The sequence below is a fragment of the Eretmochelys imbricata genome, chromosome 10, assembly GCF_965152235.1.
Source record: "Eretmochelys imbricata isolate rEreImb1 chromosome 10, rEreImb1.hap1, whole genome shotgun sequence".
NCBI lineage: Eukaryota > Metazoa > Chordata > Testudines > Cheloniidae > Eretmochelys > Eretmochelys imbricata.
This window is the reverse complement of record NC_135581.1, coordinates 12,729,286-12,799,852: the sequence shown is the minus strand read 5'-3', so window position 1 is coordinate 12,799,852 and position 70,567 is coordinate 12,729,286. Positions and strand designations below refer to the sequence as shown.

At 50.6% G+C, this 70,567-nt stretch overlaps 2 protein-coding genes across 5 annotated transcripts; both read right to left on the bottom strand.

Annotated features, from left to right (window-relative positions):
- Nucleotides 1–12,144: 12,144 nt before the first annotated feature.
- MICALL2 (MICAL like 2) lies at nt 12,145–46,012 on the bottom strand. The gene is made up of 17 exons (XM_077828161.1): nt 45,870–46,012; nt 36,995–37,043; nt 32,016–32,157; nt 29,469–29,656; nt 28,215–28,336; nt 26,927–27,571; nt 26,478–26,698; nt 25,148–25,223; nt 24,636–24,766; nt 22,896–23,033; nt 18,376–18,440; nt 17,849–17,972; nt 17,111–17,201; nt 16,575–16,648; nt 15,940–16,054; nt 14,097–14,143; nt 12,145–14,009 (listed from the first exon to the last, which is right to left on the bottom strand). Exons 1-17 carry the CDS (start codon nt 46,010–46,012, stop codon nt 13,912–13,914), a joined length of 2,469 nt encoding a protein of 822 aa, XP_077684287.1. The 3' UTR covers nt 12,145–13,911.
- A 13,440-nt stretch (nt 46,013–59,452) lies between these two features.
- Nucleotides 59,453–67,846, bottom strand: LOC144271681 (uncharacterized). Of its 4 annotated transcripts, none has more exons than XM_077829184.1 (4): nt 67,046–67,846; nt 66,153–66,584; nt 63,903–64,060; nt 59,453–62,799 (listed from the first exon to the last, which is right to left on the bottom strand). In XM_077829184.1, exons 2-4 carry the CDS (start codon nt 66,472–66,474, stop codon nt 62,476–62,478), a joined length of 804 nt encoding a protein of 267 aa, XP_077685310.1. In that variant the 5' UTR covers nt 66,475–66,584; nt 67,046–67,846; the 3' UTR covers nt 59,453–62,475. The 4 variants fall into 4 exon arrangements, with proteins under 4 accessions (XP_077685310.1, XP_077685312.1, XP_077685309.1 ...); XM_077829186.1 differs by having other exon boundaries at nt 66,153–66,412; nt 67,655–67,846; XM_077829183.1 differs by having other exon boundaries at nt 66,153–67,846.
- Nucleotides 67,847–70,567: the final 2,721 nt, after the last annotated feature.

The window sequence follows — 70,567 nt, the reverse complement described above, 5'->3', positions numbered from 1 at the left end:
TACACTGCTAGAGACCATTAACTTGGGAGGGCAGAGACACAGTTTTCCTTGGTAGCCTTTATTTACCACTATTGTCTGACTCATGCCCCTGCCTGTCTCAGAGGAGTGTTTGAAAGACAAGCTCTAGCCCCACCTCTCTGATCCTTTGGGGTGGGAGGAAATTGTCCTAACTGGAACAATAGACTGTCCCTTCTTAATGCTATTTTAAAGCTCCTTAGCCAGGAAAATTGATAATTCAGTCAAGTACAGTTTCTTTAAACTTCATCATTTAGCTCTTGAAACTGGGCTATTGAATTCATATAGTTCTTTGATCAAAACCAGTTAATTAAGTTATTCCCTTGATATGACTCTTATCATTTTAGCTCCAGACCTACATCACACTTACGCAAGTCACATATTGGCTTTGATATGCATTCCGTAAGCTTCCCAGACTATAATCACTGAGTTTCTATAGATTCACAACTAGCCTACCCGGTTTCACCTATCACATGTCAAGGGCTATTACTTGTAGATACTTAACATGTTAAAGAACCATTCTGAGAACCCAATGTATGCCTTCTGTGACATCACTGAAGTAAACAGATTTACATCTGGGGTGAAATTGGCCCAAGGCTTCTTCCATCAGAGTTTATCTTTAGTAACCCTTGTGGTTAAAAAACCATCATGTTTTTTAAATATTACCTGCTATACTGAATCATTTTATAAAGAACATGGAAAGGAGGCTAAATATTTATATCTCCCCAACACTTTCACGCCTGAATGTCACAACTTTATTGCGCCAAGACCGACTGGTGCCTCCCGAATATTGGGAGTGCAGTATAACTATTATAGGAAAAGAGGGCAAAGCTAAAGCTGAGCTGTAAAATGAAAGTTGAGTCAAGAACAAAGATACATGCTGTAGGCGCCACTCACCAGTCTCTGAGGGGTATTCAGCACATTTGTTTTATTATTTTGCCCTCCCCTTGTGAAATTCTCCTGGCACTGCCTGGTTCTTTACAAATATTCCTGATGCATCATTCTGGGACAGCACGGATACCAAAAGCCCTTGTTCTGGGAGGTCGTTGGTATCTGTGTTGTCCCAGAATGATGCACCAGGAGTATTGGCAGCAAATGGGAAGGCACCATGAGGATTTCAGCAAGTGGCTGGGAAAGAATGTTTCAAAAAGTTAGTTTCAGACTCTCTGTGCTAACTGCTCCCCACCCCACATCCCAGCCTGGTGAGTTCGGGGCATTTAGAGATTCAGTCTGTGCTTAACCCTGCTTTCATTTCTTATTCACCAAACAAAAAACCAACACCATGGACATAATGAGAATAAGCGTGAAGCAGTAACAGTGCCTTGTCTCACAGAAGGATACCCTTGAGATCCACAAAAAGAAAAGGAGTACTTGTGGCACCTTAGAGACTAACCAATTTATTTGAGCATGAGCTTTCGTGAGCTACAGCTCACTTCATCGGATGCATACTGTGGAAACTATAGAAGACATTATATACACAGAGACCATGAAACAATACCTCCTCCCACCCCACTCTCCTGCTGGTAATAGCTCATCTAAAGTGATCATCAAGTTGGGCCATTTCCAGCACAAATCCAGGTTTTCTCACCCTCCCCCCCGCACAAACTCACTCTCCTGCTGGTGATAGCCCATCCAAAGTGACCACTCTCTTTAAAATGTGTATGATAATCAAGGTGGGCCATTTCCAGCACAAATCCAGGTTTTCTCACCCCCCCACCCCCCTCCAAAAACCACACACACAAACTCACTCTCCTGCTGGTAATAGCTCATCCAAAGCAACCACTCTCCCTACAATTTTACCCCACCCCCCACCCCCATACACACACAAACTCACTCTCCTGCTGGTAATAGCTCATCCAAAGTGACCACTCTCCCTACAATGTGCATGATAATCAAGGTGGGCCATTTCCAGCACAAATCCAGGTTTTCTCACCCCCCCCCCCCACAAACTCACTCTCCTGCTGGCAATAGCTCATCCAAACTGACCACCCTCCTTACAATGTGCATGATAATCAAGGTGGGCCATTTCCAGCATAAATCCAAGTTTAACCAGAACGTCGGGGGGGGGGGGGTTAGAAAAAAAACAAGGGGAAAATAGGCTACCTTGCATAATGACTTAGCCACTCCCAGTCTCTATTTAAGCCTAAATTAATAGTATCCAATTTGCAAATGAATTCCAATTCAGCAGTTTCTCGCTGGAGTCTGGATTTGAAGTTTTTTTGTTGTAAGATAGCGACCTTCATGTCTGTGATTGCGTGACCAGAGAGATTGAAGTGTTCTCCGACTGGTTTATGAATGTTATAATTCTTGACATCTGATTTGTGTCCATTTATTCTTTTACATAGAGATTGTCCAGTTTGACCAATGTACATGGCAGAGGGGCATTGCTGGCACATGATGGCATATATCACATTGGTGGATGTGCAGGTGAACGATCCTCTGATAGTGTGGCTGATGTTATTAGGCCCTTTGATGGTGTCCCCTGAATAGATATGTGGGCACAGTTGGCAACGGGCTTTGTTGCAAGGATAGGTTAGTGGTTCTGTTGTGTGGTATGTGGTTGTTGGTGAGTATTTGCTTCAGGTTGGGGGGCTGTCTGTAGGCAAGGACTGGCCTGTCTCCCAAGATTTGTGAGAGTGTTGGGTCATCCTTCAGGATAGGTTGTAGATCCTTAATCATGCGTTGGAGGGGTTTTAGTTGGGGGCTGAAGGTGATGGCTAGTGGCGTTCTGTTATTTTCTTTGTTAGGCCTGTCCTGTAGTAGGTGACTTCTGGGAACTCTTCTGGCTCTATCAATCTGTTTCTTCACTTCCGCAGGTGGGTATTGTAGTTGTAAGAATGCTTGATAGAGGTCTTGTAGGTGTTTGTATCTGTCTGAGGGGTTGGAGCAAATGCGGTTGTATCGCAGAGCTTGGCTGTAGACGATGGATCGTGTGGTGTGGTCAGGGTGAAAGCTGGAGGCATGTAGGTGGGAATAGCGGTCAGTAGGTTTCCGATATAGGGTGGTGTTTATGTGACCATTGTTTATTAGCACTGTAGTGTCCAGGAAGTGGATCTCTTGTGTGGACTGGACCAGGCTGAGGTTGATGGTGGGATGGAAATTGTTGAAATCATGGTGGAATTCCTCAAGGGCTTCTTTTCCATGGGTCCAGATGATGAAGATGTCATCAATATGGCGCAAGTAGAGTAGGGGCATTAGGGGACGAGAGCTGAGGAAGCATTGTTCTAAGTCAGCCATAAAAATGTTGGCATACTGTGGGGCCATGCGGGTACCCATAGCAGTGCCGCTGATCTGAAGGTATACATTGTCCCCAAATGTGAAATAGTTATGGGTAAGGAGCTATAAGTATTGAAATATAAATGCCTAGTAGATGATTGTCCGGATGCTTACCTCAGAATTGCTTCTTCACATAGGTCATTTTAAATAACCATGGGGGAACATCAAGAGCTTGATAGTTTGGTTCAGCTAACCACCTGGAAATACAGATGTTGCTCTGAACTATGCTGTCCTCTTGGGTCTAAAAACCTGGGTTGGAAACCTCACGAGAACAAGAGAAGTTTTTTTGTGATATTTTGGCACTTTGGGGCATGGGAGACCAGAGGTGTCTGTAACTATCACTCCATCTCCCTTCACCTTTAGACACACTGATTAAGCACTTTACAGCAGTTCCCCACCTCCAGCTCCACCCTAAATCCTCTCCAACCTGGCTTCTGCCACTGAAATCTCTCACTAAGGTTCTCCAGTGGCCTCTTTTAATTAATCTCAGGGCCTGTGCTCCAAAGCCTCACCTCATCCTCCTCTGTCTCAACACTGCCTTTGGCACCATTGCTTTCTCTCTCCTGCTTGACAACTTGTCCTCCCTTGGCCTTTGTAATACTGCTCGCTCCTTGTTCTCCTACTTCTCTGGCCAGACCACCAGTGTCCCCTTTTGGCAGGTCCTCTTCCTCCCCATTTCCATGGGGATCCCACAAGCTCTGTTTCAGGTCTCTACACCCTTTTTCTGGACGATGTCATCCACTCACATTACTTCAGCAGCTCTCTTTATGCTGGTGATGCGCAAACCTATCACCCTCCAATCAAATCCACATCCCAACCTGCCCCTCTGATGTCTCCTCCTGAGTTTCTCACCATCGAATTGAAATGGCTAAACCTGAGCTCCTAATCTTTCTCCCACGCTCATCCCACTCCTATCTTCGCCCTACTGTCATCCAGGTCTTGTAACCTGGGCGGTCATCTTTGTCTCTTCCCTCCCCCTCATCCGGACTCTTGTTTCTTCCCATGCAACATCACTAAGGTCTGATTTTGTGTGTCCATCTCTCATCCGGACCCTCATCATCTCCCCTCTTGATGTCTGCAACCTCTCCTTGCTGTCCATATAAAATGCAGCTGGCCAAGGTCCTAGCCCATTGATGCGAACATGTCACCCCTTCTCCAGCTCTTCTTTCTCTACTGCACCAAGTAGAACCTTCTTGTTTTCAAGTTCAAACTTCAAGGCCTTGTATAACTCTGCCCCAGACCCATGCAGCTGATCTAGTTCCTTGGCGCTTCAGCCCCTGGTCTCAGCTACACACTGCTAGCCTCGACCCCCCATTCATCTGCTTCACCCACTACCAGCTCTGTGCCTTCTTCACCATTGGTCCCTATGTGTGGATCACCCTGCCTGGTCTGATTCCCAGAGCCTCTCCCCTTGCCTCTTTCTCCCTCTTGAAGGTCCTCTTCTTCCACAAAGCCCACCACAAACCTGATGCTTAGTCATCTTCTCATTCATTCTCCATTCGTCTCCCAAATGAGATCTGAGCTCCATTCTCTCCTGTCCTGTGCTCCAATGAGTTTGTCAGCTCCTAGGCCAGGGATCCATGAAAGGCGATTCAACCAGCCACCTCTCCTGAGCTCCTCCCCTATGCCTCCTGGCCCTGTTTCCCAGCCCACGGTGACTGGTTAAGAACGTCTCCGTAGCGAGGGTTTCATCTGCACCAGGTTGCAGGTTCCATGGAGCAGGGACCTTTCCTTTAGTGTGTTATAAAGCACTGGCAGTGTCGAGACAGAGGAGGAGGAGGAGAAATAGGCATTTGGGCTCAGCTCCTCAAAATGTATTTAGGTGCCTAACTTCTGTAGGAGCCTAATTACCTTTGCGCATCTGAGCCTTGGGGTTTAGATGATAAAGAAAGAGGGAAACACAGCCCCAGCTTTGCAGCAGGCCCCTTTCCTCAGGCCTCCTTCAGCTCACTGACTCAGCCTTTCCCTGCTCACCCCCCTCGCACCCCAGCTGCCCCCATCGAACCCTAAAGGGCAGCTATAGTGAAAAATGTAAAACCGCATCCCTTTGCTCTTCATAGACCAGCACCTCCTCCCCGTGATGGGTGATAATTTGCAAGGCGCTTATTCCGACCACCACTCCCCTCCCCGTGATGGGTGCCAGACCCACACCACAGTCCTGCTCTCATCTCCTAAGGAAAAATGGTTTAATTTGTCACAGACCAATTATAGCTTCTCATCTGTCCCTGAATGACTCCTGGTGGCTAGCGTCGAGGACAAAGGGTCCCTCTGTGGGGAGATTACGCATGGCTATTAACAAAAGGAAAAGCATCCACTGTCTCACCTTGCTGGGGCTGCTGTCTCCAAAGAGCCAGGAAAAGGAAAGGCTTGCTGACTGACAGCTGGAGGGAGGGCTCCCAAAATCCCTCCTCTCACCTGGAAGAATAGCCAGGACAAACTTGGTATTAAAATAATATTCATGCCTGGCAGATAAAGTCCCGGCTAGAAGGAGCCCCAACATGACTGTCAATAACCTTCCCTCGGTCGTTTGCTACCAGGCATGCTGTGACACTGTGCGTGATCCCAGTCTGGGGGCCTGTGTAGGTTAGGGGAGCTTGCCACGTAGGGTGTGACATGGACAGAGAGTAGATGTGGGGGGGTTTCATGGGTGAGTTTCACCAAACTGGGAGTGGGAGGGTGGGCACCTGGCATTAGTACCAGAGCTACCCCTTTAATTCAGTCCCGTTCTCCTGAGGCCTGTGCCAGGCCCCTAAGAAAATTCCACCTTCCCATAGAGAGGATGGTTGGGGTGATTCCCCTGGCAAAGAGCCCTTGGTAGAGTCAGTCTCCCTGACACCAGAATATTCCTGAAGAGCAATGGCCTGGCATTTAGAATGGACCCAGCTCTCAGGTCCTGATCCCCCATCACAGGAACATCACACTCCCCCCTCCTTACACTTGGTGCTGGACTCTGGGTTTAGCCTTCAGGACCAAAGTGCTCCTGGCCAACAATACGCTCAAAAGTGAAGCTGGTTTCTCCAGTGATTCGGTGTCCCTACTTGCTGATGGTGAAGAGAAAGCACGTGTGTGTGAATGGAGATGAGTCCCTCATCCTTCACATGGCTTTCTGGGAGAGATCGCACCCCAGACCTAAGGGGGACGGGAGAAGGGCTGGTGTATTGCTCAGGCCCCGTGTATGTGAGATTCTTCCCCCATGTTGATCCCAGTTGTGTAACAGGCCCCTGCCACCAACATAAAAAGAGAGGGGACCTCCCTGTTGAGGTCCTGCCTCTGCTGGGTAACAGCAAGATAAACTGGAGTGCTCTGCTTCTCCATCTCAAGCTGATTCAGGGTGCAAGACAGCAGCCAGCGGGCTCCCTCCTTCCATGTGGCTTTGATCCCAGATCTTCACTGGAAGAACAGGGGGAAGATGAAAGTCAATTTCCCTTTGTGCTCATGGCGAATAATTCAGAGAATTCCCCTTGTTTACTCTGAACCGTTAATGATCCGTCAAAAATTACCTCTGAGATTGTAATTAAAGAAACCTGCCGGGAGGGGTGGGGGACAGGAGACAGACTGTAGGGAAGTGAGGGCTCCATCTCTAAGTCCTGATTGGCTAGAATGGGCTGTCAGCCCCACACCTCCCCTCCAGAATTCCTGTCCTGAGCCTACTGGAGTCACACACCCAGTGCGGGGCCCAGCAAATAAGGGGTGCAGAACAGCACTGCCGGTGTTCCCCTTTACATCTAGCTACGGGAAAACGAGCTGCTGCACCCTGGTTACATGTGAATCAAGATGGCAACACACCTCAGCAGGAGCCCACAGGAAACGAGTTCAAATCAGCTCCTGAAATAGCCGCAAAACTTCCAAAAAAAAATTAACCTTTCACCTCCCCCATCCCCATCATGGGCTCTGGGAGGAAATGGACGTGTACGTGTCCGCACACATTCTCTCTCTCTGAAGTATTTCAGACTGCCTCTCCCTTATAAGCCAATGTCTGAGCTCAGAGCTCTGTGCTTGGTGGTAGGTATCATAGACACTAAGTGGAACAGAGTTTGCAGGAAGTTTCTCCTCAGCCTTCTAGTGATTCACAAGAGAGAACTAAAGGGTAACTTGCTTTGCAGCAGATGATAGGAGGGGATGTTGGGTTACATCATCATTTAGGGGGTGAGAGCTGTGGGCAGGGAGTCGCGGGAGGGTAGAAATTCCCCTCCCCTACCTTGCACCAGCAGTCCTGAGGTCGTATCCTGCTCACTTTATTCCCACGCACAGTTCTATTGCAGACAGTAGAACCGCTCCCATCAGACAGGCCCACAGGGTTCACCCCTGGGATTTTCTCAGCATAAGCTTCTAACTGGAATAAAGCTGTGGCCTTTTTTCACCTTCGCCTGTTGTTTGGTTTTCCTGGAGCTGGAGCTCAGCCCTTGGTTAATCAGAGCAGGGGACCTGCTAAGCCCTGAACTCAGGCCCTGCAAGGTAGGAAGAGGAATCACTCTAACTCTCCTGTTTTAAAATGTAAAACTGCAGGAGTGTGCGTTAGCAGGGCCTGGCCAGTCACCGCTAGGGATGATACACAGCTAGATTGCATGAGTCTGTTTTAATGCGGCCTGCCCTAGCTGAATCACTACTTCAAACAGAGGCAAAGTTTCCCCACTCACCTTTGGCCGATGTAAAGTTAGTTGTAGAGCAGAAAGAAGCGTGCCTGATTCTGGCCGGACCCGACAGGGCCCTGGCTCTGTACTGCACACAAATGAGGGCCCTGCTCCCGCGGCATTGTGGAGCTCCAGGAGGCCGTGCAGGGGCTTGAAGGTAAAAATGTGCAAGGGAGTCTGCAGGATCAGCCCACGGGCTGGTACCTGGGTCTCCCCCACTGTTCTCTGAAACCACACATCGTAGCTCTCACAAGATGCAGATAGGTCAGGCAGTGCCACGGGCAGCCGTACTCACGCCCTGCCTATTCCCCCACCCCTTTGTTATCGAAACGAAGGCTCCAGCATCTACGGTCGGGAAAGCAAAGAACATCTGTGCCCAGTGGAAGAGCTGCTCACACCCAGTGGGGTTCTAGCTGCAGGATTTCTACAGTGGTCATAGCACTTATGTACCATTTCACCGTCCCATCCTTTATCCAGTCACCGGGGTGCCACTGAGCACAATGTAGATTGCTCTGTGGTGCTGGGGACAGGACTACCGTGTTTATATCCCCCAAGCAAACCCACCGCAGGTGCCGAATGGCAGAATTCATCACCGCAGGCTAGTACCCACCACGGCAGGGGCCACATGGCTAGGAACGCTGGCACCAATCACACAAGCGCACGCTGGAACGAGATCCAGGTTCTCCAGAGGTGAGAGCGCAGCCTGCACTGGCATCAGATTTAGGAGCCGAAACTAAATCCCTACGGCTGGAGATTAGTCATGTCCATCAGGTGGGATTTGTAAGGGGAAGAAGGGCCTGGGGTAACATTAGCAGCGAGTTACAGCTTAGCCAGCCAAATGCTCCGGCTGTTGCCCCATCACTCGCCCCAGAGTAGAGTGGACACGTGCCAGCAGTCCTACAGGAACTAGCCTTGGGACCAGCTGTTTGATGATCTGGAATTCCATGCAGCCAGTCTTTTCACCTGCTTCTGGAACTGCCACTGGGGTAAAGGCAGGGGTCTGTATGTCCCTCCTGCCATACCATGCTTCAGAGAAACATAGACAGGATGGCCCATTGGTGCCTGCCCTATTCAGCCGAGCCCTGGAGCATCCAGCTAGGTATGTGGTGTAGATAGAGTAGGACCATTGCTAGAGCACTGGGTGCTGGAGACTGAAGCCGGCATGGCAGATCACATCCGGAATCCGGCCTCTGCTCTGGTACAGTATCCAGTCCAGGCAGCTTCGGGCAGGGGAGTGCAAGGGCACTGCCTGCAGAGGCCAGAGTGAGAGACTCCATGATTCTGGAGAGAAGCCATGTGCACAGGAAGGGTGCGGGGGATCCTGGACACACCACAATACTCTGACCTAAACACAAAGAACTCTCCAGAGTGTTGAGGAAACTGAGGCAGGGAAACACGTACGGGTGTGTTTAATATTTTGACTAGATCTATGTATTTCTGGCAATTGGTAAAGTGTAACTGTGCTTACAATCCTGTGCAAAGTCACTCGGTTTGCTTCACTCTCACATTCCCCTCAAGAGGTGGCCTGTAAGCACAGAATGCTCACATGGCTATGGGGGGAACTTGAGGGGTCAACACTCATCCCAGGGGCTAGGGAGTTGGACCACAGGGTGTCAGTACTCAGCATGGGGTGCTAGACAAAGGATCTACTGAGAAACCCCAAGCCAGGGCCCGTGCCTGGATCCTGTCGAGAGCCTGCAAATTTAAAGCACCCAAGGTGGGCCCCAAACACAAGCGCCTGGAGAGAGTCCACCCAGGGGGAGGCCAACCTGGGCTGTCTGTGACCGAACGTATAACAAACCGAAGTAGGAACAGCAGCTGTATCCTCCCCATAATATTGTAAACAGCGAAACAGGGACACTACACCACTGAGTCTGGGCAAAGCTGGAGCCTTGCCACACAAAATGCCAATGTTGTATATTGGGCATAAAGTGGAACAACTTCATCTGTAATGCAGATGTTTATGGTCGCTCCGGTCTACACACTACTGGGGCCTTATGCTTTTTGGACATGTCGCAAGAAGGCCACCAGACATTCCAGCGAATGCCATTCTCCAGGTGGCTTGTAATATCCAGGATAAAATTCCACCCAGCGAGGGGTGGTGGTGGCCCCCCCATTACATGGGTTCATGAAGTCTGTTCCAACGTTGGACTCTTGGGCCATCAATCCCCTGCGGCTGTGCAGGAACAGACCAAATGGCGAACGCTCACTACTGCTGCCAGTTTGCCTAAGCATTGAAACAGCAGCATTACCCTTTTGTTTAATGACCCAGGAGAGCAGGGGTCCTACGGTAGCTGCCTTATGCCTCCATTCTCCTCCTTGGGCAGGGCTCCCCAGCTCAACTACTGTCCGTTTTCAACATGGTAGAAGATTAACAGCGACCGAGCAATTAAGGTTTGTGCTGAAGCAGGCAGGGATTTTCCAAGGGCATGGGGCTGAAGGAGGCAGTTGCCCAAGTCCCACTGAAAGCCAGCTAGATGAGGAACTCCTTCGAAAATCCCAGCCTGACACATTTATAAATTTTCTGGAGAAGGGGGGGCGTGAGCCGTAAAATGGCAATGCTTGCAGAACCCCTACAATTCTGTAGGTTAGTCATGGCCAGAAAGGAGGACAACGGCCTTTGAAGGGATTCTGCACATGTGCCCTCTCCCCTTCTCAGGGGGCAGGTAAGGGTTTGGGGTTCTTATACTAGTGCCCCAGGCAAGCCCCTTTATGGGGTTAAACTTTTACAGGGCTGTAGCGGGACAGAGGATTTTTGAATTTAATTGATGATTTGCAGAGGGCAAAAGCTGACCAGGAGCTATAGCTCAGTAGGAGTGGAGCAGGTAAGTCCATGCCAGCAGCTGGGGTATTTCTATCCTCCAGTATAGCTAGGTGTGAATGAAACGTTCTCTCTTTCATCAACAGAAGCCTGTCCAATAAAAGATATTACCTCTCCTACCTTCTCTCTCTCTAACTCTCCTTTCTGGGGCTTGCACAGGCCTCAGCCCTACAAAGACTTAGGCAGATGCTTAATTTTATGCGGTGAGCCTACTTGGAACCATTAAACACTGGCACTATTCACCCTTGTAAAGTACGTGCCTAGTTCTTTGCCAGGTCAGAGCCACAGGCTGTACCGTGGAGCACAGGATCTGGATAGTGGGACAAAAGTCACAGCTGGGGGCAAGCTGTTGGAATTCTTGTGCCTTACTGTGCTCCTAGGGCTGTCTCCTAACCCCAGCACCAGCCTTCCATCCTATTATTGAAGGAGTATTCACACAAGCAACTTTCATTCTCCAGGAAAGAGAATTACGGCACTTTTCTAGGTGAACCCTTCAAGCCCCTGCGGTTAGCAGGAGATAAAATGAATCGCTTCTGTGGAAACACAGGCTACAGGGCAAGATACATGGCTAGAAATGGACCTACAGGGTTGCATTTACCAGATCTGCTTCGTTTGATGTAACCATCATTTGGCTACTGTGGTTACAACAGACATAATACATCTCTGGTCAAACAAGTTGGATCCAATTTTGCCTCATGCTCCATCAGCCAAAGCACCAGCTACAGTCTGGTTTCCCAGAGCTTGGGTTTGGGGATAATGGGAGAAGTAGCAAGAAAGCAGGTGTAGCTTTCAGTCTAGGGGTGGAGAAGAGGGAGACGGTGACTTGTAAATCAAGTCAGTGAGGAATGAAGGCTACAGAGATGTGCTCACCCCCGATTATGAAAGAGCAGCAAAACACGCTCCAGCCCTGACGAGAGGAGTGAGTTACTATAAAGGCTGCGTTGGGCGATGTACAATTTCACTAAGTGGACTGGCTGATTCCTGAAGAGCAAAGGTCTCACAGGCAATACCTTCTCGCCCACTTGTTCCTAAGATCAGCGTGAATTTCAGACCATCGCTTTAGTTTCATGTGCATCAAAACAGCTCTTCTCCACCCCCTCCCGTTTCAAGTTACCCTAGTGCCTATGAAAGGTGCTAGGAGGAGGGAACCCTCTCTGCACAAAAGAGAGGCAAGGGCTAGTTTTCCCTTCTCGATCCCCCGCCAGCACACTGTACCCCCATCCCGGGAGGAGGGCCAAGTTCAATCATCACAGGCTGTCCAGTCCTGGCTGGTACGGATGTAGTCCCATGTCCCGCAGCTCCACCACACTCACATCACAGGGCTCCAGGTTTTCCTCTAAAATTTTATTATTTATTGAATAGAAACGTATGCAAATATAAAGTGAATCCCCAAATGCCGGCGCTGACTATACAGATACAGCACACACTGTACAGGAAAAGCATTAGTACTTCCTGAGCAAATCAGCTGTTCACCGCCCTGGGCAAAGCAACCTGGTCAGAGGACCAGACTGCCACCTGGCGGAGATGGAGAACATTACGCCACCATACTTCGAGGCACAGGTATCAAGCCGCAGACTTCCATCCTGAGAGCGTGGCGGTGACCACCTTCCAATGAGAAAGTCTCTCTTTGATGCAGGAGCAGAGCATCCTAAGGAGATCCATTGTGATGGAGCAGGGGAATTAACGCAGGGAGATTCCAAGTGCTATTGGGGATCAAATTAAGATTTGTAATCCCTCCTCCCCGTCTTCCTCCACGGTGCCCAGCGCCCTGAGTGACAGAGCTGTAGGCCGGGTGTGTATGCATGTCGGATCAGACGCATGGCTACAGTCCTTTCCTGTATGTGCAGAGAGGAGAGGTGAGGAGAGAGGCCTTGACTTGAGACTCCTTTAGCTCAGCAAAGACCTCCCTCCTCGGCTGCCTTCCCCATCCCAGCCTGACTGCAGCAGACTCGGACCCCGGGGAGCAGCTGGCTCACCGTTAAAAGAGCCTCAGCAGACGACTGTTTACCCCACTAAGAGAATGTGGCTGGGGGAGGGGTGGGCGGCTCACCCCCAACGTCCACGTGGGCTCCTGAGTTACCAGCTCATTGCAAGAGGTTCTGCTGCCACCTTCAGAGTGACGGGCCATAGGCAGCGAGAGCTCCACTTTCCAGCCCAGTCTCCAGGACAGCAAGCACAGTCCCGCCCCTTCCTGCGGAGGGCGGCAAGGAATGTCATGTCATGGAGATGCCTGGCCCAGACAGACAAGCACCCTGTGGTTTGGAAAGCCGAAGTGCTGCTGAATGTCCTGCAGCAGCCTCTCTCCTCAGAGCCCAGCAAGGGCCTTCCCGTCCCTAACCTTCTCCCCATGCGAGCCAGGTCCCCAGCTCTGTGCTCGCCCTCCCTTCCTAGTCTGTTCATGCTGGGGCCTGCAGCTCCTGATGCCGAGAGGTCCTCCGTCCCTGGTGGCCCATGGCGACTCCTGGCTCCGCAGGGCAGGTCTGCACTGCAATAAGACACCCATGGCTGGCCCGTGGCAGCTGACTCGGGATTGCAGGGCTATAAAATTGCAGTGTTGACATTTAGGCTCTGGGACCCTCCCCCATCATGGGGTTTCAGAGCCTGGGCGCCAGCCCAAGCCTGAACATCTACACTGGAGTTTTATAGCCCATGAGCCCGCGTCAGCTGACACGGGCCAACGACAGGTGTTTTACTGCAATGTAGACACCCTTCGAGCTTCCAAATGTTCGTGGAGCAAATGTACGCTGGAAGGGAGGGTGCGGAACAGCTCCCCCTTCACATGCCCATTCAGTGGCAAGGGGTGGTCAGGGGGCATCAGAACTAGTGTGACCAGAGAGCCAGCGAGCTAGCAGCCAGGGAGAAAATCAGCTCTACTCAGCGGAGTGGGAGCCAGGCCAGTGCTGGCTTAGTGCAAGACACAGCGCAGAATTCAAGCAAGAGTTCCCAAGTCCCAGTCTCCTGGCAGAGGCTGCAGCTCTCACTCAGCTGAGTGGGTAACACCTCGAGCTCCTTCTAGGAGGAGAGGGGAATCACACTGCCCCAGCAGTCCTCATGCCCTGAATCCCCTTCTCTCAGGGCAGAGCAGCACTGTCTGACTCCAGAGAAGCAGCGCTGGGGAGGGACCATCTCCTGGATGCCATGGCGCTCCACACTGCCATGCAGGGAACTTCACTGCTGTGCTTTCTTCTTGCTTTTCTGCTTCCATATTTTGGACCAGCGGAACTTGCTTTTCCTCTTGTTGGGCTCCTGGCTCTCTGGAGATGCATCTGCGGGAAAAGAGAGAGCACAGAGCATGAGGTCCTGGTCCTTACTGAAGCACAGAGCTGGTCAGTTACAACAGAGAGCGCCCTTACCCAGCTTCCGGAGCATGTCTGCCAGCATCTGATCCTCCTCTAGCTCTCTGGGAAGGAAGATGACTGTGTTAGAGACGGGCACCAGGAATGCAGTGAGCCAGTACCCCGTGCTCCCAGCGGGACAGGAAAAACTCCAGAGCAAGCCACTGAGGGCTGCTCCTCTGCTCTGCCACTGTAGGCCAGGGGTGACACCCCCAGATGAGTGCCCTCTCCATTGCTTGCCCTCGCGTGCCCCCGAGGGTGTGCTCTACATTGCCACCCCACCTGACAGGGGGAGACACCCTTGTAGGCAGCAGCAAGCAGACAGAAACGGGCAGTTCTGTAATTGCCCAGGTCCCAGTGTGTCTGCGAGCTCTGGGCGGCAGAGGAAGCTGGTAACACTCCCGAGGGCCCCTTGGCCAAGCAGAGAGCAGACAGGGCCTCCAGTCTGCATGTGGAGCGCAGCAGGAGACATGGCTGCAAAGGAGTGCACACGGAAATATTAAAGCCAGCAAGACAAGCACCAGATTAACCTCTCGGCCCTTCCCCTGTGCAGGAGAGGGGGGTGCTCCAGGCAGAGAGCCATGCAGCAAGCCAGCACTTCACAGCCAACCACCAGCCACAGGGGAGTGGGTAGGTGGCAGGGCCTACACAAAGCAGCTTCTCCACGCAGAGCGGGGCTCCTGTCAGCTCCAGCGTCTGCCCACAACCCAGCCTCCATCAGGCACCTGCTCGAGGGGTGCTCAGAACGCTCATGGGAGATGCTCTTCCTCTATCCTCCCCCAGAACAGCCCTTTCCCCCTGTCCCCCAGAAGATTCGGTTTCCTTCCCACTCCACCGCGGCGCTGCTCGAAACCACTCTGAACTTGCCAGAGCAAAAACATCTGGCTACAGCATTTTAACCTGTCGCTCTAAAGTTCCAGGGAAAGCCCCCGCTGCTCCCAGCCAGCTGCCGGTTGGGGGCGGAGGTCAGGGTGTTTGAAACCCCCGCTCCCCCGAAAAATCTCCCTGCCCCCTCCGCAGCCCAGAGATGGAGGTGCCCCAGTTATTAACACCCCCCACCAGCAGCCCTGCGAATCTGCACCAGCACAAAGGGTTCAGGATCCTGCAGCTCCCAGTCAGGTGCTGGAGGGGGGCAGGGCGGGGAATGCGAGCGTGGCCGGGGGGCTAGATCATCCAGACTCAGCACGTTCTGGGGCGGAGGTCTCTGTAGAGGAGACTCGTGGGCCCGTTGTCCTATTGGTGAGGTGTCAGTGGCATAAATTACAGATCAAGGCAAGACAACTGAGTGAAAGTTACAGGGTCTGGCTCCACCAAGGGCTCCTGGGGAGGCCAGGCCGCAAGCTAAGAGGAGCCCCTAGAATCCCAAGCTTTGCCAAGGGAGACATGGGGGCTGTTCTCAGTAGAGATGGGCACAAATCAAAACCACAAACCCAGCCCCCACACCCCCCCCCCGTGTCCCTCCCCAGCTCTGGGATCATCCAGCTCCCAAGCTAAACTTTACAGCGTGATCCATGCTCTTGGCTCATACAGTAAATGGAGGGTTCCCAGGCTCATGCCCTGGAGAAGGCTTCCCAACTGCTCAGCTCCGTATCCCATCCCCCCAATCCTTCCATGGCGCCACTGCTCCTGTCTCTCCCTTTCCTCCATCCCTCACTACCAACAGCTTCCGTTCTGTTCACTGCCCCATTCCTTTCCCCCCCTGCGCCACACTGGAAAGGGACATGGCAGAGGGGGAACTACGCAGCCTCAAACCTGACACTTTCTAACCTTCAGATCCTATTTGTCCTGGAACGAGGAGCGGTGGGATACAAGCAGCCTCTGTCTTGCCTTCCCCTCTCCCCACTGCCCTGGGGTCCTGTACCTGAGTCTGTCCTCATCCAGACATTCCACGATATCGTTTCTGTCATTGACGGTGTTCAAGTAGGAGTCCAGCAGCTCCTTCTCCCGCTTCTTCTCCATGTAGGTCTTCTGCTCCTCTGTGCAACACAAGGGGAAATCGGTCACAGCCATGCTACTCCAGCTCGATCCAAGGAGCCAGCGCTACGTTACTTGCATGCTTGTTGTGCCAGACACCCGGCCTCTGTGCTACAAGCAAGACACAGGCCTACCTACAAAAGCAATAGGTTCCTCACAAACCCCCTGGTCACCTCCCCCAGAGGCACTGCTCTCCCCCCTGGGCTGGGTTACATGGAGGGGAGGTCAGGAGGCCCTGACAGCCTTGCTCATCTTCATTAATTAGCCTCTTACAGTTTGTATGGCAACTTCCGCCTTTTTTATATATATATATTTTCTTACTATATGTTCCATTCTATGCATCCGATGAAGTGGGCTGTAGCCCGCAAAAGTCTGTGCGCTAATAGAAGTGTTAGTCTCTAAGGTGCCACAAGTCCTCCTGTCCTTTCTGCAGAGTAGAATCCCAGCAAGATGCAGAGACAAGGGCTGGCACAGAGCTGCTCACGTGGGGGATGGCAGCCTTGCTGGGACTGCCTCGCTTACCTGGTTTGTCCATTAAGCGCCGCAGCTCGCTCTCGATATTCCACTGCTTCTCCTCCAGCTTCTGCTGTTTCGATCTGCAAGATCCCAGAGAGGCAATAGGTGATTCTCCTGCCTCACCCCGAAGCAGGACTCTCACACGCGGCTTTGGAGCTGGAGGCTGCTCTCCAAACTATCCGGCAGGACTCAGGAGAGGACCCAGCCAGGGCGAGGGGGCTCCTGGGCTGTCCCACGGCACTCAGATAAGCGCTCTCTCTCCTAACACCCAGACATGGGGCTGCGGGGGGCCCCATCAACCCGCCCCACCTGTGAGCGAGCTCTGCCTCACAGCACCCCAGTATAGTACGGATTGCTTCTACTGTAGTGATGCCCCATCAGCTAGTACCCCCAGCTGCTACCAGATATACAAGAGATTCCTTCAAGCCTTCCTTGTCTCTCCCCCTCCCCCAACAAGTCCCATTCTCCAGCCCCCAACACTGCCGGGGTCAGCTCACTGTCTATGGGCAGGGCAGACTGCCCAGCTTTCTGGTTGTACTCACTTGTACATCAGCTCTGACTCCAGTCTCAGCAGCAGCTGTTTCTCGTGGATCAGTTTGAACCAATCCACCATGAGAGCATCCTCTGAATCATCTGCAGATGAGACAAACAGTACGTCCACTCCCAATGCACTGACTACAAGAGTCATCAGTGACCGTTCACCTAGGACAGCTCCAGATAACCTACGCTAGTCACAAGTAGCCTCAGATAGTTGGTTATGTATTGTTCCCATCACAGATTGCTCCTGTTACTCAAGCTATAGACAGTGAGCATCACGGGCAGATGCAAGTAAACTGGCCAAGGACTCTCCTCATAGGCTGCTCACTTCACCTTCCATGCAATCTGCCCCTCTGTGCCAACCTGAACAAGCTTATCAAGTATTCTGACAACAGGGATGGCCCTGGGCAAAGTCCATGACAGACAGTCCAATCTGGATTCCCTAAGACAGGTCAGGAGCAGCCTTTCAGTTCCTGAACTTCACTAACCTTCGGTCACTTGGCAATAGAGCAGCAAGTTCCTGGAACAGCGTGCCAGGAAATGGACAGAGCCAGTTGGAATTTCTTCATCCCAGGGTTTTATCTGGCCTAACATTTAAGCCATCTCAAGGGTCCTAAACACTGCTTGAGCTACTAGGATCAAAGCCACCAGCCCAAATGCATCTGTAGATAGGACACTGACCATGGGACTCTAGACTCATCCCTCCCAACTCTAGCTGAGATGGTCTCTCTGGCCTCCCTTACCTCCCTCACAGTCACGCAGATGCTTCTCCATATCAACTCCCTTGAGCTCCAGCTCATCCAGCTGCTTTTCGATCTTTCGCACCTTCTCCTGGATTTCTTCCTCAGGGATGTAGTCTTCTTGGAGCTGAGGGACAAAGTCACAGGAGGCTAGAAACTAATACTACCTGCTTCCCGCATGCCACCCATCAGCCTGGGTGGAGCAGGGAAACAACAAAAGGAGACAGGCTGGAATGGACCATCTCCCCCTGGGACCACATCCTGGAGGCACCAAAGTCAGAGAAGATGTGGAGCTGGTAATTGGCAACACAATGGGCCATGCTAAGAAGTCACATAGATCAGCACGGCACAGCCATCACCAGCAGTAGCATCTACCAGTCATGATGCAGCCCCTTCACCTCATCTATAACCCAGCCGGTGCAAGAAGACCTCAGCCGTGAAAAGGAGGGGGCCCCAGACTGAACTGAACCATAAGGGCAGTCTCTGGGGAAGGATCATTATGATAGCCTTGTTTTGCCACTTCACCATACCTTGGTCGGGGATGCCACTTCATCGCTCACAAGGCTCTGGAAGATTTTTGGAGCTGGCGGTTTAACTAGAAATTAAAAAAACACAAACACACACACACGATATCACCTCTGTAGAGCAGCCACTAGGTGATTAGATAGTCAGAGAGAGACAAGGTAGGTGAGATCATACCTTTTATTGACAGGTTTCAGAATAACAGCCGTGTTAGTCTGTATTCGTAAAAAGAAAAGGAGTACTTGTGGCACCTTAGAGAGACTAACCAATTTATTTGAGCATGAGCTTTCGTGAGATGAAGTGAGCTGTAGCTCACGAAAGCTCATGCTCAAATAAATTGGTTAGTCTCTAAGGTGCCACAAGTCCTCCTTTTCTTTTTACCTTTTATTGGACTCACTTCTGTCTGTCCAGTAAAAGATATTAACTCACCTACCTTGCGTCTCTTATCCTGGGACCAACACAGCTATAGCAATGCTGCAGACAGCTACAGACGATCCGAGACAGGAGCAGATCCAATTCCATCCAACAGAGGGCAGCAACGACACACACACATTTCAGCCAGCACAGTGCAACAAGCCGCTTCTTGCTACTGTCCATACCCTACTGGGATCGGCCGTTTCCCTGCGCTGGAATCCACGAGCCCTGTACTAATTCCCTGCTCTCAGTCCATCAAATCATCGTACGCTGCAGCACACTCCCTCGGTAGCCAGTAGACACCCAGTCCTCTAGAGCTAAACCTGACGTGGTTCTAAAGGGGCTCAGGACAGCCCTGGCCTGGAGTGGGGGGTTATAAAAGCCCTGCACTGGAATGAATGCCAAGCTCGGTTCTGAGCAAAACCAAAACAAATTTTCCCTCCGCCTTGTATAGTTCCCAGAATATTTATAGTGACAAAGAATTAACAAAGGGCTGGTCAGAAATATTGGACTCTCGCCGTGCAAGTGTCACTGTACCCATCTTACTGGCCTTTAGCAAAGAAAGCAAAGCTCGGATCAGTGCTCTCACAAGGAAGGTGCAGCAGAGACCAGGATGGGACAGATGGCCCAGTGGTTAGGGCATTAACCTGGTCATCAGGAGACCTGGGTTCAATTTGTTGCATGACCTCAGATTAGTCATTGGAGTGTGTTTACACAGCAAGACACCAAGCCTGGATTTACAGACTTGGGCCCTCTCCCTCCCTCCACTCAACCACTCTCCTCCCTGGGCCTCAGAGCCTAGGCACCAGCCAGGGCCTGAACATCGACAGAGCTATTTGTAGCACAAGCCCAAGTCTGTAGACCTGGCTCTGACACTCCTCCCCCATGGGGGCGGCGGGGGGTTTGCATGGAACACATGAGACCAGGAGGCATGGACGCCTTAGAAATGCGGGTGCTGCTTAAAATCCAGCCGGGGAGAGAAGACAGCTACCAAAACACCCGCCCGTCCGCAGGGAATTGAATCGCACGCACCGTTCTGTGGCTGGTGTATGAGACTAGCACTCCTAGCTATTGTCACAGTCAGCACAATGGAGTAGGAAAGGGTGCCCCGTACTGCTGGGAGCTCACTGATCGCTTGCTAGCCCATTCCCTACACCATCGGCAGGGACAGTTTTGACTTGCCACGTCTCCCCCTGCAAGTTCCAGGAAAGGGCGTTAGTCATCCGAATTTGTTTGTGATTGATTAGTTGCCGTCTCCGCCCTCACACGCTGTGGTGCTGGGGGACATCTAAACACCTAACCAGACAGCGCGTGCACAAGCGGGTGGAAAGACAGAGCGACCTATAAAAAAACCTCCTGCCCACGAGCGGGGGAGGAGTGCGAGATTGGCAAATGCACAAGGAGACTGACAGAAGAGACCCAATAAAATAGCCTAGGGGGGCCCCCGAAGAGCAGTCACAGAGCCCCAAACACACAGGCCTGAGACCACAAGCTAGGGAGGAGCTCGAGGGCAGCTCTCAGCCCAGCCCGACCCTCAGTGGCGTGGGTTTCCTGGTTCTACTGCTTCTTCGGAGTCAGGGGGGAAGGAGGCGGTAACTGACCCTCTGCTGTCTCTGCACCACTGCTCACTCTGGAGCGGCATTCTGACACGGCCTTGCGTCAGGCGGTTTTCCCTTCTGGGCCCGGCCCCGTGTGCTGCCTGGCACTCACCCCTTTATGAAGGTTCCTTCTGTGGGGAATGTCCTGCCGTGGGCAGCCTGCCAGTGGCGCTCCACAAACGAGGTGACCTAGCTTAGCGAGAAAAACATCTCCCAAGCAGCCCCCTTGGTGCAGCCTCTGCAGCGCCTCCCATTAGGGAGGAGAGCCCCACAAAATCACCTCTGCCTACGGGCTTGGAGCCAGAGGAGCCAGTGCATGCAGCAGGTCACAGGAAGACACAGCATCCCATTAGCTTGGCTATCTAATAGTACTGTACATGCTGGAGGCAAAACTTCCACCCCAGGATCCCAAAGCACATTCATTCAGGGTCACAGTCTGACTGTGATGCAAGGTTTATGTCCATGTTACAGACAGGGAGACTGAGGCAGAGGCAAGTTAAATGACTGCCCACAGAGATCAGAGTAACAGCCGTGTTAGTCTGTATTCGCAAAAAGAAAAGGAGTACTTGTGGCACCTTAGAGACTAACCAATTTATTTGAGCATGAGCTTTCGTGAGCTACAGCTCACTTCATCGGATGCATACCGTGGAAACTGCAGCAGACTTTATATACACACAGAGAATATGAAACAATACCTCCTCCCACCCCATTGTCCTGCTGGTAATAGCTTATCTAAAGTGATCATCAAGTTGGGCCATTTCCAGCACAAATCCAGGTTTTCTCACCCTCCACCCCCCAACACAAATTCACTCTCCTGCTGGTGATAGCCCATCCAAAGTGACAACTCTCTACACAATGTGCATGATAATCAAGTTGGGCCATTTCCTGCACAAATCCAGGTTCTCTCACCCCCCCACCCCCATACACACACAAACTCACTCTCCTGCTGGTAATAGCTCATCCAAACTGACCACTCTCTAAGTTTAAACCCAAGTTAAACCAGAACATCGGGGGGAGGGGGGGTAGGAAAAAACAAGGGGAAATAGGCTACCTTGCATAATGACTTAGCCACTCCCAGTCTCTATTTAAGCCTAAATTAATAGTATCCAATTTGCAAATGAATTCCAATTCAGCAGTTTCTCGCTGGAGTCTGGATTTGAAGTTTTTTTGTTTTAAGATAGCGACCTTCATGTCTGTGATTGCGTGACCAGAGAGATTGAAGTGTTCTCCGACTGGTTTATGAATGTTATAATTCTTGACATCTGATTTGTGTCCATTTATTCTTTTACGTAGAGACTGTCCAGTTTGACCAATGTAAATGGCAGAGGGGCAGTATTGTTTCATATTCTCTGTGTGTATATAAAGTCTGCTGCAGTTTCCACGGTATGCATCCAATGAAGTGAGCTGTAGCTCACGAAAGCTTATGCTCAAATAAATTGGTTAGTCTCCAAGGTGCCACAAGTACTCCTTTTCTTTTTGCCCACAGAGAGTTAGTGGCAACGCTGGAAACAGAACCCAGGAATTCTGACTCTTAGCCCTGTGTTCTAATCATAAGAGAAAACATTACCTGCAACAAAGGAGAGAGTGTTATCTAGTATCAACCACAGAATGGAGACCTAGAATACTGGGATAGACAGACACGATTAACGAAGGGGTAATAAAGTTAGCATTTGTGACCAGTCAGCTCTCTGTACCAAGCGATTTGGAAGCTCTAAAGGGACTCTTTATCTAGGCTCTAGAAAGGAGGTTTGAACCTCCTCCCTAATTCATAGCTCAGGACAATGGAAAAGGAGCGCGGCAGGTGATGGTACAGGAAAATGCCATCTGCCTTTTCGAAAGGACAATACAGAAACTGGCTGGAGCAGAGGCCTGTAGATTGGCCTATGCAATGCCATCTCGGAGACTGGTCAGTATGCTATTGAAAGGCAGCTATTCATCATCGGAGTCTCTATAAGCTCAGAAGGCCATCTCCTGGAGAAGCAGCATGACCAGTTCAGGTTATTGGGCTCAATGGGAGGGCTTCAATGGCCTGTGATGTGCAGGTCAGACTAGATGATCTGGTGGTCCTTTCTGGCTTTAACTCTGCGTCTGAAATGCATCATGTTGGGAAGTGGGAGTAGTGGCCACCAAGGTGTGTCTAGACATGAAAGCTGAAACAGGTGAGCCCGTGTACACTGGACAAAAATAGTATGTTAAACAGGTGCTAGTGGACATATGTTAAAAGCCTAATGAAGACAGGGCAGTTGTAGTTTTAATGCATGATAGCTAGCGAGGTCAATCCTTGAGCTGGGGTTTCTCTCAACCAGCTACCACAGGCTAAAAGACTCGAACACGTTAGCTAGCTTGTGTTCCCTAACACATTAGAGAGACGGCTTTTTTCCTAGCGAAGACAAGGCTATGGAGGCAGGCTTGACAGCAGAGAGCTCTGGACACAGCAGGGAATTAGTATCTCACTCGCAAGCACTGCTGACAGGCTGCCCAGAGGAGAAAACGGCTTTCTTGAGAAGGACTCTTACCTGGAGCAGAAACCCGCTTTGACTGGCTTGACTCCTTCTCCTTGGCAGGGACAGGAGGCTCTCCCCATTTTCGCCAGTCATTGAGTAGATCCTTGTCAGGGATCAGTTTCTTCTTTTGAGGCAGCGCAGCAGACAGAACTAAATTAAAAAGCACAGACCCGGTTTGGGTGTGAAATGCACCAGGCTTCAACCCTCCCCCCAGCAAAATGAGCCAGTCCCTGTCAATCCCCATCTCTAACCTCCAACTAAACCCTACTGGTAATCCCCTCTTCTGCTCTTAGCTCTAATGCCATCCCAGATCAACAGCAGTACCGGATACACTCTTCACAATCTGAAGAGCTACAGACCCCTGAACTACCCTCCATCTAGTTTCCATGATACATACAGTTCTACAATAGAACTTTTCTCCCCAACAGCTAGATCCCCACAAAGCAGTGTCGGGCTCCTCTGCTGTGCACACCCAGTGTTTGCTTCGGAATAACGGTAGATGTAATAATGTCCCAGACGCTGCACTGATGAGCACGTCAACAACCACATCTTCAATTGCAATCAAGACAAACCCACAGCGTCACTGGCCGCAAGCGTTCCATCTTCTACCCCACCCCAGCACACGCTTCAAAAAAAGCCAGGACACATTTGAACACCCGCCCCCAACTAAGAAGTCAGATCCCTTGGCATGTGCAAAGGGTGGAGACGGAGACGGCAACTAATCAATCACAAATTCGGATGACTAACACCCTTTCCTGGAACTTGCAGGGGGAGACATGGCAAGTCAAAACTGTCCCTGCCGATGGTGTAGGGAATGGGCTAGCAAGCGATCAGTGAGCTCCCACCAATACGGGGCACCCTTTCCTACTCCATTGTGCTGACTGTGACGACAGCTAGGAGTGCTAGTCTCACACACCAGCCACAGAACGGTGCGTGCGATTCAATTCCCTGCGGACGGGCGGGTGTTTTGGTAGCTGTCTTCTCTCCCCGGGTGGACTTTAAGCAGCACCCACATTTCTAAGGCGTCCATGCCTCCTGGTCTCATGTGTTCCATGCATTCCTCCATTTTTTCAGTCCCAGGGACAGCAAGATGGGGAAGGGGAGAAAAAAGTAACAGTGCAGCAGGGCAAAAGAAAGGGATGGATCCTGGCTCTTGAGGACTGAAGGTAAATCCCAGCACCACTGGGAGGGTCTCCTTCAGAGCACTAGAGGGTTTACTGTAAACTGCTGCCAGGCCCCAGCTCCTTGCACTATTGTCTCTCACCAGCGCCATGGCTGCAGATAGTCAGGGCATTACAACCCCGGACGCTAGGGCCAACATGGAAGTGATTCCAAAGCAAAGGACATAACCCCCACGGAAACGGATTAAAACCCACCACCCACAGCAAAGATGCACCAGAGCATGAAAGAAGCCATGGGACCATGAAGGGAGGACAACAGTGGCCAAGTGGCCTCATCTTCCCATGCACACAATTATACAACTAGACAGTAGCCAAAACCTTGCCTCCCACCCAGCTAGGAGCAAGAGAGATTACATGAAGACTGGCTCCTCTTCATCAGTTGAGGCTGATCCTGCCAAGTGAAGATTGGGAGCCAGCCTGGGGTGGAGGAGGGGAAGCCAAGGACTGAATTCTCCCCTTGTATTTCTGGTATCCCACACTCTGGCTGTGTCTCCCAACCCATCATGCCACTGCATGGCTGGAGAAAAGGTTGGCAAAGCTCCCTCCGTACTATGTTTATAACCCATCTTACCAGTGTCCTTATTTGTTGGCGTGGCAATGGATGAAGGTGATTTCTCCTTCCCCTGTGCTGGGCTCAGGGCGATGTTGTTCGTCACCTTGGAGCTGTCCACAGGTTTCTTAGGAACACCCTGATTGGAGTCTCTGCAAGGGAGAAAGATACAACTTAGAAAGTCGTATATCTGCTGGGATTCGGTCTTCAGCAAAGCTCCTGACTCCACCGTCTGTGATCTTCCAACAGAAACAGGGCCCAGGTCCCTCAAAGCAGTAAGACGGAAGATTCACCCATTCCAGGTGCAGTGAGCTGGATCTCCTTCCCCTCAGCCCTGCCCATAAAAGCAAAAGCCAAGCAGCTCTTCTCACTAATTCCCTCACTCTGTCACAGTTAGGAGTTAAAAACAGAAGAGTTTAATGCCAGAGTTCGGGTCCCTCACGCATGCAGGCTTCTGACTGCACAGCGGAGCTAAGACATTCCCACACTCTCATACGCTCACCACTGAAAACTGATGGCTCTGGGACACTCACTTGTTGGCCACTGGCTTCAATATGGATCGCCAGGAGGCTGGGTTCTCAGACTTATCTTCATTGGCATTCACTCCTCCTATTGGAAGAGAAACAGCAAGTAAAGAAACCTACAATTGACCCAACCAGCTGATCTGCTACAATCCAGATCCCTCCCTTTGCAGACCCAGAATAAGGGAATTCCAAGCTCCTTGTGGATCTTAGGTCATGATAACCCCTGAGCTGGCTACTTCGATTAAATGAGCCCAGGACAAGACCACACAATTGGAGAATAAATTGGTGCTCCTGTTCCTACTTCATTCTACGCCAGCTGCCCATGCCCCACAGGTGAGAAATAACCTGTACAACATATATAGCACCTAGGATCCCAAAGCACTTCAAAACCTATACAGAAACCTCTTTATCCATGCAGAAATGCAGCCACACAGGAGATTAACTCGGGCAGCTGTTTAACAGTCTACAGTAATGCAAAACTGACCACTTAAAGCAGGATGTGAAAAATATGGTATCTCACTTGAAACTTCAGGAGAAACTATATGTAAGTGGCATATAATTACTCAGGACAAGGCTCAAAATACAGGTAACTCTTCCAAAGAGAGACATACAATCATAAGGGGTCAGGATATCAATTTTATATTTCATCCAGAGTACGACACCTGCAGCAGAACTGGGCTTAAGACACCATGCTGAATTGCTGGTTCAATACTGACTTGGAGGACTGAGTGCCACCTTCTAGACCGCAAAACCACCACAAGGGTTCCTGGGAGGTCTCCTGTGCCCAACTAACTTGTGAGATCTCACAAAAATCACAAGCCAGTGTAGTAGGACAGCTAGGACACTTCAAACCCCAAGACACCCCAAGACGGGGGTGGAGGGATAGCTCAGTGGTTTGAGCATTAGCCTGCTAAACCCAGGGTTGTGAGTTCAATCCTTGAGGGGGCCATTTAGGGATCTAGGGCAAAAATTGGGGATTGGTCCTGCTTTGAGCAGGGGGTTGGACTAGATGACCTCCTGAAGTCCCTTCCAACCCTGATATTCTATTACATGACTCCTCAATGAGTGAGACTGCTCCACAGGCTTGCCCCGAAGGGACACCACAGATACTGTTCTCCCGGGGCAGATGGATCCATGTTGTGCTAGCTGTCCCAGAGCTCAGACAGCTGAGTGTGCATTGGTGACGGGTACAGATGAAAGCGCCAGGCTTGGTGGTCCACTTCTTGTCTCGATCTCAGAGAGCAGAGCCCAGGAGCCACACTTCTGGTAAGAGGGCAAATTCACAACATGTGTAACACCATAACCTAGCCCCCAGAACCACGTAACAAGTCGCTCTCACCTCTGGTGTCCTTCCAGTCAGGCTTACGCCCTGTGTCGGCAGGTCTGAGGATGGCCGGGCCCTTCTCTCCATTCTGCGTGGCAGCCCAAACTCCCACCTTGTTTCCTGGACTTTTGGATGAAGGTTCAATGACCGCATGCTCTGGTTTTTTTGTATGGCCTGGTTTGTTGGCCTGTATTTTGTGATCAGGACTCTGCCTGGGGGAGACAGTGGGAGAAAAGCTGCCAAAGCAAACAGGAAGAGTCTTGTGAGCCTTTACAGAGAAAGTCATCTTTACTGGCCTCCATTCCAAAGATCCTCTGAGGGTCCTAAAAATAGACTGTCTCCCATGTGCCCCGCACAGTTGATGAAAGGGAGAATGGAAAGAGACCTGCTCTAGCTACTCCCATTGTTTCTCCCAGCCTCCCCTCCTTCACAGGAATAGATGATTGAAAGACAGAGGTTCTTACCTGCTGGGCAGCGGGGAACCACTGGAACGGACCCCTCCTGGCCTGTTTGCAGTGGCATTTGATCCAGGAAGAGCCAGCGTGAGATGTTGACGTGCTTTATCCTTCTCAGTGCTGCCTGAGTTTGCCCCAGAAAAGCGTATGCCAGAGGTGCTTTTACTAGCTGCCTGAGAGGGAAGAGGAGGAAGGCCTCGATCTTTAGTAGCCGGTGATTTGGCAGTCAAAGACTCTGAAGTACCCCCACTGGACTCGAAGAACTTCTTTCGGGCTTGCTGCGTTTTTGCTCCTGATGCTGTCCAAGAAGGTGAAGTGGTACCTTCATGGCAATCTGATTTATTCCCAGCTGACGAGGACCATGGAGCATTTAGGCTTTTGGGACCAGAGCTAGAACTGCTGCCAGCAGGTGACCTGGATGGCATGGTGGAGCTGGGGGAATCGGAGGTGGAATTGGTGCCTTTGTTTAACTGACTTGATTTCACCAATACCTTTTGAGGATCTCCTGAGGTCATGGTAGGTTTGTTCTCTATGCTACGTGGTCCGGAATTCCAGAGACTGGTTGGCTGTTGGTGGCTGGTACAGATGTAAGTACCAGGTTCGGTCCCGGTTTTGTAGGCCCCAGACTGTAGAGTGTTGGAACACTGTTTGCACCTATGGACAGTCGCAAAAAAACCCTCCAAACTATTAGGAAACGTTCTCCAGAGAATTGGGTGCCACCGAGATGAACTCAGCAGCCAACTGCAGGGGAGACATGGACACACAGGACTGGGAAGGGCCATCAGTGCAAGGAGCTCCACGTAAAAGCCAGACTGCTACCAAAGGGAGCAGTGTGAGTGCCATGCTGCCCCCATATGCCACACTGAAATACACACCCATAAACACCAATAAGAGTGACCCACTCAGATCACCACCTGTCAGAGGTACAGATGACAGTGAGCCAGTGCAATGGGCTTCCCCTGGACATGGATGGTTTTACCACATCAGTGTCATAACCTAGGCCCCAAGAGGAGGCTGCCAGTAACATCTGAACAAGGAGCAGTGTACGTTCCCTAATGCTGCAAGTCAGGCATACCCCACCAAGCCGGCTCTGAAGAGCCTTTCTATTGTCCAAGAAGCAGCCATCCTAGTCTCCAGAAGTTCACTGTAGGCGAAACACAGCAAGTCGCCGAGGTTAACAGGCAGCTGGGCAAAGGGAAGAACTACACAGCAGCTGCGGGAGGCTCTCTGTCCAGAAAGAGGCCAGGCTGACCCTTCACTGGGCGTGGACCCTGCCTCCCCACCCCTGGAACTCTACCTGAAGCAGTTCCTATGATAGAGCTTCCCATCGACCAAGTGTCGCTGAACCAGGTGCACGTGATTCCCACAGATGGCACAGCTGCTGCTACGAAGATTACCACTGTCTACCAGGATCCTCTTCTGGGGAGAGAGAAAACAGCAGCAGCGACAGCCATCAGCCCAGTACAAAGCTGAAAACATGCCAGGCAGTCTTGTCTAAACTGGACCATTCAACAGCAGCAAGCAAATAGGAAAAAAGTTATCTACAGGGGGGACTGAATGGCTCAGGAGCCCGGCAATGGGACAAGGAGCCTTTTAGCACAAGGTCCCTGGAACAAATCCAGCCCCGGTTGACAGCAGCCAGAAGCCACTGCCATCAGAACGCTATCTGGTGGCAAATCTAAAACTATATAAGTGGTCCCAGTTAAGTTCCTAGAGGTGCTAATACCATTTAACAAACCCACCACCACAACCAGGACTAATCAGGATCCTTGCTGACAATCTCACCAGCAACACCAAGGACCGGGTGCACCGTGGAGAACTTGGTTATTGCCATGTTTTGCTTCTTCTGTTAAAAGATAAGAGGAGGTGGATTCTCGCTCTCTTTGGTGTTATAAATCTCTGTCACTAGCACACCTGTTGCAATGCTGCACATGATTAGGGTCTATACCACCACATTCTAGTGCTTGGCATCATTGTGGCAAGCCTCTAGATACCCCACCAAGTTTGCTCTTGTATAGACTGTAGCATCTGTCACTACCCTGGACTCTCGGTACAAAATTAACGTATTAGGACATACAGCATTACCCTAAGAGCAGAAACACATCAGTGTTAAGAGATTTTATGCTCCCCCTTCTTGCCACCAGGCAGCACACACCCCTCCCTGGGCTAATCCAGGTCAACTAAGTCTGGCGTTGATCCCAAATGGGGAGAGAGTCAGCAGCAGGGCTGAATTTAATCACCAGCACAAAGAGCATCTAACTCAGGGTACAGAGCCTGGATCTATCAGTTGGGTGGCATAGCCACTAGACAAGCAAGAAGAGGCCCAAGTCCAACTGCCATCTGATTGAACATGAGCTTGTTGGTAACCATGCAGATGCCCTCTCACCAGTGGTAAGTAGGGCGTCCAGGTTTAATCCCATAATGGGAGAGTTGGTGGATCATAAACAGTGGGTCAGGACTCAATCCCCAGCTGGCTGAGGCCTTCTAGCCTGTCATGAGTGTCTCCAACGCCTACCAGCCGGTTCAGAGTAGGAGAATCCTGTTTTCTTACCGATGTCACTGGAGGATTTTCCTTTGGCAGATCCTGCCCTGGACGTGCTGGGTTTATCTTGGCTGCAGCTGGTGGAGGTGCTGGTGAACTTACAGGAGTCAGCTTGATAGGTTCCGAAATGGCCTTTTTCCCAGGTGGCTCCTCGCTCGATTCAAAAGTGGGACGCTTGATTCCAGACAGGCCTCCAACTGGCAGAAAGGACAAGGGAGCATAAGCCAGAAACATAGGCCTGGAAGTGATCTGTATTACAGTAATGTCTGAAGGTCCCCAGCAGGCCCCACTAGGTACTATATAAACACAGGGAAACCTGGGCTTCTCCACAAGCTTGCACCTGAATTTGGGGCAAGATGCAACAAGTGAGTTAACAGAGGAGAAGGAGGTGCATCCGGCAGTGGCAGCTGCTGATCCTCTCCGTCTTGGAAGCGGCTGGGACTTTCTTAAAGGGCCATTTCTCTTGGGAAATTTGATGGAGGGAATGTAAAAAACACCTCTCCCCCAGGCTGGGCAAGTTAGTGGCCTTCAGCATATCTATCTTGGGTGCTTATAGACCCCCATTACCAAAATATGTGAGTGCCTCATAATCTTTAATGCATTTCCCCTGTGAGGTAAGGCAGTGCTGTTATCCCCATTGTACAGATGGGGAACTGAGGCCCAGACAGGCTGAGTGACCTGCCCATGGTCACACAGGAAGTCTGTGGCAGAGCAGAGACTTGAACCGGGGTCTCACAAGTGCTAGGGTAGGCCCCTAATCACTAGCCCAGCCTTCCTCCTAAAGTCAATAGGCTTTTCCATGACAGCGTGACCAGAACTGGGAGGCACCATGGGAGCCACTAAGCAGAAACAAACAGGATTTAATACTCAAAGACTTGGGATGCATTCGCTAGATATGAGAGCGATTTCCTCTCTCTCTTCCTTGTTTGGGGGTGGGAAGGACTCCCTAAGGTTGCAATAAGCAGGGAGGGGAAAAGAGAACGGCCAAACGCCCCCAGAACTCCAATCAGGAACAGGGAACAACTGCAGTACAGCCCCCGGGAGGGGCAGGGCTAAGTTAGCTTTCCAGTTTGGTTATGACAAAGCCTGACTCCAAGTGGTAGGGCTGCTCAGCCATTTAGGCCATCCTGCGAGTGTGTTCTTTTCCCTCCACACCCCCACCCCTTTTTGAACCATATAGTTCTTCATGCTCTCTGTGGGACACAGCAAAGAATTATTCTAGCTGCAATTTTGGTTTTAAAGCCAAGTGAAGGAATAGCCATCTGAAAAAAAGATTCCCGAGAGAGCTGTAAATACGCCACGAGAGAGGGAGAGCGATTCATGGAGCAGTATGAAAGTGGCCTCCTGCAGAGGAGACTTCGGCAAGCTATCCAAACAAATAGCAAGTGCAATTTCACCGCAGGGACCAGCAGGGCCACAGCGAAAGGTCTAGATTCAAACTTCCCACTCCCAGAACCCAGTGCAAGCAAAGGGAACTTCAGTCCTGCTCTAATGTCAGTGCACAGCCTCAGTACATATTAGCCATTCCCTGGTCTCAGGATTGCAAAGAATGACTGGCGTCAGTGAGGAATATGCAATAAACAAGACACAGAAGTCAAGGGGTCACTGCCGCTGGACTTCAGAGTCTGCTGTGTGTCAGAGGGCACATTCCTCGCACGCCTGTGGGTTTGGACACACACACTTACCCCAATGTTCTCAGCGCAACTGAAACATTTTGTAGGACGCTGGAGGGTAAAGAAATGTGATGTGTTTAATGATGTGGTAGGCGAGTTTCCCTGGGGATGGAAGGAGAGACCCCAACCTGACACAAAGCCCACCGTGCTGCACAAGCACTCTGGCTGGCGTTCACTTTTTGACATGGATTTAAAAACACGAGACAAAGAACGAAGTGGAGGGTGGAGAGAACATTCAGCTATTTGAAAAAAACCTGGTTTCATAATCCAGATCCACATTCTCCAGCTGGAGCTCTACCTGCCTAGCCATTCACACCCCAAATGTCACCTCTCCAAAATGTCCTTTGGAGAACCCACGAGTTAGGCTTCTCGTATTATTTCATTTGTAATAGTTCAAAGCCAGATACAAACCAGATCTATCATAATGTGCATGTAAATCCCGATGGATGGTAGTTAACATACACTCGGTTATGTGAGAATAATATTCTCTGAAGCCCTTAGGCCGAGTCTACGCTTAAAAGTTTTACTGTGGAACTATCTCAGCTAGGGATGTGATTTTTTACTGACGTAGCTAAATTGGCCAACGCCCTAGCGTAGATGCGATTAGGCCGGTATAACTATGCTTACATGGGGATAGCCGATACACAGGAGCTTTTTGCCTAGGCACGTCAACACTAAATTTCAGTCTCCACGTTTCACATAAGCCCGTTTCCTGGGTGCCTGGGGAAGGTGGGGTGCATGCACACAGGAGATTTTAACAGCTATCTGATTTGCTTAAATGTTGACTGCTTCCTCACTGCAGACTGGTGGGCCTGGGTGGGAGGACCAGGTGGAATTCCATCCTGAGCAGGGTGCCTGGCACACCAGGGGATGGGCTACTTACTTGGTGACCGTCCATGGAAATAGTTATAATACTGGGAGACGTAGGTGAGGATGCTCAGCCTGTCTGGCACCCTCAGAGCCACCATATCCTCAGCATCCAGCAAGGCAGGAATGCCCAGCTGTTCTTCAGCCACTCGAAATGCCTGCAGTGGGAACAGAAGGAACAGGGTCTGTGCTAGCCCAATGACCGAAGCTGTCAGCCATCCATTAGGAGAAAGGTAAGGAAGCACTGCAGCACACAGGCCCCTATTCCTCCCCGGGGGAACAGCTGGGCTAGTTCAGCTCCTACATCATACAGCTGTTATGGGAACTCTGACAGTCACGACTTCCAGCCACAAGATTGGGAAATTCAGGCTGACAGCCCAAAATCCAGCCAGACAGGCTGGTCCCAGCTCATTCCACTGGAACTCAGCTGGGTTTCTCCTGCTCTTCCTTGGGACTGTTTCGCTCTCTGTATACGTGTATGTGCCTATTTGCAGATAGAGAGGTTGCAGCCCCACTGAGCCTGATGTTATGGGTCTGGACCTAGAGGCTTGGCTTGCAGGTTTCAGTCCCATTCTTAATGCTCCCATTAGTGGGGTTTTGGTAGGTAGTGATACTTGGGTCTTGTCTACATTGCAAGCTAGTGCACAGCAAGCCTGCGTGTTGTAGATTCACACCCTGGCTTACCATGCACTAACTCGCCACATCAACAAGCCCTTGGTGTTTATACACCGCTTTTCACTCCAAAACCTTTACAAACATTAAGCTTCACAATCCCCCCCGTGAGGTGAACGTCGTTCCCTATATGACCAACAGGCAAGCTACAGCAGTAAAAATGAAGCCACTTGGCTAAGGCCGCAGATGGATCAGAGGCAAAAGTAGAATCAAAGACTTTCTGGCTCCCAAGCCTCTGCTCAAATCATGCATTTCTAATTCGGATTAACAACTTCGGTGCTGCCTAACATACCAGGTACCTGGGGCAAAAATTGCTCACCAGTGCTGCCCGGTGTACTAGTGCTAGGGGGACAGAAGGTAAAGAAATACAGAGCGACTTTCTTCCAACACTGAACAAGAGACTTCATTGGACCCAGGAAAAGAGCAATATCCCTGCAGCTACTCTGTCTCTCTCTGCTTCCCCGCAGAGCTTTGGCCAAGGCCCTTCTCCATCCCTCCTTCCTGGCTTAGAGAGAGAGAGCTCAAATACCCTCTCTGTTGGAACATCCCCTTCATAATGCCAGTGAGAGATCAGCATTTCAAAGAGCCAGACACAGGGCTACAGCCAAAACAATGGATGAAAGTCTTAAAGACAGAGTCTAACTCTACGAGAGCCCTTCCTGTCTGGCACAGTAATATAATGGATCTGACCTACAAGCCAGCTGTCCCTGTTTAGGAGAGACAAACGACTTTTTTAACGAGCCAACTGCCCTATTTTTCATTGGGTCTTTCCAAAAACTCTTTAACTGGATGGTCAGAACACAGGCTTACCGCCAAGTAGTTATGGCGGCGTCAATTGCCGAGCTTGTCCCAGGACGCACTGACACGGACAGGCCGTGCGATAGGTGCGTCTACACTGCTGGTACACGCTCGTGCCGGGAAACAAAAAGATGCTGGGGGGGGGGGGACGACACACCTGTGTTTGTTGGTACTAGATCAGCTCAGAGCAGTACAAAAAGATACATAAAGACAGCAGTACTTCGCGGAGATAGAGCCTAAGAGGGAAAAAGGGCCTTCTGCTGAATCAGTGTCGTCAGTGCCTGCAGCATGGAGGGGTTCCTTGGCCCTCTCCCTTCCTAATACTGAGATCTAACAAGATCACAACCCACGGTGAGTTGCCACTATTCCAACTAACTGCCTGGGAAATGAGGGGCTTAATAATAATATTTATATAGCACTTTTCACCAGTCGATCTCAAAGTGCTTTACAGAGGAAAGAAGTGTCATTTTAGAGATGGGGAAACTGAGGCCCAGAAGTGACTTGCCCAAGGTCACCCAGCAGGCCAGCGGCAGAGCCAGGAATAGGTCTCCCGATTACCAGTCTAGTGTGCGCTCTCTCTCTCTCAATTAGGCCGCACTGCCTCCCAGTAGTAGTGAAGGAAAATGAACAAACATCTTCCCCTTATTTACATATTTCACTTCTAGTAACAAAAAACAGCCCAACAGATCATTTTTGGCATCTGGTAAAAGCCACATTCTTCCTCGCCTCAAGACCTTGTATGGAGAGTTTCAGACTGGAACAGATTTTTCCAGTTGTATAATAAAGCCCCCCGAAAAGAAGCCTATGAGCAGCGAGGCAGCAGCAGGATCTGAACAATAGCAGAGGAAACAGCTGTGAGAGAAGTTAGTCCCATACGTGTCCCAAGACAGTCACAAGCTCAAGGAGAGCCAGTCTGGTGGTGGAGAGAGGCACGGGTTGCCCACCCGCTCTGTGTCTTATTAGCACAGGGACACGTTACCTTATAGCAACAGGAGAAGGAGGGAGGAGAGACTGAAAAAATAAAGGACATGAAGATGGCAGAGACCAAGAAATGGAGAAAGACACAGAGGGGGAGACAGACATGGGAGAGAAGAGACAATATGGACCCGGTGAGCGTACAAGACATTTTCATTAATAAAACCAGCTGAGGCAGCCTAAACAGTTCATTTCACAGAGAGAAAGAAAAGAAAGAAAGAAAACAGCCAAGTTCCTCTGTGGAAGGGAAGCCCTCAGCCATGCACAGGAAGCTAACAACCTCCAGAACTTCAGAGCATCCTTGCTGAGCATCTGTAAACGCAGCTTGATGTGAATGCTAAATGGGGAGGAGTGACTTCATCAGCCTGGCACTGCTATAAGCCGGTGGCTGGTACCCAGGAAAGCCTGCTATGGTAGTGCACAGCACCCACACAGAAACAAGAGAATTACCTGACTTCCCCTTCAGGACATGTCCTAACGTACAGGAGTGGAGACAGAGAGGAACAGAGCGTGAAGGTCTGATGGAGGGAGAAACAGGACGCGAAAGGTTGAGATGGTGGAATCGAAAGACTCAGACATGACTTCCAACCCCACATGAGCCCAGAGTTTTAAGGAGAGGACTCTCCATCTCAGGCACAATGCTGCTGCTAAGTCATAATTGAAACACCCTTACTAATTCCTCCGCCCCATGCCGCCACCCTCCCCCATGATCCTCAGCCTCTCTCACTCACACACACATTGCTTGTCCCCTGCCCAGCAGCTCACATTACACTTGGATGTGGGGGAAACCTGGGGCAAAGGCGGGCAAGGACATCAGGGGACAGTTCCCGGGGGAGCAGGATCAGATACACACGGTGTGGGGCCAGTGACTCAAACTGGACCACCACCTCTGCTGTCCTGGCTGCAGGGCCATGCGTCACCCGAAAAGGAGGTAGCTGTTTGGACTCGGAAGAGAACAAGAGACGTGTTTGTTCACATCCCAGCCTCACTCCAAGCGGCAGTGAAGCGAGCATGGGCCAGTGCCCGCCCTGAAGGGAACAGCAGCTGTATCTGCGGCCCATCTTTTATGGGGGAAGGCAGGAAAAATTCCTTTCTTCAAGGACTCATCCCACGCTTGGCTTTTGGAGCTAGCGCAGGGAGTGGGCGGGTGACCTGAGCTCTATTCCTCTATGGAGGAAGGAGGGAAAGCGCAGCCCCAGCCTGACCAGTTCCCAAGCTGGAGTAGCAAATCCAGCGGGGACAAAGGCTCTAGAGCTGCCTCACCTTCTCTCAGCACATAACTCTGCAGGGAGAGAGGTGGGGGGACCCCCTTACCCTCTCTTGCCTCAAGCTACCTACCAAGTCCCCCTCTGATCTCTTGAAAGCAGCACACAGCCAGTACATTAATGCATCTCCTCCCCGGGGATTTCTCCCTCCTTCGACCCCCAGCCCTTCTGCCCCAGTCTCTGTGGTCTCCCAGCTTGGGCAGGCAGAGGGGAAGGGGGGACTTTCTGACTCCCAGCAAGGGAGTCCACGGCCACACCTGCCCGAGAGACACACCAGGGGCAATGGGGAAACATGGGCTCGCTCCTTCATTACACAGAGCACACCACCCCCAAAGCCTGGCCGAGACGGCTGTGCAGGGAGCTCCAAAGAGGACAGGAACAGGAGCCATCCTACCAGTACCTTTACTGAAGAGCCTGTGGCAGAGGAGAGCTCAGCCATCCCCTTAACTCTCTGCTCCCATACCCCAGCCCACTCTCCATTGCAGAGTACCTCCTGCACCTCCTCCTCCAAAGGCCCCACAGTAGCATGGCTAGTCTCCACTTGAAGCCTGAGCACTGGCTGGGTTACAAGAGAGACGTCCTACATGCCCTGGGGCAGCGCTCCCAGCCCTGGCTGCCCAAGGCACAGAGCACATCCTTAAAACCTGCTGATTCGGGGAGCAGCAACACATGCTGCCATTCCACCACCAGCCGGGCCTCTCTCTCTCTCTAGCAGTCAAGCATCTGCCTCCTCTACTCCTTGCAGTGGCATCTATCAGCACTTCACATGCAGAGAGCTGCACACCCCACGGCCCTTCCAAAGCGCCTTTCCTCGCTGCTTGCTCCATAAAAGAGCTGCCCCGCACTGAGAAGCCGGTGAGGATGGAGAATCCGCAGGCCGTTCCATTGCACAAGCTGCCCCGCTTTTCATGGCGAGCTGGCAGAGCACTCAGTGCTGGGAGATGACAAAGCCCCTGTCTGGGGATCCCTGTCTCAACAGAGGTGACAGGGCACAGGGAGTTAAGAAAGCTGAACGGCCTTACGGTGCTTTACCATAGCCGGGGAAGTTGGAAAATGTTTGCTAGAGTCGCCAGAGCAGAGGCACGTAGAATAAGCCGGCGGGTCTGAGTGTGTCATAAACACGCTCCGTTCCCTGAGTTACTAGCGGTTAACTGTGATCTGCTCCAGGCATGGGCGAGTAGCAGACCACCATGCAGAGACCACCATGCCACAGGGGAACTGGGGCTGCCCTGGGCACAGCACACCCTGGTTAACAGCAGAAAGCAGAACTGCAAATCCCACTTACCAGAGAGTTGTTCTCATAAACGTTTTCCTTACTCAGGACGTTGAAGTCTCTGAAACACGGAAGAGGAGAAAGAGTTTAGCTGGGCGTCGGTAATCCAGAGCACGCCCCTTCCATTCCAGCTCCCCGAGACCCTCGCAGCCTGGCTCTTTGGGAAGAGAGTGGCAGCTTCCTTCCTGCTTTGGCTGCCACCAGACATACCCCAGCAATTCCATCGGAGGCCAGGTCTACACTACAGACTTATATCGGTGTAACCCCATGGCTCAGGGGTGTGAAAAATCCACACCCCTGAGCAATGTAGTTATACCAACCTAACCCCTAGCGCTACGCTGGCGGGAGAGCTTCTCCCATCCACACAGCTACAGCCTCTCGGGGAGGTGGATTAACTACGCCGACGGGAGTAGCATCTTCACTAAAGACGAGCCCAGAGGCCCCCGTTGGTAAAGGCACTCCAGTACCTCCTGCGGACAAAGGTGTGAGCTCAGCACGGGAGACCCCACCAGCACAGCTGGGACTTCCCTGCCATCTGCGACTGGAGCACCGTTTCGGCTCCCTGTCTTCCAGGGCTGGCCATGCTGGCCGCCCCACCCTCAGAGTGGGCTATGCCACGCCAGCCAAACATCGTGTACAGATTCACGGCTTCTGCAGTGCGGGAGAGGTGAAGGCTTTTACCTGCTGCCTTCATGAAACACTTGCTCCTTCCCCACACCCCCAAGGATCACTGCTGCCAGGCAGGACACACCTCTCGTATTTGTATCATCATCGCTGCTCCCTGAGGCACAGCATTCCCCTAATGGTCACATGCAGATCCCTGTGCCAGACCCAGAACTACCAGACCCTCAGAGACTTCCAGCATCAGAAGAGCCTTGGCTCCGGTCCTCTCTTCCTCCAGCAGCCTTGGCAGCAGGAGTCATCCCCCTCCTCCAGGAAAGCTGTGAATATCATGCACTTCTATGATACATTCACCTCCTGTGAGCTCAGGGAGCAGCAGGTCCAAGTTCTGGATTCAGATCCTGTCTCTTCCCCGACCCCGTTCTCTGTTGTTACATGCTCTACCAGACTTGGGCCTGAGCAAGAAATATTTTCACCTGCTGTAGAACATGCAGATTAAGAAAGCAGAAATCATTTTAGAAATCGAGTTTGCTTTCTATCAACGATCCAGCTAGAGCTGAAAGATAGAGCTGTTGCTCTTCTCAACCTGGACAGTGGCTAGCCAGAGCCATTTTTATTACTACTCAGTTTCTCTCCAGTTATCACCATGCTACAGTTTTGGGGCTGAAAACATGCAGCAGAATGTTTATAGCATGAAGGGGAACTTCTCATTAATTACAAGAGAAAGAATTATTCATATGACATTTTGCAAAAAATGTAGGCCGAAAACTTGGGTTTTCTTACGTTCTCAAACAGCCTTCCCTTAATACACACCAATTCACCCTACAAACTCACGCAACCATTTCTATTTAAAGGGAATAAAGGACAACTATATGAAAAATCCAGGATAAAGCTGCCACACACAGTTCTATTAATAGCACAAATGCATGAGTTTATATCACACACAGGATCATTTGCATGACTGCTACTGAAAATATGGGACAAAGTGTTTCCTTTATATACTTAATACAAGACACGAACATTAGGCAAATAAGGGATGTCCCTTTAAATACGTGAAGGACAATCCCCTGCTCCAAACTTACAGTGAGATTTGTCCTTCAATAACAGAGGGGTTTGAAAAACACCAGTTGCCGACTTCAGATTTCAAACAGATCAGAGTGGGCTGTCTTTTAAATAATTTCCTTTCATCGAAGGCACAAACCGCCATCTCTTCTCTTTTTCTTTCATCTGGATCCAGGGTCCCACCTTCCAAGCAGAACTGAGAGTTCACCCCCAGGAACTGGTGAGCCAGGCAGATGGAGAATGAGCTGGGGTTTGATGTCAAAATCCCACTTCTGAACTCTCCCAAGAAGTTCATAAAGACAAGGAGCAAGCCAGAATCCTCCACCCGCCAGGCTGGAGAATGGAGTAAGACTTGCCAAACCATCCCATTCATTCCTTGTCCCAGTGGGCTCCTGGGTGGGGATTTTCCTTCCTTACAATAGTGGCTTAAAAGGAGTATTTTATTTATTATTCTGCTCTATTAAGGAAGCAGACTGTATCACTGAGACAACAATTAAAATCATCCCGCTTCACCTCAGACAAACCATATGGGTCCCTCCTGCCCCCAGCCCAGGGAGCCAGTCAGTTACAAGCCCTTCTCTTACTCTTGCATCCCCACGTGAGAGCTTGGATCACGCCAGTCGGTACAACTAACACCCAAAATGCCAATGAAAACAACAGGCAGCTCTGTGGCATGGATAGCAGCATGCACAGCCAACTCTCCCCTCACTGCAGGCTGTTTTCTGCTCACACCCCCAGGAACTGCAAAGATAAATGTAAGATGAACATCAAAATCTGCTAGACTGTGGAATAATCTGCCAAAGGGACTCCTCGCTTGAGTCATTTAAATCCAGGCTAGACAAAGCACTTAAGAATATACTGTAGGGGAAAACCCCAGCATGGGCAGGAGTTGGAGAAGATAACCTAGCAATTGTTTTACATCTCCAGCTTCTCTGATTTTAAGGAAGCTTGACATAGTGCTGAGGAGAGAGAGAGCAGCAGCTCAAGGAAGGTGTCCTCTCACAGCAAGTCCAATTAGACTGCACTGAGCAATGGAAAGCACCACAGAGCCAGGGCAAGCCCAGGCTTTGCTCTGTATCTTTCAACCTGCCAAAGCACAGATGTGGGAAATAAAAAAAAAAAAATCTCCGTGCCAGAGGTTTAAAATAATGCCAGATTCATTGATTTGGCATCAGTCACATTAACCTCCATGTCACGAGGCTGCATTTCTGAGTTCCATTTACACCAGTGAAAGGGGAGACAACATCAAGGCCATGTGGGATGGAGCCTGGAGGTAAGAATTTGGGTTTCTCTCTGCTGAAGGATAATTGAAAAATCCGCTTGCAGTTCTCGCTGAAGAGAATGTACACAGCCAGGCTGTTTGGCGATTGTTCCACATAGAGAGCCTCACTAAAAGGCATCTCTCCTCTTCATGCCATGTACCCCAAACACTGTTTCTCTCATTGGCTAGTCATCTTAATGGCTAGTCTTATTAACAAGATTACATCAGATTTTTCCCTAGGGAGTTGATCTAGCTAATGCTCTTTCTAGTCTGTAGTATCAGTTGCTCTCTGGATCAATTTATCTATAATCTTACAGGAACAACATGAATACAAAGGGAGTACTAAACCGGACCACAAGATTTCTCCACTGAGAAGGCAAAGGAGAACTCAGTTCATTGGGAAGTGAAGAGATGCATTTACCAGACCCTGGTGGAAGGCTTGGGGCAGTGGGGAAGAATGGAGTTTGTTCGCTCAGGAAAGTGCAATTTTAAGCCCCTGAACAAAGTTTTCATTCAGCTGGCTGAGATGGCCCTGCTCCCAAGGAGCTACTCCAGCCCTATCATCTCCAGCTTGCAGCGTTTGTCATGATCCCTCCTCAGCACATGTGTTTCCATAGGGAAGATCCTGTCTGCTCCTGCAAGCCAGTCATAGGATGCAACAGCACAATGGGATTCTGCAGCTGCTCACCTTGTGACTGAGAACAGGAAGCAACCCAAAGGCTGCCTGTGGAGAAAGGTCCAGACAATGCCCGGGTCTCTACATGGGGTTCCCTGGGAACAGTGAAACCTTCCCAGTTCAAAGGATCCCTTGCAAGTAGTAAAGGCCCTATGACAGCAGAGGAGAAACCTGACCTGTTCCTGCACAAACGGGACTGTCTCTTGGCAGCCAGCTCTTCCACGCAGGACATGCTTGTGCTGGCTACAGCAAGGGCAGTGGAGCCCTAGGTTTATGCCCATGCACAGGGGCCCATGCACACACACACACACCCTACACACACACACACTCCTTCGATCAGCCACCAAGCTACTGGCAAACCAGCTCAAAGGCCATGGAGAATCAGCTACAGATAAAAAGACATGGGTGAAGCTCAACAAGTCTTACTTTGCTTAGGGCTCTGTGCGGCCTTGGCAATAGCCCTAAGCAATGGCACCTAAAATGCAAAGCCCAACCTGAACAGTGCTGAACTGCAATCCATGCTCATCCTTTAGTTTGCTATGTAGAGGGACAAGTATGGATGAGGTAATATCTTTTACTGGAGCCGCCCAGAGAAACGGCTTCTGGGAGGACAGAGTCTGTTAGCCTCTCTAATCTAGTGGCTCCAGGAATGCTTTGGTTTGTTGATTTTCCAGGTAACAAGGAAGACAAGCAAATTGTATGACTCTGCACTTATATGCAAATTCGCTGCCGCAGTCTGATTGGGCTCCCCTTGCCCAATCCACTTCATTCCTGTCTGCCTCCTAGACTTGCTGTCCCCTATGGAGCAAACTCGCCTGGCTGCTCTCATTCCAGCTAGCTGATAACAACCATGCTAAGGTCTCCTGGAGAATAAGAGCAGACAGATACTGTTCACGGCTCACCAGTTCCAGCCATCCAACTCTACGCAGCCTGCAGCCTGCCAGGGGATTCCATACCCCCTCTAAATTCCCATATGCTGACCTTTTAACAGTTAAAAGAACAGGAGTACTTGTGGCACCTTAGAGACTAACAAATTTATTTGAGCATAAGCTTTCGTGAGCTACAGTTAGTTAGCAACCCGAGAAAGAATATCACCAATGGGCGGCAGGGAAGAGGGAAGGAAAGAAGACAGAGCTTAATCAAAACCTTTCCACCAAAACGTCCCTAAAACATCTGGAATTAATACCAGAGAGAGCGAATGACAGAGCACAGTTTCTCTGCTTTTCCAGACTCACTTATCAGTACAGACTCAAAACCCACTAACAGGACTAGCAACATATCACACCCCCAGCTGATGCCAAGGTGAGAACACTGCAGAGTTCACATCTTGGATCCTGCAGCTGGGAAGCTTCACCTTCTTCTGACAAGAATAAATTAATGCTCTGTATTCATTCCCCACTCATCATGGGCACAAACCTGCCTGGAGCGGTGCATGGACTGTGTATACAGGACGTTAAGAAATCTTAATCTATTGGAGTGAAAGGGGAATTTAATTCCAAATTCATTCAGTCCTGGGTTTCTTTCCTAACAAAGTCCAACATGCCCTAGTCTCCTAGAGCACGTGGGGAATGCAGTTCTAGTTGTATGCAGGTTGCTCAGTGCACAGAGCATAGAACCTCTTGCCACTGCTGCCTGACCTCAGCTAAATTTGGAAGAAGTAATCTTTCCCTTCACATGTTTTCTGGCAGGAAACAGGAAGAGGGAAAAGACGTTATACCAGCCTCCCCACCGACCTATGGACTGCAAACCCCAGAACAGAAAACCGCAATGTTGTTAAAGCTTTGCTGACTGCCTGAAGTCTCCTGCTACTCCCCATGCCTCCCGGAGCAAGAAACACCCTCTCCATAGCATACCCCCGGAGCTAAAATGTCATCTGTGTAAGCCAAGAGAAGAAAACATGTTGCAAAACAATCTCTGCAGATTTACAGATCAACATGCAATCCGTGATTTATAGACACGAATTAGCTCTGTTGCAAGGTTACCAAGCTCACAGATTTGCAGGAATTTTAAAAAAAAATCCAAGCTTCTGGAGCTTCCCATGGCCTCCTGCAACTTCCGACACCAAGCGTGTAAAGGTATCACCTCCACCCAGCAGCACCTTAACCTGCCAGTCATACACCAGCTGCTTTGTTGTGTGACTCTGCTATTGTTAATATGAACAGGGAGACCAGTCCCAAAGGCCTGGTCATAATTTCACCTGCACTTGTCTGTCTGAGCACGGCTGCACCTGAAATGCTCTGCGGCAGAATTAAACCAAAAAAAACAGGGAGCAATCACAACAAGTGTTTGCAGCTTTAGTGAACAGAGAGATTTATTTAAAGTGTGTCTATCCCAGCTTTAAACATGCGGCCGAAGCATTATTTGTACCCCCTGGACTGGCCAACAGGGAATTTCCCTGGAGCTCAGGTAGCCAATCCCCTGCCCAAGCGTCCATGTTTGATACGGTGCGACACCCATTCAATACAAGGCCAGCTAGGACGTGGCTAGGTCCTTTCTGAGTGTCCGGAAGCCACATAACCTGCTGCCACAGGCATTTACCATGTCACTGACTCTGGATTAAAGGCAGGCAGGGGAACATTTAGAGTCCTGCAGAGAACCTCCGAGACAGTAAACACGGTGAGGTGGCAAGAAGTAAACAGAACAAGGCAATGGCACCTGATCAAATAATGGAGGAAAAACTAGTTTCAGAAAAAGAAAAGGAGGACTTGTGGCACCTTAGAGACTAACCAATTTATTTGAGCATAAGCTTTCGTGAGCTACAGCTCACTTCATCGGATGCATGTTTCAGAAAGACTGCCATGGACTGGGTGGCTGCTCCTGCCGGTCAAACAAGTAATTCATTCGCTGGTGACAGCCTCTTTAAAGCACAGAAGCAAAGTTCAAAGAAACCCACAGTCACAGGAGAGAGGTGAGCGGGGATGGACGGCCACTTCCTTAGGTTAAAGCAAGAAGTGAGACACCTGTAAGAGAGGCTTCCCCACAGAAAACTGAACAGACCACATAGGACAGCCTAGGCAGGAGGGCACAGTCCAAGGAATCGGAGAAGAGCCCCAAGAATAGAAGAGACAATCTAATTCCTTGCCAGACTGACATGGCCTACCACAGGGGACCCAAGTACTCCCATCAATGTGACAGAGAAATTCTCTCCCTGCCCCCCAGCTTTGTTCTCACACTTCTTGTGTTACTAGCCTTCAAGCTAAAATTACACAGTAAAAAGAACCCAGAACGCAACTTCAGGAGCAGCACTCAGCCCTTCCTTTCATAATGCAGCTGTTGAGTCAGACACCACCAGCAGCGAAAAAAGAAGGCAAGACCTAAACCCTATGGGACAGCGGTGTAACAGGCTGAGCAGCCTGGCCTCCTGGAGATGCCCTTAGTGCATAATGAAGTCACTGGGAGTTGAGGGCTCCCATTCCCTCACAGGATTGGGCTCTAAATCGGCAAACAAGCAATTGGTGACAAGCAGGCAGCTACTGAGCTCTGTCTGTGGGCTGTCGAAGAGCTCTTCTGAAAGCAGCCACTCACTCTGTGTTTCCATGGAAGAGGCCATGGGATGGGGGACGGAGAAGAGGCAGTCAGTGGAAGGAGTAGTTTCCTTCCAGCATGGCTCCTTTCAGCTCCCCAGCATGGAATCCTGCCTGGAAATTCCCAGGGTTTTTGTTGTTGTTGTTGTTGCTATAAACTAGCATTTATTGGCCAGCTAATAACTGATGAAATTGGCATTTGGCACAGCATGGAAAGTGGAGCCTAAACAAACATTAATTGCAAAGAAGCAAACATCTCCCAACTGGCGTTTAAACTTGTTTAGCAACAGAAGGGACATATTTTAACTGTTTACAGCTCAGCCCCAGCCTTTCGCCACTCGCTGAGGAGAAGACAGGAGTGTGAACGGGGAGAAACGAGCCATTGGCTCGGAGGTTTTCTGCTTTCACGACAGCACAACTATTTCAGTGCCAAAGCAAAACACCATCTAACCAGGGCTGGAAGGTTTGTAGCATTGTAGACAGACTAGGTGGGGGAGGGGATATCTTTTATTGGACAGACTTCTGTTGGTGAGAGAGACCAGCTTCAGGTCTGAAGAAGAGCTCTGTGTAAGCTCGAAAGCTTGTCTCCCTCACCAACAGAAGTTGGCCCAATAAAAGATATCACCTCACTCACCTTGTCTCCCTCATAGCCTGGGACCAACAGGGCACACAGCTTGAGTGTTCTATTATGCCAATGCAGCTAGCCCCCAGTCAGCAAGCCCCCAGCCACACAGGCCCCCAAACACGAGGTCACGGCCCTGCAGCAGGCCCAACTGGACAAGACCAGGCGCTGCCCTTAACTGGACACAAACTCCTGCACTAGAAAAATCAGACACCTGGACTGAGCTAAAATAGCTGCTAACACCAGAGAGCACCTCTAGGAGCTGAAAGAGACGGCACTCAGGACAGCGCTCCCACCCCATAAAGGCCACAGTGCTCAAGGGCAGCCCGAGTCACAGTTAATGCTTTGGGACACTACACTCTGACTCTTCCCCCATTACCATGGTCCTCGAAACCCAGACTCACATGCCAACCCAGTCTCCCTTGCCCCCGTGCAATAGGGCAGGACAGAGAATTAACTCACAACCCAATTTCTTCCAGCAGCCCAGGTGGCACTCAGGTGGGTACTATGCACTGAAGTTCCATGGGAAAGACCATGATACCTAGCACAGAAAGACATGCCTGCCGCTCCCTGTCCAACACTCCAGCCAACCAACCCCCCCGTCCCCATGCTACAGAAGAGAGATCCAGTACTGAGTGCTGAGAAACATAATTGTGCATGGCTATTAAGTCATTCAGTGCATGGACCTGCCAGGATTTTCTGTGGGGCATTTTTCCAGTCAAGTTTTAAAGGACTCTTAAATTTAAGGGAGGGAGCAAGCATAGCTCAGCGGTTTGAGCATTGACCTGCTAAGCCCAGGGTTGTCAGTTCAATCCTTGAGGGGGTCATTTAGGGATCTGGGGCAAAAATTGGGGATTGGTCCTGCTTTGAGCAGGGGGTTGGACTAGATGACCTCCTGAGGTCCCTTCCAACCCTGATATTCTAAGATGAGCAACCATTTTTATAACCTCAGTTCCATGACTCGTCAGTGTTTCTGGCATAAATAATTTACAAGTGAGAGGACACCAGATTTCCATGGGAGGGAGACAGAATTTGGATCGAATGCAGGAGAACTCCTAAGGCAAGATACTAGAAGGAACCAACTCAGGGAGGAGGGGCACCTGAAGCTCCCTGTTACTCACATGAGGTCTGGTTTGTGCCGATGAAGAATGGCACAGAATGCCAGGCCGTCCCGGAAAGAGGTGGTCATGTTGGTGATGCTGACATCCCGGTAGCCTTCACACTGCTGCTTGCACCACAGCTGCAAGTTTTTGATGGCTGCCATTCTGGGTAGCGGGGCAGTCAGAGACAGGGGTTAGGCAAGTACAGGAGAGGCAAGACAGATCCCTGCTGCGATGCTCCCAGTGGAAAATCTGACATCCAGAGCAGCACTTCGCGACGCCAGGAACTGAAGAGCCCCAAACTCCACCAGCTTGGTTCTGTGATAGACCCAGACCCTTCACCTGCTGCAAAGTGCTTTTGCTCCCAACCTCCCAGGCCGCTTCTGCAGGCAAGGAAAGGTATGCTGCAACCAGCCCCCGCCACTGCTGGCACAAGTCCTCCCCCGTCGCTGCTGGGGATGAGTGTAGGCAAGGCTAGTTCCTGCCTCTTTCACGTCACTGCGGGGGGGGGGGGGTGCAGGAGATGCTGGTGCAAGACCCTCCCCCAGACACTGCTGGGGGGGATGCAGGCGATGCTGGAGCAAGACCCTCCTCCGGTCACTGCTGGGGGCGGGCGATGCTGGAGCAAGACCCTCCTCCGGTCACTGCGGGGGGGGGGGGGGCGGGCGATGCTGGAGCAAGACCCTCCTCCGGTCACTGGGGGGGGGGGGGGGGCGGGCGATGCTGGAGCAAGACCCTCCTCCGGTCACTGCGGGGGGGGGGGGGGGCGGGCGATGCTGGAGCAAGACCCTCCTCCGGTCACTGCGGGGGGGGGGGGGGGGCGATGCTGGAGCAAGACCCTCCTCCGGTCACTGCGGGGGGGGGGGGGGCGGGCGATGCTGGAGCAAGACCCTCCTCCGGTCACTGCGGGGGGGGGGGGCGGGCGATGCTGGAGCAAGACCCTCCTCCGGTCACTGCGGGGGGGGGGGGGGGGCGGGCGATGCTGGAGCAAGACCCTCCTCCGGTCACTGCGGGGGGGGGGGGGGGGCGGGCGATGCTGGAGCAAGACCCCCCGTCACTGCTGGGGGGTGCCGATGAAGCTGGCCTCAGCCCGGCTGTGTCTAGCGGAGGGAGCCCGCGGCAGCCCCAGAGCGTGTCAGGAGCTTCCCGACTCCCAGCCCCGGACGCGGGGAGCCGCCGCCGAGTCCCGCTCGCCGCCCAAGGCGCAGCTTGTCCTGCGGCCCCGCTCCGGCGCCCTACCCCGCCAGCGGGTCCCGGCTGCAGCCTGCTGGGTGTGCGGGAAGGAGCCGAGCCGCGGCCGGATCTGTGGGGAAGAGGCGGGGAGAGCGCAGGGGAGGAGCGGGGGGAGGGATCAGGGCGCCCCCTCGGCCGGGAGAGAGGCCCCTTCTCTGGGGCAGGGGGCCGGCCCCTCTCCGCCCCAGCGCGGGTGAGCAGGGTCGCGGGGCACGCAGCAGCGCCGGGGGGGGGAGCTCCAGCCCAGCGCCCCCGGCCGTGTGCCCGGCAGAAGCGCCGAGCGGGCGGGGCGGGAGAAGCCCCAGTGCCCCGACCCGGCCCCCCGCAGAAGTGGCTGCGGGGGGGGGGCAAACAGGGGCAGTACCCCGGGAAGGGTTTGAAAGGAGCAGGAGCTCCTGGAAGGGCCCCCCACTTGCTCTAGCCCAGGGCCCCAGGAAACCTTGATCCACCTGTGCAGGCCAAGCCCTGCCAGGGAGCGGGCGTGCTGCTCTCTGGCTCTGCTCGTTCGCTGCCCTGGGAGACGCCCAGAGAGCGCTGGGTGCAGGCCCTAGCCCAAGCCAGGTGGAGACCATGGAGCTGCAGAACCAGCCCCCGGGGCCTAGGTGAACCGACCTAGGCAGGGGAAGGTGCTTTCCTCTGGCTCATAACCGTGGGTGTGGCAAGATCAGGGAGATAGCTCACCAGATCCTGGAGCTAGCACAGCTGTTGAGCTGGGCTTTTTCTAGCCTGATTTGGGGCAAGTGTAGAACTATCCTCTGGAGCAGCATTAACAGGACTCAGGCAGATTTCCACACATGTATCCCTGCTCTCTTCCCTCATGCGTGAGCGCAGAGGACATCTCTGCTGCAAAGCTGCGCGGGGCAATTGTGCAACTAGACAGAGATGTGGGGAACGATTCAGATGGTGGGTCAGAATCATTAAATGAGTCTTCTCTTTGTCCTGTCCTCAGGCTGCTTCCCACCACGTCCCTGCACATGTGATTGCCAGAAAAGTAGTGCTCAAGCAGCTAGCATCACAGGAGATGCTCCAGCTTTTTGAAGCTTTCTGCCACCGTCACAGGTATGTAGCCTCACTTGATTATCCTGTCTCCAACTCTGGTGCAGAGCTGATGAAGGCAATGCCATATAGCTGATGTGCACCAGGTGGTAGATCGACTAGGGGGAGCCAGAGCATATGGGTGATAGGGTCATTCTCTACTCATTTGCCATAATTGAACGCTTGTCTGGTTGGATGACAATGTTAGGGGTTTAAAGGTGGCAAGACAAGTTAGATGAGTGAAGAAATCTTGAAGCCAGTTTCCACATCTGTCCCCTGTTCATACAATAATCCATCTGCCCATACATTTATGCATCCCCTACCTGCTGATTTTTCAGCAGAGTGACGCCTGTTCACTCCATGCGTGTTTCCAACGAAAAGGCATGTCACAGTTCCAATGCACATGCACACCCTGAGCAGCCCCACTGTAGAAACTTGACTGGTGTCCATCAGAAAGGAGCCTCAACCAATGCGGCAAATCTGAACACTTTGGCTCAAACTTAAACTTTGCGCCAGCCTCTCTCTAGTGTATGTGTATCATTGCCTTAGCACGCTGAAATCCATGTACGTTTGCTGTTGCCGCGGTAGTGTTGCGAGTTCAACAGGTAGAGGCAGCCTGCATTTCTAGTTGAAGAGCAAGCACTCTCTTCCAAACACTACCTGCGCCTCCCAGCTGCCTGCAAAACCCTAGTAAACTGGAAGCTGCTGGCGGCACTGGGTGATGCAGGATCAGGGTAGGAAATTTAGGGAAGAGGATGTAGCAAACAGAAGCAATTTATATCAGAGCTGGGAAGCTACTGCTTCCACTGCACAATACAATTGGGTTTAGGGGGTAGGGTCTAGAATAGAGAGGGAGGGAAGCTGATAGAATGCTGTAAAAACATGCCATGATAAACAGCTCTAGGGTCCATTCATTGTTACCCTGCCCTTTGTGTTGTCATTTTTGCCAGTGCAGAGTGGATGTAAAGTGACGACTTCTGTCTCCTTTGCACTGGTGTAAATAAACGAGTAGTCAAGGCTCAGCACAACAGCGAATTGAGCCTGGAGGTCTCAAACCAGCCACCTGAATGAGGCATATGCCAGACAGCAGCTCCAGCCCCATATTAAGGACCATTGCATCTCTCATGCTGCCCCACAACTGAATGAGCAGAGCCTTCTCTGCTAACACAGAGCCTAGATCAGGCAGAAGTGTGTGGGGACAGCAGCCAGAGTGGGCTTGCTGCTTCCCAGACACAGCTGCACACGAGTGCAACTGACAGCAAATCTGCGCCCAGAAGAGAAGGAGCTGTTGGATGCAGGAACATAAAGGCTAGCGCCTGAAAGAGAATTTTACAAGGGGTAGTTGCATCTGAATTTAGGCCATTTTTTACACTCAGTCAGCAGTTAGTGACTTGATCCCCCTTCCCAAAGGTACGGAGTTCCCAAAGTCCCAGTTTTGGCTCCACTGTGATCCACAAAACTCCCTCCATCCCCATCAATACCTAAACTCTCTTGGCACCTAAGTTTTCAGGGTAAAAGTTCCCTAGGTTTCTGCCTTTGGGCATGCACACTACTGCCTCCCTCTAGGCATCCAAATGCCTAACTCCTGCCTCAGCCCTAGAGTGATTCACAAACTGGGGGAAGACAAGCATTTGGCTGCCTATGTCACATGTGGGACCCAATCGGCTGGATGTGCTCAGAGGCCACCTACCTGATCTGGTCCTGTTCAAACGCAGGTCCGAGGAGGAAGTGGTGGTGCCACCCTATAACGGTTAGCCCCAACCACTGGACTACAGAGCCATTCTCTCTCAGTGCCTCTTCCACTGAAATACTTACATCACTGGGCCAGAGAGAGAGAATGGCTCTACAGCCCAATGGTTAGGGGACACACCTGCTCCAATCCCTCCTTCAGTATAGAGCCATGCGAACAGCTTCAAGAGGAGAGTCTGAGGGACCCTCCTACATTAGAATAGCCCCTGGCTCAGTGGTTAGAGCACCCTCTTGAGACAGGGCAGATCCCTGTTCAAATCCTCTCTCCTCCTCGGGCTAAGGGGGGAATTGAACCCGGGTCTCACAAATCCCAGGACCTTGCTCTATAACCAGTGGGCTAAAAGTTATAACACTTCCTACTCCATCCATTTTATGTGGCACGAGGCAGGTGCCTAAATCATTCCCACAAGAAATGCCTTAGGAGCTTGACTCCAGCAGACAAGTTCCTGTTTGTGGAGCTCCAAGCAGAGAGAGGCACCTCCCTGCAGTCCAGACTTCGGCACCTAGGTGAGAGGACAGGGCTTAGTACATTCCACTGCATTGGCATCTTCCATTAGCTAGTTTAGGCATCTCCCTGCATAGCATGCTGGCTTCGGTGGTTAGGCACCTATCTCTCCTACTGCAGCGTAGAGATGCCTAGGCACCTAATTCAGGTTTTGTGGAGCACTATGGTGTTCCTATGATTTTCTACATGCGTAAAAGTTAGGCACAATACTACTTGGCATTGCAATACCCAAGTCCCCCTTTGTGAATCTGGGCCTTGGTCAGACGCCTTCAGCTGAGCCTCTGCCCCAGTGTGTTACACCAGGGGTAGGTAGGAGGAAGGGATGGTGATCGTTAGCATCAATTAACATTATCAACTTAAAAGAAACAGCTGGAAAAGCAAGGAACTCACAAGAAATGTATTTGTATAGTTGACAAAGCAGCAAAAGACACAGAATAATGCTTTCGTCTAAGAGCTGCCTATAAATTAGGTATAAAGAATTAATTCAGCCAATATAATATATTAATGGCATTTCTATGACATGATATGGATAATATATATTAATATATAAATACCTTACAAATAATTCACAGTGTGTTTCCATTTCATCAACAATCACCAGCCAACGTATTTACTTTATGGGAAGGATTATACATTTCATTATAAACGGCTTGCTGGGCATGTCAGCAACTTTTACATCTCCATTCACTTTATTATTAATGGCTTCCTGAACAGTAACAGCACAAAGATGCACACAATGCAGTATCAATATTTGATGTGGCATCTATAGTCTCCCATTTATCATTTATAACAGGCTACAAAAACATTATAAAACATTTATTCCACGTTTATAGATCATTTTATACTAAACCAAAGTTGTGTTATAAATACATTATTAATCCTGTGTGCCATTTATAGGAATCCCTTGTAATAAGGCCTGAGCACATGTTGCTCTACAACTAAAACAATCAATAGACTGTTGGGGCTGATTGGAAATATTGCACCCTCTGAGCCAGCTTTCTAGTGCTGCGTGGCTTCGGCAAAGGAGCAGAAGGTAAACATCTGTTTCTGCTCAGGTTACGCTAGAAATGAATCAACCCTTGATAAGGTCAGTCAGAAGAAATGCAGCATAAAACCAGAATTGTTTCACCCCATTGGACAGGTGTGTGGCAAACAAAGGTGCGGTTTCTGGGCAAATGTTAACAGAAACTTCCATGGCAGAGAATTCTGGCCCAGTTAGATCTAGATTATCCAAACCAATTCTTAACCTCCATTTTCTTGCAAACCTGCGAAAGGCAATGGTCACATTACTGTGGACATTAGGGCATCATACTCAGTCCTCTTCAGGGAGTTTGGGAAGTGCAGGTTCTGCCGTACCGAGGAGGAGGGAGGCGACAGATGTAAAAAATTCACTTGTGGGATTTCTTTTTTTTAAAATCAGTGAAAACAGGGTTTTGTGGAGGTGAGCATTCCCCTGCAGTGTTTGCTGCCCAGCTATTGCAGCATTGGGAATGTGAAAATGAATTTAGCCCTGCAACCCCAGGGCCAGTAGAGCCCAAACATCTACCCAGCAATTATATAGCCCTGCAGCCCAAGTCAGCATACGCAGGTCAACTGCAGGTCTTTAACTTCAGTGTAGACATCGCCTTCATCACCTAGTCTAACCTCCTCTATCACACAGACCCTTAAATCTCACCCAGTTACCCATCAAGAGATGGAAAATCCACCACTTCCCTTGGTAGTTGGTTCTAGGCAGTGTGGACTGAGCAAAATTCAGGTTGGAGACACTCACTGGTACACAATAGGCATTGGGTTCCTATTACATGGTAAAGGTGATAGCAATGACATATGAGAGATAGTAAGCTCATACCATATTATTACTAATGATTCAATAATATTGTGTACAAGCGACAAGTACTTTGCTGTGGGCCTCATTTGTCTCCATGTGCTCTTTTGGTCTAAGTTCCATTTTCCTGTATTTGATGCCAGACCTTTGTAAATGTTGTTTGTCCCTGCTATGAAAGTCCAGGGGTGCCTGACTTCTCCAATGCGATGGAGTTCATTCCACAAAAGCACAACAAACACCTGCCGAGATTCTTTCCTAACACATGCCCATAAACAGTTTGGAGGACTTGGAAACATTGCTGGCTAGTGCAGCCGCAGTAGCCAGCCACAGCACAAAGCTATATATCTGCTGTCACTATTGACCAAAAATGCTTCACTTTTAACTCATCATCATCTTAGTCCTAAATAACAGCACGATCTGGCGACCATGTGCCCAGCATACCCTGAATGTCCACAACTGCTACGGACATCAGTTCCAGGCACATCAGTTCCAGACTGTCTGCTGTCACTCCTTAAACTCATCCCAGTTTCCATACACTTTATCCCAGGGCTGCCTACTCTCCTGATTTTATAATTCGTCTTGCAATATTTGGTGCTTTTGTAAAAGCCCTAGCTCTAGAATCCTGTGATTACCCGAGAACCTCAGCTTTCATTATAAAACGTACGTTTCTAGTCCTCTTTGTTGTGGACGAAACCTTGGAAGTGTGACCTGAGTGCATCCTAAAGGCACAAAACCACAAGGCTATGATTTTGGGAGGGTCCTGATTCTTTATTTTTGAACATTCTGGGTTAGCAATACTGATATCTCGATATATCTCAAGACCTTTGGACCCAGGGTGAAAATTACAATTTGCTGACATGTGTAAGAGGAAGTTATCTCAAGGACAGGAAAATCTTATCCTACCCATGTTGCAAAATTACTTGGCATTTAACAAGTCTTTGTCTTCTCTCAGTTGGCTTATATATATGGCTGTTATTTCTCCCAAGACTAGCAGGGGCATGTTTTTCTTATGCTTTCAGAATTAATGACTTATTTTAGATTAAGGAATCAAAACAGGAAGGAAGTATCCATGAGAGAAGAGAGTGTGTGCGTCTCCTCTGTAACATAATAAATCATCTGCGCCTTACCAAAAGGCGGCCAGACTGATTCCTCAGATATTTAAAAGGCCCGGGTCAGAAAAAACAAAGAACAATTTCATAGCTCCGCACGCCACTTCAAAATGCTTTCAAACCAATCACTCATGATTGAGGCCAGTTTGCGGTTTTACCTGTGAAGTACCTGGAGAAAAATATAAAATTCAAGTTCAAACATGACTTCACATTGAAGGAAGCTGAAAGTGAAATAAGATACACCCAGAGGATGCACTTGTGTCAACCTGCAAATCCCTACGCTGGGTGCATTGGGGACGCTTCTCAAGAGGAAATACATCCCCCAACCTTGGAGTAAGGAATCTTGAGCATCAGGAGCAAGTGACGCCGTTATCCTGGTGCGTAAAGTGATTTCCCGTCAAAATAAATAAATAAAAGTATTTCACATGTGGGGGTGGGTCTCTGATCCTCACACCCCCAGAGCTCCCTCTGCCCCTCATGGTGAATGGGCCTGTCTCCACTCCGATAATACCATTGCCTCTTCCCGTGGCGTCAAGAGACTTCAACTGTTGCAGTGAGGTCAGGGACGAGACAGTCACCCATTCCAATTCTCTGGGATAGGAGAGTCCTGAAGTATCAGGTGTCCTGCAAATGAGGTAAGCAGGACATTAAAAGGGCCCAGAAATTTATGGTGGGGTTGCCACAGGATTATGCTGAGTCATGACTCAATGCAACAAGTCTGACAATTTATTTTAAAAGGTGACAAGCCCAGACCAAAGGTATTAGGGTCCCTCTCCGACGGATCAGACTGAAATACACAGTGATCTCTGCACCGTCAAACAGAAAGAACACTCCAGTTACGTGAGGATTCAGAGATCTTACCTCTGCGTATCGCTGAAACAGAAAATGAAAATTGGGTTTTCAAACCAGAACATGTTAGGTTGGGTGCGGTACCCTCTCCTTGTCATGGATCACCATGGGAACATGCCCCTCCCAGTTTTACTCTTTCCTTCAAACTGGTTTGCCACTGCCATCCTTTGATTTTTTCACCTGTTATTAGTGAAGCAGAGAGTAAAGGCTGGTGAACTGAGCTGATAATGTTTGTCAGTGATTAGATAGCACTTTCCCTCTTCAAGCCATGCTACAGACATTAACAAATTAACCCTCACAAGCCCAGGCCGTGTGGGTAAATGGGTGTTATCCTTGCTTTACATACTGGAAAAAGAACTATGGCTACACTAGAGAGCTTACAGCGGCCAATTAATTAATCTGCCCCCACCGAGCAGCAGCAGCTATCCCCGCAGGAGAAGCCCTCCTGCAGACGTAGTGCTGTCCAAACCAGTGCTTAGGTCAGTGTAACTTATGTCGCTCAGGAGGGTGGCTTATTCATACCCCTGAGCGATGTAAGTTATACCGACATAACTGGTAGTGTAGACATAGCACAAGTTAATGGACACAGCATTTCCGGTTATGGCTTATTAGAACAATCTATAATCCACCAACCCCCCTTTTGTCCTGTGACTGCAGAGGTATTAGCAGGCCACTTGCTCTTGAATGGTCCCTTAGATAATGTGCTAACTACTTATGCTAAACAATCTGTTTCACCCTGCATTTAGCTGTGACGGTAGCTGTACCTTTCCCTGAAGAGCTCTGTACGGCTCAAAAGCTTGTCTAAGTTGGTCAAATAAAAGATATGACCTCACCCTCCTTGTCTCTCTCCCAGCACGTCAGCAGCAGAGCCATCGGTAGACATCAGGATTTCCTGGTCTCCAGTCTGTGGCTGCCTAGGAGACCATCATGTAACTGGCATAATACCAGCTTTAGCCATTTTCTCCCCACGTTCTTTTCTCTACAAACCTCCAAGTTGGAAGCCAAAGTATGAAACGAATTATTTCTAAACCTAACACTGTGCCAGCAGCACAGTGCCGGGAAGAGCGGACTGGCAACCTCTAGAAGAACTGGGAAAACTCACCTCTTTACAAATACCGCGTGCCCCTGATGCATTCATCTAACGGCATTGACACCAGCTTTAGAATGAATTATCCATTTTGCTTTTCCAGCTGGAAGGCGAATGGAGCTGTGGCAATACTGGGAACTCTGCGTTGTGGAAATAGACCGGGGAAGGAAAATGAGCCAAGTGCAGAGATATTCAAGTTAAATTTCATTTACTGGTATTCGATTGTCAACTCTTCAAGGCAGGAACTGCCATCATCTTGGGTCCTGTCCAATGCCAAGCATGATTTTAGAGAGACCAAGGTGGGTGAGGTAATATCTTTTATTGGACAAGCTCCTGTTGGTGAAAGAGAGAAGCTTTCGAGATCCATAGAGCTCTTCTTCAGGCCTTCTTCAGCTCCATGGAGCTCGAAAGCTTGTCTCTTCCAACAGAAGTTTGGTTCAATAAAAGATTTCATCTCCCCTACCTTGTTTCTCCCTTATCCTGGGACCAATACAGCTACAACAACACTGCAAACAAGCATGATTTTGACATTTTTATTCAGATTTAAATATCCAGGCGTCATCTAGGTTACTAATGAAAAATACATCAAATCAAAACATCAGCAAATCCAAGCCAAAAATAGCCAGACCACAGAATCACAATGAAATGATGATTAATCATATATTCATGCTTGTTTAAGGCCAGAAGGGCCTGTTACAATCCTCCAGTCTGACCTCCTGCCAGGTCATAAGATATCACCAAGTGGTTCCTGCATCCAGCCCATAACTCTGTTAAGCTAGAGTCTATCGTTTAGAAAGACAAGTATAACAGAAAGCCCTGGAGTTGAGGTCCACTTGAAAAGCCTTTTTCTATTGACCTCTTTCAGTCTATTGCATTTAATAGATGGATAAATCCCCACCACACCCAATTAGCAAGAGATCAGATCCAGTACCTTGTATCAACCCTAGCTCTAAACTACAATCCAGAAATTTCTAGGGAAGTCCTGTCTTTCCTGGCAGGGAAAAGCACAAGGGACATCTATCAACTTATCTGGCTGCATTATCTCTGAGCACCCTGTAAGGTATTTATCCTCAGGACCCCCTGGTGAGGTGGGAAAATGCTATTATCTCCATTGTACAGATGGAGAACAGAGGCACAGATACACTTAGGCCTAGATCCTCAGTGGTATCTAGGGCACCTCAGTGGGAGCTATACACCTAAGGATCTGAGCCTCAGGCCTAGGGTAGTCAGGAGTCTGGTCAAAAGGGGACCTGACAGGGTCCGATTAGATCTACTGACCAGACACCCAAAGTCCAGTTACTGCAGGCAGGGAGGCATCAAATCATCACCCACGCCAGCCCCTACTCAGCCAGGGCCACCTTCTACCTGCATCGGGCAGGTGCAGCTCCCAGCCCTGGCTTCGCAGGCAAGTCCCTCCTGACATGGGCAGAGGTGGGGGAGAAAGGGGAAGAGTAAAAGCAATTGGAGCAGGGGAAAAGAGGAGCGAATGGGGGCAGGGCCTCAGGGCAGGGGTGAGAATAGGGTGACCAGACAGCAAGTGTGAAAAATCAGGACACAGGATAGGGAGGGGGTAATAGGCACCTATATAAGACAAAGCCCAGAATATTGGGGCCATCCCTATAAAATTGGGACACCTAGTCACCCCAGGCGGGAAGGAGAGGTTCTGGCACTTCTGCTGGAGTGTCCAGATTTTAAATATTACAAAGTTGGCAAACCCTACTCAGGCCTTGTCTTCACTATGAAAGAAAGGCATGTTCATAACCCAAGGTAAAATCCTGGATCCCTAAGCACCTAAATACCTTTGAAAATCAGGCCCCCAGCCTTTACATTAACCAGCTAACTCATGTGGAAATTACCAACTTCCTGGTCTTCACTAAGTGCTCACCTCAAGTTAGAGAAGGCCCAGTGTCACATGGGAGAAAGCCTGTGGTGGAGCAGAAGCCTGAATGCCATTGCCCCAAGTCCTAGGCTGGTGCCCGAATACTTTCTCTTGGTCTCAAAAAAGGAAAAATGACATTTTACCAACATGTGCCATGAACCAGACAGTTCCTTTGGAAGTGGAAGGCAAAGAGTCCTCGCACTGAGAGCGGAAATTCACATAGCTCAGGACACGTCTACACTTAAAATGCTGCATCGGCACCGCTGTACGGATGCAGCTGTAGCACTTAAAGACGACGCTCTAAGCCGACGGGAGAGCGCTTTCCCCATCAGCACAGTTAATCCACCACCCCGAGAGCTTCTCTGCCGACAGAGCTGCCTACGCGGGGGTTCAGTCAGTATAACGATGTCACTCAGGGGGTGGATTTTTCACACCCCTGAGTGATGTAGTTATACCAATAAAGGTCTGTAGTGTAGACCAGACCTCTGTGTGCCCTACCCAATCTCAACCCTGTTCTGCGGATGGCATCGTTAGAGGTTTATCTCCCCTTTAAAGGCATTTCCAATAAACCCTGGAGAGCAAAATCATGATTGCTTTAGATGTTAAAACTATTGATGTAAAAAAAGGGCAATTTTATTACTTTTATGAAATGTTTTTCATTATTTGCATAATTGTCAAATGCTAATAAGACAATTAGCAATTATTATAACGTAATAATGAGCCAGCAATAACTGGCCTATTGTATTTTAATGAAATTCTTAATTGTTGCTGGGGGGTCCAGAGGTTCTTTTGTCCAATCTCTTTTTCCATTAGAGACGCTGTTCACATGAACAAGGCGAGGAATAAGGGGAAACGAGAGCAGCTACTGTGAAGAGGCAGAAGGGAGTTCTTATAAAGAGGTCATTTTTATTTAAAATGGAGAAAATGAAACCTTTGGACTTAGCAGCTTTAGGATCAAGTTAACCCCTACCCTACCCCAAAATCCATCTTCATGTTTTGACTTTCAAAAGGCATCATCCTAGGAAAACATTGCTGTCAGGTGACGCAGGTTGAAAACATATCGGGGGGGGCGGACTCAGGATGGTTCATGGGCCCAATGCTGGCAAAAGTATTTACAGTGGTAGCCAACAATGAATAGATGTCATTCTCTGTGCCAGCCAAGCTGCCTTGAGCTTAGATATCACCACACTAGGCTATGGCAGGTGGTGAACAGACCTGTGGGAGTAGTTCTCTCTCTATATATATGGGGCATATAGGAAGTGAAAGAGGGGCTCTCTCATCCCCTTTCTGCGCACACAGAAAAAGGTCTTTTTTTCTCTTTGTTAGAGTTAGAATGAAAATGTTGGTACCTTTAAACATGAAATCCCAGTTTCCTGGCTATTACCAGTACCAGGTGTAATTTACGTGGAGGGTACAAAGGAGAGCAGGCTTTACTTTCCACTTCATCACATGGCATCTGTAGCCTGTAGCACTGATAGCACTGTGATCAGGCAAAGGAAAAGTCACCTTTGTCCTAGTTCCCCTCTCAGAAGTATGCTTCAGAGACAGCTGCGCTCTGAATCACGAAGACACAGACACAGCTCCTGAGTTAGTCATTCCCCATCCGCGGTTCCCCTACAGCTCATTCTCTGCAGCCCCCAGTGTGTATCAACAAGTTTTGGTACCTCTAGAAACTAGTCCCTTAAGCTGCCACTCCTAGGCTAAAGTCCACTTCCAGTGAAGAGACACACCCCAAATACACACCTCAGACAGTGAGCACAAGAGACACCCCTTGCCAGATACATATGCTAAGAAAGTCGCACAAACAGCAAACACCCACGTACACAAGTCACCCCAACATACACAGTGCTGAGAATGACACAGCACACAACACGTATACTCTACAAAACACACAATATCAGTATTGCCAACCCCAAGGGTTAAAAAACTAAGAGTCAAGCTCCCCCTCCTCCCCAAAAGAGAGAATTTTTAAATAAATAAATAATTTTGAGGTTTGTTGTGCTTATCTCTTGGTGTTTGAGCCTTTAGGGGTTGTGTTTTCAAGTTTTTCTCCACAGGCTAGAGATTTAATTTTTTTAAAAAATAAAAGCTGAGAATCTCATGTAATAACATGACTCCAGGAGATGGGACTTTAAGAAAAGCAAGTATCATATGACTTGCAATCAAATTGCAGGAGCTGGCAACACTTCTCCTATAATCCCATGACCGTAGGAGCTGGAGCTTTAGGAAAAATAGCAAATATCATGAGATTTGCAATAAAATCATGAGAGTTGGCAACACTACAAAATGTAACATCTCCACACACCCCAGGTACTGTATACCCTTCTCCTGTGCCTACAGAGCTTTCTATGGAACAAGCTAGTATGGGAAAGAGAATGACTCAGAGCGCAGCTTTCAAAGGAGCCTCAGCCCCGTCTCTACTTTTGTACATCATCACCGACATGAACATTTTGGTTGTGTATTAGCTGTCACACACACACACACAAGCAGCAGAATTTCCATTTGTAAAACCCCTTCTGTGCTGGATGAGTATGCACAGGTGGGATTTGCCTGCCCTTGCCCTCACACATGCAAGTGACTGCCTGGGCACAAAGGGAGGTCAGAATTTGAATATTTGGCCAACGGAAAACTAATCAGACGGAAACACCATTCAAACGATCGGGGTCGGTCCTGAAACAATGGAGTCGATGGGATTGCCCCTGCAGTTGTACAGCAGCAAACGTAGCTGGCGTGAGTGTAAAGAAGCAAATGCATCAGAACAGCCACATAGCAGCACTGGGAATCCGAGGGCAGGAAGAGATGGGGGAAGTAAGATGAGATGTCAACAAAAGGACTGAAGCTGAAGCAGTGGTTCCTATTATTTATTAGCTGTATGGAGATAGTGCCCCACCAGGACCCCTCTGTGCTAGGCACTGTACAAACACACAACCAAGAGACAGCCCCTGCCCTGCCGATTGTCGGAGAGCAGCCTTTGGACTGGGAAGAGATTCATACAGGCAGGACCATAATAGCAGTAAAATCTGGCGTGAATCTTTTCCCCAGCACACAGATTCCCCTGAAAGGAGGCCCTGAATGGAGACGCTTGCTCATATGCTTACATGTGTGTGCCGGCCTGCAAACATATGAGTACATGCATGCTGACAGACACTCCCCTATACATGGGCACAGGGGCATTTACACGTGCACAGGTAATGAGCTCTGTTATCATTCAGCCATCTGGCTCTTGGGCACTGAATGCCACTCATACAGCATGTGTATCCTGCAAGTAGCGTTACAGGCTGCTCTGTTGTCATTGCTCAGCTCAAAACTTTCCTTTCTCCCATCAGCTCTGCCTTTGGAAACGTATTTCTTCACTTCTGCGCGCTGGGCAACTTGAGACAGGAACACATGATTCTTAGCCCACGTCTGACTCATATTCCTGGCCTAGTGTCTTTGCTCTCTGATCAGTGGGGGACGGAGAGGGAGTTTCCACAATACACCATGTGACTCTAGAACAGTTCTATGAACCAGTTTATTTTCTAGGACTTATTTGATCATCATCCAACAGGAAGAAAAAGCAAATCACTTTAAAGGCAGCAGCATCTCTAATAATCCAATACTTCTGCTCCGCATCTGACACCAGAAAGCTCGTGGTAGAGACCATGAACAGGGAAGAGTGCCAGCTTATTGAGTCTGGTTGAGCAATGTATTGTGCTTCCTCTTTCATCTCTTTTCATCTTACTTTACTTCTCGTGCCCCTTTCCATTCATCACAGGATCATGAGCTTCTAGGGGACGGAACGGTCTCTGGTCCCCACAGCCAATGCAGAATTGGCCCTCAGAGTACAGTCTGTCTCCTCTGTCCGTGGCTATGCTGGAGCATTTTGACCAGACTGATGGGAAAGAATCGATGGGAACAAAGGGGCTCACCTTCCCCCCCGCCCACTAGCCCTATGCTAGGACCAATGACATTGGCTCAGCCAGACTGCAGAGAAGTCAGACTTTTGTTTCCCTTCCTCATCCTCAGAAGCTGCTTCAGATACTCCCCGCAGCCCTTTACAGACAGTGGGAGGACTGGAAGGACAGATGCTATGCCTCTGTCAAGCAGCTAGCTCTGGTTAATACCAACCCCCCACCTCACGACACTCCTCTGGAATCTCCCGCACATCAGCACCTCACAGCGTTTGACTAGAAACAAACATCCAGCCGCTGGTGAATTTAGAGGAATCATGGTCTCCCCCAGCACACACAGCTCAGGCACCTTCTAAGGAGCTGTAACACCTGGCAGAACCTCAAGGCCCTCTAGTGGTCGTGGGAGGTATAGAGGGGAGGGAATAGCCAGGAAGCCACAAGGCACCGAGTTGAACAATGGAAAGGGACCCTAGCTCTAGGGTGACCAGATAGCAAGTGTGAAAAATCGGGACACTTTTTTCCAGGGGGAGGGATAGTTGCATTTATAAGACAAAGCTCCTAATAATGGGACAGGCCTGACAATATCAGGATATCTGGTCACCCTACCTGGCTCTGGACAGCAGGTGAGAACTCCACATGGTCCCAAGAGCCATGCTACAGTGTGAAGAGCAGGAGTCTGCCTGCTTCATACTTCTCCCGTTCTATTGCCTAAGGGCTCCAAGGCCCAGCTAAACATCCAACAGTGTGCCAACCATCCAGGATTGCCCTGGACTCTCCAGGAATTAATCTTTAATTAAAGATTATGTCATGTGATGAAACCTCCAAGAATACATCCAATCAAAATTGGCAACCCTACCAAACACAGGCTCATTGGATCAGAGCCTATGACAAAAGTAGCTTAATTTGAAGAAGACAACCCAGAGTAGAGAGGTGACATCCCCCTGCTAACGATGCGCTAATGCATGTGTTCTAGTGAAGGGATCCTGAGAAATAAGCCTGGAGAAGGGGATGGGTCTGTCCCTGGTCAAATATGGAAGGATTTTAACCAGGGTATCTTAGACCCAAAGTCTCTGCACATGCTGTTGTCCCAGTTGAGTGCAGGTGCTGGAAAGTGTAATGCAGATGCCAATCAGAGAGAAAGGAGTTCAGGCAACAGCTACCAAACAGGGAGGCACCAAGGGTGATCAGAGATGGACAAGGCTGGACAACAGCCCACAGTGGGCTTGGGAAGCCCCTATAATGCCTCTGATGCTCCCTGCTCCATTCATGGTGACTATAGCCCCCTGAAGAAATGGATACGGTCTTTGTTTGGGAGCAAAGGTCCAAGGCCCAGAGGTTGGAGAGGTACGGGAAGGGGGACTGATGTCAGGATCAGTTTCAGGCACTATCCATGTATGCCCAGAGCTCTGCTGGGTCTGGTTCCGAGTCAGGCTGCTCCTGAGCTGCAGTGGGGGTCAATTACAGCCTCATACTCTTGTGCCTTGACCCACAAGCTGGGGGTGCTGCAGGAGCAAATTTCCTCTGGCTGTGGCCGCCCCGGTGGCCTCAGCTCCCCTGCACAGGGGAGGTCCAGGAGGAGGCTGCCCTTTGGGGCCAGTGCTTGGCCAGTGATCTGAGTCTCCTTCCAGTGTTCCAACTCTAGAGCTCTTACTTGAACCTTCGATTTCCTGGGGGGCTTGGGGCTTCTTGTGTCCTGAGGCAGACAAGTCCCTAGTGAGAGCTCGGTCCAGAGCTCGTCCCTGCAGTTTCAGTTGTCTCCTCAGCTTCGCCCTGCGGTTCTGGAACCAAACCTAGGGAAACCCAAAGGAAAACAGGCATTAACTAACCATCTTTTTGCCTGCTGCACTCTCACGTGCTGCTGGCAAACTGGAAAGCATGGGGTTTATAAAGCATCCATCCTGCATCTGTCTCCGCAGGTTCCTCTGGGGGAGCTGTAGCTCCAGGAATCCAGACAGAGATTGTTATACAAGTGAAGGTTTTAAACCAAAACAGAAATTTCAGGTCATATCACATAACAGGGAAAAATCTCATTGCAGAAGTGTCCCTCTAACGCGCGCGTAATGCTCACAGCAGATTCCTGAGCTGTCAGCCAGTTCTAGAAGGAGAATCCTAATCCCCTTTACCCCCTCCACCAAGGAACTGGACACTTTCACACGGGCTCCCTGTGCACCACTCCCTCCTTCACGACCTGGGGCTGCAGAGAAACCGGGGGACATGAGCAGCTCTCTTACTCTGAGCCTGACAATGGGTCTCAAGCCTCATTTCCCCACCCCAGACCCTCCAGAAATGGGAGGGATCCACCACCCTTGTTCTCCAGAGACATGGTAAACAGTGGCCCAGCTCAGATCAGGGCAGCTGTCAAAGCCGAGGTGAAGAGAGGGGAAACACAGGAGAGAGAGCAGGGGCCATGCTGGGTAGATCCCACAAACACACATTTTCCCCACCATGCAGCTGGGCAACATCCCCACTTCAACCATTTCCCAACCCTGAGAGGAGACGGATCCTTACTCTAGCTCTCCCCCATGACCTGTGGCTGCAGAGTTACTACTACCAGAGCCAACAGGCAGGCAGAGCTGAGCCCAACGTCTAAAGGTTCCCTCCCACCTCTTACCTTCCCTGGTCCGAGGTGGGTTCCTCGGGCACCAGTGCCAATGGGGCTGGAACATCAACAGGGCTGGGAATAAGCACAGCGAAGATCAGAGCAAACAGGAAGTGACAGAGCCTCCTGCAGCAAAGTCCTAGCCCCCTGCCCAGCAACCCGAGAGGCTGGGTTCAATGAGCTGCCCTCCCAGCCAGGAGGTCGGGGAGAGAAGTTCATTTTAAGCTCTGCAGACAAGGGCAAGATGCTATCAAACACTAGCCTGGAGCGCAGTACCCCGTGAGCATCCGGTACCTGAACCCTGGCCTCTATCAGGTCTAGCCGGAGGGCTAGGGCCTCCCTCATGAAGACGTCAGGGTAGCGAGTGGTCTCAAAGGCTGATTCCAGCTCCTCCAGCTGCCAGCTGCTGTAATTGGCTCGGGCTCGTCTCTGCTTCTGCGGGCGAGCTTCCTCTGGAGAAAAGCCACAGCGACTCCAAATGAGCTAGTACCACTCACCAGACCAGCTTAGGGGCACAAAGCGTGGGCAGTACACTTCACTGGGCACCATGCTAGCCCTGCCCCCTCCACTGGGCACTGTCCATCCCTCTTCACCACCAGCCCCTGATGAAGAATTAGCTCCGGGCTCTCCCTGGCACAGCCTATCCCCTTACCCAGGGCCTTTGTCTCTCATCATCGAGACAGAGACCTTTCAATCAACCACGTGAGGAGAGGAGACCCCCTCAAGAGACTTGCTGTTCAATTTATTGTAAGTCTAAAAAGCCTTCCACTCCTCAGTGTCTAGATTTCATTCAGCTGATTTTGTCTGGGCTATTTCACGTAGTGTCTGAGCGCTTCACGATCTCGAACGTATTTAGGATGGGATGGGTGGCCCTGAGGTTCTCATCGGTTTAGCGGTAGTGCCCTGGAACCCCAGCCAGGGACCAAGACCCCACCGTGCTAGGGGCTGCACAAACATGGAACAAAGAGATGGCCTGCTTGCGCTTGGGAGGGTGTTACAGGATAGCTGGTTCCCATGGATATACGGAGCCCAGCTCCCCTGGACCAGAACAGATTCACCCAATCCAGCCAATTAAAGAGGCTAAGCTACACCTGGGCCTATCACAGGCTGCTTGTGGCAGCTGGATTGAGACAGGCTGCGCCTTGGGGAAGGAAAGCCACACCAGAGTGGAGCTAACTCCTGTGGTGGGTCCCCAGAGCGAGGGGTCAGGGGCTCATGGAAGCAGCCCTGGGGCTGTTGCTCCAGCAAAACTCAGACTGGGAAACTGCCAGGAGCAAGACAGCCTGAAGCCTGAGACTAAGGAATGAGTTAAAAGGCTGTTTTCTGGTTGTTCGCTAACCTCTGTTAAGGAAATAACCCCACTTGTAAAGTCTGGGCATGGCAGCGTGTGCTCTGGGGCTGGGCAGAAGGGCTGGCCCAGGGGCAGATGGGCGCCTAACGCCACCAGTGAGCACAGCCGCCAGTGAGCACAGCCGGTTCCTGGGGCCAGTGACATCTTCATCCCACATATGATGCAGAGTGGAGAAATCTTTTAAGGCAGGGTGGGGTTTATTTGGGGGGGTTATTAGCACTATTTTTTGTATCCTTCCACTTAGTACCCGGGGTCCAGCTAGGTAAGGTCTAGAGCAGGGGCGGGCAAACTTTTTGGCCTGAGGGCCACGTCGGGTTTCCGAAATTGTATGGAGGGCTGGTTAGGGGAGGCTGTGCCTCCCCAAACAGCCAGGCATGGCCTGGCTCCTGCTCCCATGCCCTGTCCCCTGACAGCCCCGCTGGGACCCCTGCCCCATCCACCCCTCCCTGTCCCCTGATGGCCCCCCTGGGAGCCCCTGCCACCAGATCCAACCCCTCCTCTCATTCCTGACCACCCCCCCCCCGGACCCCTGCCCCATCCAACCACCCCTTCTCCCTGACCTCCCCCAGAACCCCTGCCCCTGACTGCCCCCCGCCACCCCATCCAACCCCCCCTCTCCTTCCTGACTGCCTCCCCGGGACCCCTGCCCCCATTCAACCCCCTTGTTCCCTGCCCTCTGACCGCCCCAACCCCTAGCCATCCCCTGACCACTGCCCCGAACTCCCTTCCCTCTATCCACTCCCTGCTCCCTGCCCCCTTACCGCGCTGCCTGGAGCACCGGGGCAGGCAGCCGCACCACCCAGCTGGAGCCAGCCACGCCACCGCGCAGCACCGAGCACCGGCTCAGGCCGCGGCTCTGCAGCTGTGCTGCCGCTCAGAGCATGGCGTCGGCAAGGGAGGGGCCGGGGGCGAGCCTCCGGGGCCAGGAGCTCGGGGGCCGGGCAGGAGAGTCCTGCAGGCCGGATATGGCCCGGAGGCCGTAGTTTTCCCACCTCTGATCTAGAGGGAGGGGATAACAACAAACCAACACATTTTAGAAGTCTCTAAACTGAACTCTTCTCCTACACAATCGCATCACAACGATTTTAAATTCCGGTATCTCGGGACCTTCCAGGGGCTCAAAGCAAGGACTGTGCGTCTTGCTGGAAACTGGGGAATTTACCCATCCCCTGGGGTCCCTTCGTCTAGCTTACCTGAGAAGTCCCCCAGCTCCCCCAAACCTGTGTCTTGGCTTGCCAGCAGCAGTGCTTGTTTGCAGGGCTCCGGAGGGCTGCAGGGCTGGAAGAGCTGGTAGCTGAAAAGGGGAGCTGGGAGGAAGAGGCTGCAGACAGGAGCAGATGCGAGCTGGGCTGAGAAAGCAGGGCCGTAGAAGCGAGATGCAGCCGGGAGCGAGGACACCATGTATTCTGAGCCGAACATCCTCCAACTAGGGACACGAGCAGAGCTGCTGCACCTGGGTGGAAAGGAGACAGGTGGAGGATTCCTACTCTTCTGGCCCGTGAGAATCCCACTCATCCACCGGAGGGGAAGGGGAATGTGAAAGAGCCTTGCCCATTGAGGAGACCTGACTCCAGTTATGCTGCAGTCCAGATTAACCAGGGAGACATTGTTCCAGTAGCCAGATGCTGCAGAGAAAGGAGTGAGAAGCCCCAAACAAAGATACTCTGGAATGACTTGCTCATGGGAAACGTATCTTCCTGACCTCCATCAGCTAGTGGTGGGTCATGCTCTGAAGCAGGACGGGTTCTCTTTTGTTGGGGGGGTTTGGATAATGGGGAGAGCTGGCTTAGAAGCCTGAAGACCACAGGGTTTCTTACTCCTGAAAGAGACTTCAGAGCCTGCTGTCTGCTTTCCCACTCCCCCAAGGGAGCGCACCAGCCACCTTCAACAAGGCCAGAGGGTTGAGCAGGATTACTGCACCCAAAACTCGAATGAAGGATTGACATTGCAGCATATGGCTCATACTGATGTCCTGGTGAGCTGGCTGGCTCTGCCGGGGAAGCCATAGCTGGCTCTTGAAGTTGGGACAACCAGACTTCAAAGGCTGATGGTCACATGCAACCACAATGATCCAGACCTTGCTCACCTGAAACTCCTGTGGAGGGAGCATAATCCTGTTCAGCTCATGGCTGCCAGAGAATCATGGCTGCACTACACCCTGCTTGTTTGTCGGCTCGGAGGCAACATCAGAATAGACTCCCGATACTGCAATATTCAGGGCCCAGCCAAAGCCAGTACATGTGGAATATTAAAGGTGAAGAGAGATCTCTTCAGCCTCAGAGCACTTCTGGGGTCAATTCAAGGTTTCTAGCAGGGAGAGACAGACAGGCCGGTTCTCTCTCCAAACCACCTTGCCCATCCCTAAAGAAAACCATGCCAAATTTTTGTTTTGTTACTTACATAGCACCTACAGCTGGCTAGATGACTCCAAATAGTCACTCAATAGTTTACACTGTGACCACAAAGGAGCCCAAACTCCACCCTCCAGCAAACCCCACTGACATGAAATTCGGAGAGGATAAATTACCAGTGCGATTTTGGTAATTTGGGGGGGAGGGGAAGAGAAAGAGGGGGGAAGAGAAAGACAAATGAGTTCGTCTGCACAGGCAGGGGAAAGGAAATGCCCCTCCCCAAAGTGAATTTCACCCCTTCACTCCTCAGCATTAAGTGTACATTGATATTCCTGAACATTTACCATGCTGAGGAGAGTAAAGTCCCACTCCAGAACCAACAGGATCCCCTCTTCCCTTAGCACTGCACTGAACACCCCCTTTTTGAGAGGCTATGTCAGCCCCAAAGGAGGGAACAGCCATTAGGAACATGGCAATTTTGACACAATTTGCACCAGACTCTGCTCCAGAGGAGTCCGAAGTCACAGAAGCTGTAGAGGAAGATGAATTTCAATGGGCAAAACACTAGGAATGCCCCCCCACCTCACCCCCACTCTCAGAGCACCTTTTCCCCACCGAAATCCTCCCCATCTTACCTGCACAGAGTGATTCAGAGATCTGCAGATCTGGCTAAGTCTTGGACAGGTGAGTTCAGGTGTCCTGGAGGATTTGAGCTGTCTCTGTTAATCCAGGTATGTCCAGGAACAAAGTGGAGATTGGTCCCCACCCTGCTATCTTTCCCCCCAAAAAACTAAATGTGAGGTTCCAATTAAATTACTGTGGTGGTCGGGGAGGGGTCTCTGCTGACCCAGTCATGTCCAGTGAAACCGAGAGCTGGTCTGGACTTTCCCAGGTGTGTCCATGTAGGAGGCAAACTGCAGACAGTCTCTGATCACCCACTTGTCTCCAGCAGGTGTGAAATAAAGAAACTTCTTACCTGAAGCCTCTTTTCCAAGGCCCTCCTTTCCCCTCCCCTATTCAGACACTAAATTAACTTCTTCACTTCAAAGAAACTCTTCAATCAATTAGAGGGGAGCGTGAGCCGGGATTGAATTTCCAAGTAAATATTCCCACTAATGGTTCCCTAGCAGTGACCCAGAAAAGCTGTCTCACCTGCAAGAGGAGTTCACAGAGCTCTCTCTAAACAGGAGACAGGAAGAACTGCCACCAAGATTTCAGCTGAGCCAAATGAGACATCTGAAGCTATCTCCACTTTACATGGTATCATGTTCACTATGGAGGGAGAGCCCCAAGCTTTCCAGTCAAGAACAGATTCTCCTGCAGCTCTCCTGTCTCCATCACTGTCTCTCCATTTGCACAGATTACTCTAAATTTCTCTGTTGGGAACACGGAGCAAGGGAATGAAATCCCACAAAGCCAGGATATTCTGCCTTCCAGAATTACCCCAGGCCTAAGATTACTGGGCATTTCTCCTACTGTTTATTTCCAGCTGGATTTTGCACAGCTTCTCCAACAGCTACAGTATTAATTTTGCTCTTGTGGATTTGCAGGAAGAATTTAAAAAGTAACTAATGACAGTGTGTCCAGCAAGAACAAACTGTTAGTGACTAGAAATGAAGACAAGAGACAGCGGAGACCAGAGCTCATTGGAGCAGGGGGAGAAGAAACTCAGAAGTATGAATAGAGGACTGAGAGCATGGTTGGCTAGAGGAAGCAGAATCTGAGAATAGAGGCCACTGGATTACAGAGGCAAAGGCCTGGGAGCAGTTAGAGGCCAGGGCGTGGGTGCAGCTACAGCCCCCGAGGAGTTTGTGACTAGAGATGGGAGACCAAAAAGCAGCAAGCAACAGAGAACGTGGTTTAGGCTGGCGAGGGCCTAAGAGCTAGATGCAGCCCAAGTCTATGGGGCAGACACATCTGGAGACAAAGGAATGGGAATGTGACCAGGAAAACAAAGCCTGTGGAAACGTGCCTCAAAATGCTGGGATGGCTACAGCAGGAATACAGTGTCTTGAGCCTGAGGAACTTGGTCTTTGCACTATTTGGGTAGTGCAGCTTAAATTCTTGAGGTCTCCAAGATTAAATGTGCCAGCACCTTAGGGAGCACACGAGAGCCTTGCAGGCTGTCTGGTATCAATCTTCACGCTGCTACGATGACATGCCATAGCTACCCAGACTTCTGAGGCTCCCAGAATTCTAGAGAGGGCTGGGTCCAGGAGCCAGCAGTTCAGGTTTGATTGATCATCATACAAAGAATTACCCCTCCCTTTTATGGCGAGGGCTGTTGTCAGTGAAAGATGAGACTCTGCAGTGACTCAGGCTTACTTCTCTCAGCTGGCTCCGCTGGGCTAGTGATTCCCTCCAGAACTGAACCCGGGGCTCAGAGCCAGCAAGCAGCTTGCAAGCCTTTCCCCAGAAAGTCCCCTAGTCACGGGGAGGCACAAGGGTTTGTTTGTCTCTTGTAGCTTTCCCTTTCCGAACTGCCACGCCACCCCACCTCCCTTCAGGGTCCCTTCCTGCCAGCCTTTGAAAGTGGTTGGGTCACACCCCTGGAGCTCGGAGAGTGCCCTCTCGCTGGGTCGGAGTTTGAACTGTAATCACATCCCAAGTGGCACCTAGCTGAGAGCAACTAAGTCAATTACTTCCATTTACCAAATTGATGCCTCCCCTCCCCAGCATGGACACCCCACTGCTGACAGACGGATGGCCTCTCTCTGTCCTGCTAACTCCAGGCCACCTCAGAGCAGTACAAGATAGTGCCTGCTTAGAACACTTTCCTCCTCCCCCCACTTCAGCTCAGTTGCCAAGGAACGAATGACAGCCCTCAGCTGACCAAAGGAAGCTGGTCACATGCCCACTCTGAGCACAGCTGCAGGCTTCAAACATGCTAGGTGCTAAACAGCCAGGGAACAATTGATCCACCCCATCCAACTAGAGGAAATGCGTATGGTGGCCTGAGGTGTAGACACAAGCCAGGTTGTTATGCAAGAGCTCTCAATTACAGAGATCTCCCCCTCCCCATCTCTTGGCCCATTCCCCCGTTGTTCACCCCACTTGGCTCCCCCACAACTCCCACTGTATTCAGAGCAACATCTGTTTTCCCGGACACCATAGGCACATGGTGGTGCTATCAGCCTCCCAGTAGGTCTAAACAACCCACTTCTGGCCATGGGGTGATTTTAATGTTGTACCACATACAGGATTGGGGAGGGGAGTGAAGGTTGGATACCATTCCTGGCCTAATTAGCCCGTAGAAT

What these genes read in the sequence shown, in the direction of transcription:
- MICALL2 (XM_077828161.1), bottom strand. Translation starts at nt 46,012, where the DNA reads ATGGCAGCCATCAAAAACTTGCAGCTGTGGTGCAAGCAGCAGTGTGAA. An exon ending in CGGCACAAACCAGACCTCAT is followed by an intron (nt 37,044 to 45,869) that starts GTGAGTAACAGG and finishes TCCGTGTTTCAG; the next exon opens with AGACTTCAACGTCCTGAGTA. An exon ending in AAGTGGCATCCCCGACCAAG is followed by an intron (nt 17,973 to 18,375) that starts GTATGGTGAAGT and finishes TTTGTCCCTCAG; the next exon opens with CTCCAAGAAGACTACATCCC.
- LOC144271681 (XM_077829183.1), bottom strand. Translation starts at nt 66,474, where the DNA reads ATGAGTGGGATTCTCACGGGCCAGAAGAGTAGGAATCCTCCACCTGTC. An exon ending in GGAGCTGGGGGACTTCTCAG is followed by an intron (nt 64,061 to 66,152) that starts GTAAGCTAGACG and finishes GCTTTTCTCCAG; the next exon opens with AGGAAGCTCGCCCGCAGAAG. An exon ending in TGATAGAGGCCAGGGTTCAG is followed by an intron (nt 62,800 to 63,902) that starts GTACCGGATGCT and finishes GGGTTTCCCTAG; the next exon opens with GTTTGGTTCCAGAACCGCAG.